Genomic DNA, 70,704 nt, shown 5'->3' on the forward strand with positions numbered 1-70,704 from the left:
TTTGTTGATTAGACGGCGGCTTTAGTCGTATTGTTGTATGATTTTGTAAGGTCTTGTGAGAATAATTAATAAAGTGACTGTATGCATCATCCAGATGCAGAGATCGGGGGTCACCCTCCTTTTAAAAAAAATAAGAAAGTGCCATTCTAATGGTACTTGGAAGGTGACTCCCTTATTAAGTTGGGAACTAGTACGTGTGCATGGTGTATACAAGGCTGACTGACTTTCTTTTAATCAATGTATGGTCTGTATTAGATTAATAGTAGGTTTTAGGAAGCCAAGCATTAACGAGAGCTTTGCAAAGCAACTTGGGCTTCGTGGCACCGAGTATTTTCCACATGCAAACAAGTCTTTGATAGCGAGGGTCTCGGATAGGGGTCGCTTCACATCGGATACAACTAGATAATATGCATGGTCCAAACCCATAGACACAAAAACAATTCTTAAAAATTACAACAATGATATAAGCCCCCAAATACTTGTCCAAGCCGCAACTGAACTTCTTATCATTACGCCAGCATAGATGTTGCCAACGGTGGACAACATCAAGAAAGGCAGTCATTGAAGGACGTAAAAAGACATAGTGATCAACTGTCCTTGAATCACTACAAGTAGATCCCCGTGTATGAAAGAGAGTGGCAATCGAGCCGGGTATAGTAGTGTGGGCATCATCCCGATCTAGGAAGACAACATAGGTATTATCACCAGACAAGGCCGACGACCTTGCTCGCAAAGGCTCAAAAGAAGAGGCAATTAAAGAAGACGAAAACGATGCCTCGGCAAGCCAGCCGACAGACAACACAAATAACCATCGACCAAGGGCGTGCTTGTGCGTTCAATTTGGAGCAAGGGCTCATGCCAATTGGACGTCATTGGAGGATTATCGCTTGGTCGATGGGTGGAGTTGTAGAGTTACCACCCATGGCTGGTGGTGAGATGTGCACTCCATCATCATGTTGGTCCTGTGAAACATAGAAATGTTATTGTGCTCAACCCTGCCGCACCCTCTGTGATGATGTTCTTGCGCCTGGTTGCACTAGGAAGATGATGCTTGCCGGAGTGCGGGACTCCTTCAATAGGAGCTCGAATCCTTGAATAGGAGGATGATTACCTAGTTTTTTTTTTTGAGAAAAGAGGGGGCTCCTCCTTCGATTTCATTTAATCGCAGCCAGGGTACATCTTTGTCACAAATTACCAGACGATCTACAAATGATCACCGAGTAATATGTTTATGTTTTCTCTAAGTGGATGGTTACCGTTTTTGCAAGAAAATTTAGTAGGGATTCTTCCCTTCTCGTTTAATATATGATACACATGCTACGCGTATTCTAGACAAAAATTGTAAGCGTCGCCTGAACCGAGTCGCTTTCAGTTGAGAAGGTGTATAGAAAACAGCATGAAGTCAAGCTTACTAAAGTTCCTTCCAGTCGGTCCAACTAGAGCTTGCTACTTAATCACCAATTAAATAAACAATTAATAAATGTACCTAAGGAGCCGTAATTTCGATGCTATCATGGCCATAAGGCGGTACTTTTTGGAAGGTGTCCTTTGGTGGTACTTTTTGGAAGGTGGCCTCGCCTCCCGGGCTCGATGGGTACATGCGTGTGCACAAGGTGACGGCTGCTATGCTCTTAATTTCTCCGGAGCCTCAAGGGAATGCTCACGGAAGCATAGCAGCACGTTCGTCTCCCAATCACTTGTAGCAACAGGCTACAGCCTACAGCCGGCATCGAACTGAAGACGGAATTCGGGCGGCGTTGATTTCCATGTCTATCCGGTCATTGATGCGTACTCCCTCCGATCGAAAAAACTTATTCCAACTTCCAAGTTTACCCTTAAATGAATGTATCTAGCATTAATTTGATGCTAGATATGTCTATTTGAAAAACAAGTCTTTTTAGGCGGAGAGAGTTTGTACGTAATAGCCATGTATGGACATGCATGACCGAGACCGACTCACGATTTGACGACTCGCAAACTTTCCTTGTCATGCCTGAGAAGCTGCCCTGCACCAACCCAGGCAAGACTTTGCGTTGCCCATTGCCTCCGGAAGGCTGGTAATTAACCATGGCTGTAAACTGAAACTAACCCCAAGATTAACGGTGCGATGCGCCGGGTGGCTAGCTAGCCAGCTTCCGGCCACCTTCCTGGAGCCTGCAAGGGACATTCTGTCCCGATGCGGCACTGCAATTCTTTATTTCTGCCGACGACAATAACTTTCAGCGATTTCTCTACGTAGGCCTGGCTAGCTGTAGTACTCATGGCTAGATTGCATTTCTTTAGAACTAGTATATATATGGCTTCAGGCTAGATTGCTTTCGAGTATCCCCATGGCCATTGACGCCCTATGCCTGCGTAGCGCGCAGCTTCCTTCCCAACCTGCAGCTAGCTTGCAGAGTCAGCTCCATTAATCTGCTAGCTCTTCCTGATTTCTCCCATTTCATCTGCTAAATTAAGATGTCGGTGCGAAGGCCCCGGGGCGAAGAGGAAGACGACGAGCAGGGGAGCGGAGGCGACTATCATCAGCAACGGCACGGCCCGAGGCGGATACGGCCGGCCGCGCCGCTCTCCTTCAGATCGTTAGTCCATTCACTTAACTTCTGGCTTTTGGAATGATTTTCAGTTCATGTTTCGATTTCTTTCCTCGTAGCTAGCAACCATGTATCTTTGTTTCTTGCTTCTTCTTGATCGATCCGAGTGCATACATAACGATAAATTGGATTAGCCGTTGGTTCTCCTTATATATTTCCTGAATCGTTAGGTGTAATAACATAATCTTTGGGTCAAGGGATGAAATATCATATGAGTTCATATCTTGAGAATTGTTAAGGTACACCCAATCGACATGGGTCGTTAATTTCGTGTGTTCTACATATTGGCATGATAAACTCATATTACCTTAAAGCAGGTAATAAGTCACATAAGGTTAAGATGGACCTTGCTCTACATGCAAATAAGAAAATAAATATTTGGGACTTTGTTTTAGAAGAAAAACTCTCGGCCTCTGTATCAAAAGATGCACACAAATATTTGGGATGCTAATTAATGATGGTACAAGTGAGACTAATTAGGCTTCCCTTTAGGATGATCTATGTTCGATCTGTGAGACGCAAGTACGACACAAGGGTAAATGTCTTATCCAAGCCAAGAGCTTGCGAAAGCTAAACAGATCCTATACCATATATCTAGCTCTAAAGAAATGTTTTTCTTCTACACCATTTCATTTGGCATGAAATGAGTTTTGGTCTGATATATATGGAAGGTATTAATTTTACAGATTTGCTTTTCTAAAACAATATAACTAACCTATATAAGTAAAGAGCTCGTATGGACAAACTTAGCCTTGTAAGTGGGGAGCGTCACAAAGAGCTTATATATCATGGTTACATTGAATCAAACATCTCATGCCTCAACTCTTCTGAAAGTAATGAAATCATATTTTAGATATAGCTAAATCAAAGCAAATAATACTAACTAGTAAGAATTATAACCCGTCTAAGCCCTGTCTTTAGCTTAGTAACCAATTGTATGCTCTACACATAAGTTCTAAATATCCATATTCGTGGCTTGCACATGTGTGTTTTAGGAGTGTTAATTAACTTCGAAATTACTTGGATTTCTGGACTATCTTTGCAGCATGGTCGGAAGAGCCATGGCAGTGGACACTATCGAGCAAATTGCCATGAGTTTGGAACCGGTTATTCGTAGGGTGGTAAGCTTCAGAATCATATATATATTCATGTGACATAGATTAAATCATCTATTGCTGAGCCTAGTATTGCCACAATTCGAACTAGCTTCATTTATATCTCTTTACAAAGAGTAAAGATAAATGTAACACTAAAGCCGGGCTAAATAAAAACCCATTATCCAATCAGTTTGCACCCTGTTGATCCCTAATATTTATGCGAGCAACTGCTTATGAATTGGCACAAATTCTCATTCCTTTTGTTTCCAAAGTTGTACTACTGATCATCACATGCAAGACATTGAGTGCAATGTTTAAATGTCTATTTGATGTTAATATTTAGGTACGAGAAGAAATTCAAAACATCTTTTCTCAGCACGATCACTTACCACACAGGTATATTATAGTTATTGTCTTTCCATCAGACGCTACTAGCATTCAGTTACATAGCTTATATTCTGCCACTATTGACACGATATGTCTTTTCTTCATACTTTTGCAGTCAACAGTCTACAGCCTGACCGGTTTCCTAAAATAATAATCTGCAACCTGTTCATATATTTCCTGGCCATTTGCACCATCCTATTTTCAAATATTACATGTTAAGAAGCAACACACATTTCAAATATATTCTTTGGCATCATATATACAGTAAAAATACTATTGTTTGACAATGAAATATTTTTTATTTAGCAAATTTAATTGTATGGATGTATCAATTCCATCAATTTGCTTCAACTATATGGGAATGCAATATCAATATGATAAAATCAACCATTATTAATCAGGTCTCTCCCTTTAAACATCCAAGAGGTCGATGTCTCGCCTAGGTTGAAGCTTTCCTTTGCAAAGAAGCTCATGCTACCTATCTTCACCAACAACAAGCTTGTTGATGCCACCAAGAACAAAATTGAAATCTGGCTCATGGATACTAGAACCAACCACCATATCACTCAAACAGAAACTAACGAAGGCTCTTCAACACTGAAGCTGGAGGTACTTGTACTAGATGGCGATTTCAGTTGCGAAGATGGCATGGGGTGGACGGATGATCAGTTTACTGCTGCAACTGTGAAGGCTAGAGAGGGTAGGAGACCACTACTTGTGGGTAGTACACTCAATGTAGCAATGAACAATCAAGGAGTGTCCATGATTAATGATGTGGCTTTCACTGATAATTCAAGTTGGATAAGGAGCCGTAAGTTCCGAATCGGTGTTTGTGTCATGGGAGCGAGCTATTATGGGCCAAGGATTCAGGAGGCAGTGAGCGAAAGCTTCATAGTGAAAGATCATCGAGGCGAATGTAAGTTTGATGCTCTTAGTTAATCAACCTTTAAGATCATTGTTATATGTTGACTGTGAGTTCCATGACTACATGTAGCCTTTTTGTTTCTTCCTACATACCATATACCTTGGCATACATATGTGAAGTAGTAAAACACTACATTAAACCACATTTCCTTCGTTTACTAGTGTACAAGAAGCATTACCCTCCTCTCTTGACTGACAATATATGGAGGCTCAAAAACATCGGAAAAGATGGACCGATTGACAAGAGATTGGAGTCCGAGGGGGTCAAGAACGTTCAAGACCTCCTGAAGCTTCAAACCGTAGATCCCGATAAGCTAAAAAATGTAAGCATGTCATAGTGGAAATTATGTGCATACTTCATTCGCATGGTACTAATTTTGATTATCTATTCCATATATTTTAGCTCGTTGGCATGTCAGATCGGCAATGGAGGACAACACTGAATCACGCAAAAACATGTAAAATGGGACGAAAAAGCTACATATTCAAATTTGAAGGGTGTGATGTTATATTCAGCCCTATAGGTGAGATTTCAGCAGCAAGAATTGGAGGCCAAACATGCTCTTTGCAACATCTACAGCAGCAACAAATGGTACCTCATTCGCACATCAATTTGTGAAAAAATAATCGAACTCGGTAGTTTCTTACTTCTCCTTTATTCTTAATTACAGGTCCAAGTGAAGCAATTGGCCTCCAGGGCATACGAGCAATGGGATAAACTAGAGGAAGTGGTGGCAAATGATACAGAACTTGTTACATATGAAGGCTTGTCATCGTTTCCTCGGGGAAAACCCGGTTCGTCATGTACACTAGCGAGTGATGAAAGCATCATCAGCTCAGGGTCTCAAAGTGTCGAGTATCTTGGCAAGTTGGGATCTAGAACACCAACTTCCAATGCTACAATGGCGTCTAATAGCAGCAACTCCTTAGATTCCGTGGTAGCTATCCCAGCTAGTGATGCTATGTATTGGATCCCAAGCATGGCCGTTGACGACGATCACTTCACTTGGAACAACTCTACTAACCTCGGTTGTTGGGATCAAGTTGATTAATTTTCCTCTATATTTTAGTAGCTAGGGATGCAAGATGAATGCTCATATCTCATGTGTGCAAAGGTGGATAGAGAGTAATAATAAGATAGCTCATGACGAAACTCAATTATGGTTGTGTACATCACCCAGCGCAGAGGCTAGGGGTTTCCCTTCTTACAGAAGAAATTGGCAAAGCTTGGTTATTTAAACAGGGCCTCTGAAGCTGCCATAAAGATGACAACGAAAAGTGGAGGCTTATCAAAAGCAACTAGGGGGAAATTTTGGCACTTATCGATGATATTGAAAACAACGACGACGATGTCGATGGGGGGCCTTTTGGCATTTCTCCATTATGCATCTCTCAAGCACCGCACTCACCTGTGGGCACTTCGTGCCTGAGGTGCCAGCACTCGCGGATTACATAGTGACATGAAATGATCCGACATAGTGACATGAAATGATCCGGCATGAGCATCGCCGATATAGGAGGGGTTTATCGGCTCCTTGCTTGCAAAGAATGAAGATCCGGTGACACGGATGGTGCATTAACGACCAGAGTCGAAGTGGCATCCATGACGGGGCCCTCTCCCTGGTTGTGCACCAGTCTCTGGTGCTGCCCGGGTGATGCGAGAACAAGAATGGAAGATATCCATGACCCAAAAAAAGGAAGGACAAGAAGAAGGAAAAAGGGTTCGTAGGTGAGTCCACCCACTGGCGAGCTTCTTAGGACATATATGGTTCCCTCTAAGAAGGGTAGCACGCGAATGTGACCTAAGGACGAGCCATATATAAGGCGGACCTAGTGAGCCCTTGAGGGGAGAGAAAGAAAAAAAAACTAGGACATATCTACTTTTCTGGACAACTCCATGCACCTTCACAAGGCAAGGTTGGCTGTAATCGCTAGAACAGATCTCACCGATGATCCTCTAGATCCTCGGCAACCACTGGAATACTAAAGGTAGGAGAAGGATCTTACCTCCTCCCATAAGGGTCTGAACCTGGGTAAACTTTGTGTGTTTCCTCCCTAAGCCCTAATTCGGTCGTCGTCTGCCCATATCAATAAATAGTCATCCATCAACGAAAATGTCGCACAAAAACAGTATAGTTGGTGCACAAGGTAGGGGATGGTGCACGCAGATCAGGCCAAGTATATCATGGTGGCTTGTTTGGCCTCAGAACCCCATGAGCACACGACTAGCCAAGGCCCAACCCTCGGTCGTCTTTAGTACCACTACAGAGATGCAGGGAATCGACCAACGGGCAGGTATTCCATTTCGGACGCCTATATTTCCGTGTGGATGCCTGAAGCAAACTGTGTGGCTACAAAGACCACTTGGCCTCGGAAAGTGCCGGGAACCCTACCCCGCAGCCCCTGATGAAGGGGCCATGAAACGGTGAAAATACGCCTCTAAGGGCCCGGGATGAACGACTGGACGCATAGTGGAATACTGACCTTCCTCTATCCAGGAGATGGATCCTTCATGGTGTTGGGAAACATAGTAGAAAACAAAAAATCATCCTACGAACACCGAGGAACAATATGAAGGTGCATTAGAGGATTGGATCATGATCGTTACCAACTCTGAGTTGTAGCGGAAGCAGACAAGCCGGTGTAGATCATACCTGGAGTCCATCGTACCGCTAATGAATGATCCTATGAACCACCTTCGAGGCCCGGTTTTTGGTTTTTGTAATATGATTAAAGTAGACCCGGGGGCCATAGCTTTCACTAGAGGCTTCTCTCTGATAAAGATAGCATACGGTGGGTAGATAAATTACTGTTGGGCAATTGATAGAAAAGCACATAGTTATGGTGTTATTCATGGCAATGATCATGTATATATGCATTACACGTGTGACAAGTAGACTGAACTGATTCTGCATCTACTATTATTACTCCACTTCAAGAGCACTTCTATGCTTGCTTCTCTAGTATTAAGTTCATAACAAACAGAGTAATGCATGGAGTATGATGATGTGATGTGGACGGAATAAAACCAAGCAATATGATTGAACCCCGTCGTTTTACCCTTAATGGCAACAATATAAATACGTGCCTCGATACCCCTTCTGTCACGAGGTGAGGACACCGCAAGATTGAACCTACTACAAACCACCTCTCTCACTGAAGATAAATCAACCTGGTTGGGCAAACCAAACAGATAGATCGGAGAGAAATACAAAGCTATAACAACAATGCATAATAAAGTTCAGCAAAGACTCAATTACTTTCAATGAATAATCTAATCGTAAACACACAATTCATCGGATTCCAACAAACACACTGCAAAAGAAGATTACATCGAATAGATCTTCGATGAGAACATTGTATTGAAGATTGGAGAGAAAGAAGTCATCTAGGTAATAGATATGGACCCGTAGGTCTATGGTAGACTACTGACACATCATTTGTGGTGCAACAAGGATAATGTAGAATCCCTCCGTGACTGATTCCCCTATGGCAGAGTACCGGAAAATGCCTCCAGATGGTATTGCAGAAGAGCAGAAGCTTGCGGCGGCGGAAAAATCATTTCGGATGGCTCTCTGTTGGTTTGGGAATTTATGGGAATTTATGGAGTTCGAATTAGGTCAAACGGAGATGCTTGGGACCGACGAGCTCAGGTGGCGTGATAACCCACAAGTATAGGGGATCACAACAGTTTTCGAGGGTAAAATATACAACCCAAATTTATTGATTCGACACAAGGGGAGCCAAAGAATACTCTCAAGTATTAGCAGCTGAGTTGTCAATTCAATCACACCTGGAAACTTAGTATCTGTAGCAAAGTATTTAGTAGCAAAGTAATATGATAGTAGTGGTAACGGTAACAAAAGGTAACAGTAGTAAAAGTAATGTTTTTGGTATTTTGTAGTGATAATAGCAATAGCAACGGTAAAGTAAAATAAGCGAAGAACAATATATGGAAAGCTCGTAGGCAATGGATCAGTGATGGAGAATTATGTCGGATGCGGTTCATCATGTAACAGTCATAACCTAGGGTGACACGGAACTAGCTCCCGTTCATTGATATAATGTAGGCATGTATTCCGAACATAGTCATACGTGCTTATGAAAAAAAACTTGCATGACATCTTTTGTCCTACCCTCCCGTGGCAGCGGGGTCCTTACGGAAACTAAGGGATATTAAGGCCTCATTTTAATAGAGAACCGGAACAAAGCATTAAGAACACTCATATATTGATGAAAACATAATAGGTTCAGATCTGAAATCATGGCACTCGGGCCCTAGTGACAAGCATTAAGCATAGCAAAGTCATAGCAACATCAATCTCAGAACATAGTGGATACTAAGGATCAAACCCTAACAAAACTAACTCAATTACATGATAGATTCCATCCAACCCATCACCGTCCAGCAAGCCTACGATGGAATTACTCACGCACGGCGGTGAGCATCCTGAAATTGGTGATGGAGGATGGTTGATGATGACGATGGTGACGTATTCCCCTCTCCGGAGCCCCGAACGGACTCCAGATCAGCCCTCCCGAGAGGTTTTAGGGCTTGGCGGCGGCTCCGTATCGTAAAGCGCGATGAATTCTTCTCTCTGATTTTTTTTCTCCTCGAAACACAATATATAGAGTTGGAGTTGGAGTCGGAGAGGCACCAGGGGGCCCACGAGGTAGGGGGCGCGCCCTAGGGGGGCAGGCGCGCCTCCCACCCTCGTGGACAGGTGGTGGGCCCCCTGGCCTTCATCTTTTGCAGGTGTTTTTTATATTTTCCAAAAAGTTGCTCCGTGAAGTTTCAGGTCATTCCGAGAACGTTTGTTTCTACACATAAATAACACCATGGTAATTCTGCTGAAAACAGCGTCAGTCCGGGTTAGTTCCATTGAAATCATGCAAGTTAGAGTCCAAAATAAGGGCAAAAGTGTTTAGAAAAGTAGATACGACGGAGACGTATCATGGCGCCCCCTGGAGGCATGCCGTGTAAGCTCATGGCCCTCCCATAGATCTTCTGGCCTCCTCCCGAACGTTATAGGGTCCCTTGTAGTCCAGGAAAAATCCCCATAGAGTTTCATCTGTTGGGGAACGTAGCAGAATTTAAAATTTTCTACACATCACCAAGATCAATATATGGAGTTATCTAGCAACGAGGGAAAGTGGAGTGCATCTACATACCCTTGTAGATCGCGAGCGGAAGCGTTCAAGAGAACGGGGTTGATGGAGTCGTACTCATCGTGATCCAAATCACCGATGACCGAGCGTCGAACGGACGACACCTCCGCGTTCAACACACGTACGGTTCGAGAAGACGTCTCCTCCTTCTTGATCCAGCAAGGGGAAGGAGAGGTTGATGGAGATCCAGCAGCACGACGGCGTGGTGGTGGAAGCAGCGGTGATCTCGGCAGGGCTTCGCCAAGCTCAGCGAGAGGGAGAGGTGTCACGGGAGGGAGAGGGAGGCGCCAGGGGCTTGGGTGCGCAGCCCTCCCTCCCCCCTCTTTATGTAGGGGTCCAGGGGGGCGCCGGCCCCTCTAGATCCCATCTAGATGGGGGGCGGCGGCCAAGGGGGTAGCTTGCCCCCCAAGCCAAGTGGGACGCCCCCACCCCTAGGGTTTCCAACCCTAGGCGCAGGGGGAGGCCCAAGGGGGGGGCGCACCAGCCCATTAGAGGCTGGTTCCCCTCCCACTTCAGCCCATGGGGTCCTCCGGGATAGGTGGCCCCACCCGATGGACCCCCGGGACCCTTCCGGTGGTCTCGGTACAATACCGGTGACCCCCGAAACTTTCCCGGTGGCCAAAACTGGACTTCCTATATACAATTCTTCACCTCCGGACCATTCCGGAACTCCTCGTGACGTCCGGGATCTCATCCGGGACTCCGAACAACTTTCGGGTTACCGCATACTAATATCTCAACAACCCTAGCGTCACCGAACCTTAAGTGTGTAGACCCTACGGGTTCGGGAGACACGCAGACATGACCGAGACGACTCTCCGGTCAATAACCAACAGCGGGGTCTGGATACCCATGTTGGCTCCCACATGCTCCTCGATGATCTCATCGGATGAACCACGATGTCGAGGATTCAATCAATCCCGTATACAATTCCCTTTGTCAATCGGTACGTTACTCGCCCGAGACTCGATCGTCGGTATCCCAATACCTCGTTCAATCTCGTTACCGGCAAGTCACTTTACTCGTACCGTAATGCATGATCCCGTGATCAACCACTTGGTCACATTGAGCTCATTATGATGATGCATTACCGAGTGGGCCCAGAGATACCTCTCCGTCATACGGAGTGACAAATCCTAGTCTCGATTCGTGCCAACCCAACAGACACTTTCGGAGACACCTGTAATGTACCTTTATAGTCACCCGGTTACGTTGTGACGTTTGGCACACCCAAGGCACTCCTACGGTATCCAGGAGTTGCACAATCTCATGGTCTAAGGAAATGATACTTGACATTCAGAAAAGCTACAGCAAACGAACTACACGATCTTTGTGCTATGCTTAGGTTTGGGTCTTGTCCATCACATCATTCTCCTAATGATGTGATCCCGTTATCAATGACATCATGACTATCTGTTGATCAACAAGCTAGTCAACTAGAGGCTCACTAGGGACACATTATGGTCTATGTATTCACACATGTATTACGATTTCCGGATAATACAATTATAGCATGAATAATAGACAATTATCATGAACAAGGAAATATAATAATCATTTTATTATTGCCTCTAGGGCATATTTCCAACATCATCGTGTTTGGACTTTGTTTGGTACTGATTTTCTAAAAAGCCAAAAATAAGAAAAAAAATAATTAGCACTAGGCACTGAGTTAATATGTTAGTCCCCAAAAATAAGATAAAATTGCATATAAAGTATCTAAGATTGGTAATATAATAGGATGAAACAATCAAAGTATCAACCCACTATGGGCAGCTTGACTAAACTACATGGGGGAGTGGGACAAGCCATCATGGCATACCCATCTTGCGCTCAATGACCCTAGGTCCATACATCATCTCGAAAATCATGTCCAAACGACAAGTTCTCAGCGGCTCGTGGCGGTGAGGAATGGGACCTTAGGACCTGAAGGCCACAAACCAAGGGTAATCAAAGACTCCTCATGGCACCCGCAGGGTTCGGGTGCGGGTAATGCTTGCCCAAACCCTTACCCGTCCCATTTTTTTCTGCCCAAACCCGTACCCGTACCCGCACCCCGGGTATCATATCTTTCCCATACACGTACCCGATTCCAGAAATAGCTCGGTTATTTCATAGAACAATTTAAGTCTCCCTACAACTTCTTTAGCAAAAGCCCAATCTTCAGCACTAGGAAGCCACTCATATTGCTTATCCTTTTCTTTTGCACGTTCAAACACAAGTCTATAAGGTAAAGCAATATCAAGCATTATGAAAGTAGAGTTCCACCTAGTCTTGCAATCAAGTTTCAACCCCCTTGTTATTTTAACTTTCTTATACTTAGCCATTTCCTCAAACTGTTCCACCCTTTTTGGTGAGGCAGTCCAATATGCCACACTTTCACGGATGTTTTCTATAGCTGATTTCATGACATCTAAGCCATCCTTCACTATCAAATTCAGAATATGTGCAGAACAACGCATGTGAAGTAGAGTACCTTCACAAAGAAGCTTATTTTTTCCTATCTTGCCCACAATCTCCTCAACTACCTTGTCGTTGACGTTGCAATTATCAACTGTCACGGTCAAGAGCTTCTCATCAAGATTCCATTCCACCAACGACTCATGAAGCATCCCAGCTATAGCAGCCGCATTATGTGGTGCAGGAACATAAATAAACCTACAATATGCACACATACACAGCAGTTTGAGAGTTGGCAAAAGCTGAAAATAGGCACGGCGCAATATTTAATGCTTTCACTACAATATACCTCATGAGAATGTTCCTTAGCCTCCACGACTCATCAATGAAATGGGCTGTGATAGCCATATATCCCTTCTTTTGGCTGTTAGAGGTCCACATATCAGTGGTGACAGCAACCCTTGATTGGATCATACTCATGTACTCGATGGCCTTCTTCCTTTCCATTTTGTATCTTCCCACAATATCATATCTACAAATCAAAAGAAAATAGACAGATTCATGTTATTTAGTAATGGAAAAGAAGAAACATGAAGAAGTAAAAAGAAGGAAATAAATACATAGCATATTTACCGGATAGTATTTCTTGTATGAAGCTTGAATAACGGCTGAAGGGCAGCAACAAATCTCCTAAAACCAACATGGTCTACCATAGACAAGGGGTAATCATGCAACACCAACATGTTGCCAAGCTCAACTCTAGCATAATCTTGATCAAAAGTATAGCTCTCCATGCTCACTTTCCCATCCTCTTCGGCACTCACCTTCAATGAGGATTGACTCAAAGTTTTACCTCCCTTGGTCTTCAACTTCTTAAGAGTGCAAATATTAAGATGCAAACGAAGATGCTTAGTTCCATTCCTCGATCCCGCGGTAAGTACCTTGGGACACCAATTACACTTGGCCTTCCATTCACTATTGATCCTCATCTTCTTCATTTCCAACCCAACCTTAGATGTGAGCTTGCGCTTAGAAGGTAGCACCTCCACCTCTTCCACATCATCCTCTTCTTCATCATCTGAAACAATAACATGATCTCCATCTTCATCCATTGGTGTTGTTGTGTGACTCGTGTCATGCATGGACACATCTACTTGGACAGTGTTTGTATCACTTCACAACAAGTATGATACACATTAGTTAATTTAAAAAATCAAAAGTGTATAACAGCAAGCATTCACTACATGGCAGATCATTAACAACTTTCTTATTTCTTCTTGTTTGTATTCACTAGATGGCATGCATTAACAACAAGCATTCATTAATATTCTTTCTTCTTGTATTCACTTGGAGGCAGATCATTAACAACTTCCTTCTTTCTTCTTGTTTCTATTCACTAGATGGCAAGCATTAACAGCAAGCATTCAAAAATATTCCTTTCTTTTCCAATTCATTAACACATCAATTAATGTAATGAGCACATTCAACAACAGATCAATTAACTATTCAACATACTCAAGCATGCATTAACAGATCGGCTAAATCTAATGAACACATTCAATCATTCAACAACAGATCTAATCATCACATTAAAAAAAGGTGAAACTCTTCACCGATTTGGATGCTTTGCTGCCCTTCTCGCCACCATCGCAGGTGTAGCACCACCACGGCCACGACCACGGCCACGCCCCACCTTGCAACCGGGAGCAGTGGAGCTGCGCCCAGAAACCTGCCCCGTTGATGGTGGCTGAAGATGCACAGGCTTGGAGGTAGGAAAAGGCGTCGGCGCACGAGACCCACTGCCGGTACCTTCTTCAAATCCATCCCCGTCCACCGGAGTTGCATTCGCGCTGGAGTGAAGCCCCTCCTCGGCGTCCTCCTGGTCGGGCGCCATGGCGGCAGGAGGTGCCAGGACGTGGAGGGAGATGGCGGCAGGAGGTTCTGCAGGTCTCGCGTGGAGGTCACGTCGAGGAGAGGAGGTAGAGGGAGGAGAGGAGGAGAGGAGGGAGGTGGCCGGTCCCGTCGCTGCAGGCAGCGGCGGCGGTGACCTGTGGCTTCTCCCCTCTAGGGTTTGTGGCGAGAGATAGAGGTGGGGTTTCTGGAGTGACGGCGCGGGGGTGGGTTGGGGTCTCGGAGAGGGATTTGGGTGGGATCGATGGGGAGTGGGCTGCTGGGCCTGGGCGCTGGGCCGCTGGCTGCCGCCTCGACTGGGTTCAGTTAGGGTTTTGATGTTTTTAGTGACTGACATTAAGGGCCTACCTGGCATAATGAATAAGTATACGGGTACGCGGGTATGCGGGTATGGGTATTGTCGTCCCATACCCGTACCCGGCTTACCCGATGGGTATAGTTTTTTTCCCATTTATAAACCCAAGGGTAATTTTCTTTCCCAAACCCTTACCCTAATAGGGTTTTTACCCGCCGGGTTCGCGGGTAGCGGGTACCCATTGCCATCTGGATCAAAGACTGACCACCATGACCCTAAGTCGGCCGAACACACACTAGCGAAGGGCGAGCACGATGCACCATTATGGTGGCAAACTGACCCCCCCCCCCCAAGAAAGGGAGGGGCCTCGGGCATCCTAGATCGAGACTCAGTTCCCAAGTGAGATGCGAGTGTGCTCCCAATTGGGCTCTAGATGGGAGTCGGGGCAACCCCCGATCTCCCCGGAATTAATGATATGAGGAAAAGGCCATGAGTCCGCCACTGCCTAGATTCTCAGGGCAGAGCTCCGAAGGGTTGAAAGTGTATGTGACCCGAGGACCAGCCATATATAAGGTGGAACCAGGGATCCCCTGAGGGCAGAGAGAGAAAAACCTAAGACAGATCCCTGCCGCCAGGCAAGGTGGGTTGTAATTGCTAGGGCAGAACTCGTCGGTGATCCTCTAGATCCCCAATGACCACCTCAATACTACATGCATGAGTATGGTCTTACCTCCTCCCCCGAGGGCACGAACCTAGGTAAACCATCCGTGTGCTCTCTCTAACCAATCGATCGGCCGCCGTTCGCCCCTACCAAACAAATAGTCGTCCACCGACGACACTATCGCATGAAAACTACGACATCGGGGCTTCCTAGACAGTGCCACCTGGACCACGATTTTGCTATAGGTGGAGAGGGTCTCTGGTGGTAGCAGCAACACGACATACCTTCCCTCCACCAACTACTCTATAATGGCTATAATAATGGTGAGTCGACATGTGAGCAGTTTGATTTTCAAACTGCCTAGACCAATTTTGTACATAGATGGGACTATCGTGCTCGACCCATCATCAGGGTCCAAGGGCAACGACCCATCATGGGGCCAGATTGCAGGTGGCGTCTACCGGGGCTAGTTTACGATGGTTTCTAGGTTATAACTAGAGACATACAACCCAACAGGTGCCAGTTGTATCCCTTGACCCGTGTCGAAGAACCTAAACAAGGAAGCAATCTCAGGTGTCGATGTCGAGGTAGCGTCGTTGCGACGATCTTGGTGCTAGTGGTTGTTGGTGCGCAGGTCGGCGGTTATGGCGGAGGTGTTTAGCAAGCCATCAATTTTGATGGTGGTTGTATCCAAGGGGTGCAGTGAAGAGACTTTAGTGGTGGTGGCTTTGACGGCAACTTCTCTGAGGGTGGGTATGACGGTGCAGAGGCGTGAACCATGGTCTTGTCAACAATTCTTACGGTTAGAGATTAAAATTCCATTCCATTGAAGAAAATGGGGTGCCATGTACAAAGGAGAGTATTTGGAGAACGCTCCCTTCTTTCTGGTTTAGATGGCTTATCTGAATTTTTTTCGATTTAAAGGGTTTATCTTCATATATTTTTGGCGGTTTGACTTATCTTCATCTTTTATTGAGATTTCAAGGCGCATTAAATCTTTGCATGCAAGAATTAGAAAGAAACTCACAAATGCATGTAATGTTCCTACTCATCTAGTAGTGGCCAAGCATGCATGCACTGCAATTAATTCAAATTAATGTATTAGTTTAATTTGAGTATATTCCTTCACTAGCATCCGACTTGATTGATGAGATTTCATATTTGAACCCTGTAAACAGGAGAGGAGGGAGTAGCATTTTTTACTTACAATAGTGTCTATTGGTATAATCCATGTGCTTAATTAGACACATCTGCTATACAAATAAGTATTCATAGTAGTTCTGCGCCGTGTACCTAAAAACCTGGTTTAGTTCTCGAAGCATCTTCCTAAGCACTTTACATCATATTAATGCTCTAATAAACGTCAACATGGCACCGCCGGGTTCGGGTGCAGGTAATGGTAGCCCAAACCCGTACATGTCTCATTATTTTTTGTCCATATCCATACCCAAACCCGCACCTCGGGTTTCAAATTGTTCCCATACCTGTACCCGGTCGGGTGCAGGTAATACCCGCGGGTAAAAAATACCCATCTCGATGACCTTACCCAATTCACACTTCATGTATTTTTCAACATTTACACATATATACCCAACATTTTAGCATGCATTCTTCAACATTTCAGTACATATATACCACATTTTAGCATTTGAGCACATATAGATGATGATTTGTTGCGCCATGAAATAAAAAGAATGATATTGATTTTCAGAAATGGATAGCAATAAGCACGAAATAGATGGCACTAAACAATGTCCAATTATATACATGGGTGAGTAGCCTGTACATGAACTTTTAAGAAGCATTCACGCCTATTATTATTTTTCAGTTACAAGACAGACACAATTTTCTTTTATTGAAGGTACTTCTGCATCCCCTAATTCAAAATAGTCAACCGAAGGAGACTATGTAATAAGATTAACAAAACCGTTAGTTCACAAAACAAGATTAACACATTTAAACAAGATCATGCACATGCGTCAGGGGAGAGGATTTTGGATCGACGCTAGCGGTTGCGTTAGCCTAGGATACAATGACTAGGTTCCTTTAGTGAACACATGAAGCCCGCTGTTAGAAGAAATTAATATATGGGTATGCGGGTCCGCGGGTATGGATATTGCATTCCCATACCCATACCCAGTTTACCCGATGGGTATAATTTTTTCTCATTTATAAACTCATGGGTATTTATTTGTCCTAAACCCTTACCCTAATAGGGTTTTTACCCGCCGGGTTCGTTGGATTCGGGTACCCATTGTCATGTTGAAATAAATGATTATAATATTAGTTGTTTCTGGTTAAAAAGGAATTGCCCTGGCCTCTGCATCATCACGCGTACAGAACAAATTAAACAAACAATTTAGATTAACTTGTGCTAATAATAAACGATGAGACATGGCAGAATAATTTGGATCAAGAAAAATGTTTTCCGGGCAGGAGGCACGGTCCGAGCCTAGGACACGTATCTGAGGAGTGCGCGTCTCCTCTTGCGGAAACGTGCGATCGCGAAACTGCCCAACCACTCACACTGCGCAAAACCGCGATCCTACATATACGGACGGCGGACGCCGAGACACCTGTGCACACCACGCGAGCCGCGGCAAATACACAGAGAAGAGAGGGGACAGCAGTCAAAGAGCGAGCGAGCGAGGCGGAAGAAATCCCTCGAGATGGACGCAAGACCGCGACGGGCGTCGTCCTCCCCGGCGGCGGCGACGGCGGCGGCGGCCTTGTCCCTGCTGCTCCTGTTCCCCATGTTCCTAGGTAATGAATAAGGCTGGCTCTGCTCTGCTCTGCTGTCCATTTCGTCGCGGCTTGCGCGCTTTGCTGATATCCGTCGTCCTTCCTCTTCTTGATTCCGGCCGGACAGGGGGCCAGGCGTCGGGGTACGGCGACGATTCGGGCGCCGGCGGCATGACGGCGCTGCAGAAGCACGCGGCCTTCTTCGACCGCGACAAGGACGGCGTCGTCACCTTCTCCGAGACGTACGCAGGTGAGCGAATTTTTTCCCCATTCGCTTTCTGCTTTTGTTACCTGCGTTCTGTTTCAGTCTTTCAGAGAGATTTCTCCCAGTGGTTCTCCGGTTGTTGTTTGTTGATTCTGTCTCACGTGCAATTACCCTCCTTGCATACCAGCGTTTCGGGCCCTCGGATTTGGATTTGCTTCGTCCACCTTGAGTGCCACCTTCATCAATGGCGTCCTTGGCCCCCAGACCAGACCGGTAATCCTTCGACAGAGAATTCTTATGTCGGAGTTTTCTTCTGTGTTAAGTTTAAGGATCCTGGTTACTGTTAGCTTGTGGCTGCAACATTCCCTTGCTTCCCTGAGAAGAGAAGGCAACGCTAGATTAGAACGCTTCATTTTGTCTGCGGTTTCGAGCTGATTATTCAGTGCTCTGGTATGTTAGGCTAGCTACCTGAGCCACAAAGTTTTGTTCTGTGGAACATTTAGCACCTTTTACTGTGCTTTCTTCAAGTCTTGATAGAAATTCAATTCTCAGTAGTATTTTCCTGCGAGTGCATAGATACGCGATCCCGGGTCTGACAAGTGATGAGTGTCAAAATCATGAAATGTAGTAGTGCGGTATAATTTAGAGGGATGCCTGGTTTCAGATTTTGACAGCACAAGCGTCAGATGTGGGCATTACTTCTTTTTTTATTAAGTCGTGGGCATGACTAGCTACTAGTGCGGTACTCTGTGATCACTATGATGTTTCAAATCAAAGAAACTGAGCAGGTCTTAGCACACCTTCATTCTTTGTCCAAAGAGCAAGCAAGTTACTATTGTATAAAGGGCTGTGAAATTCGTGCAGGAAAATGACACGGCGCGCATGTCCATCTACATCGAGAACATCCACAAGGGCATCCACGGGAGCGACTCAGGCGCGTATGACTCCCAAGGAAGGTAGTAAAAGCACACGCCAACCACTTCGTCTGCTCCAACTTGCGCATGGTGATTCGCTACTGATGCGTAATTAACCATTGCAGGTTCGTTCCGGACAAGTTCGATGCGGCGTTCGCCAAGCACGGCAAGACGGTGCCGGACGCCCTAACGTCCGCGGAGGTGGACGAGCTGATCGCCGCGAACCGGCAGCCCAGCGACTACGCGGGATGGTACGCGCGGTCTACGGCCTCTCCTGTTATGTTATCCATCCTGCACGTAATTTTCAGACCTCCTGACGCGGCAAGCAAAACAACGTATGCAGGGCGGGCGCGTCGGCGGAGTGGAAGCTGCTGTATAGCATCGGCAAGGACGAGGACGGGCTCCTCCGCAAGGACGCCGCCAGGGGCGTCTACGACGGCAGCCTCTTCGCCAGGGTGGTGCAGGAGCGGAGGGCATCCTCGCTAGAAGAAACCCAGGCATGATCGTGGCACGCCGTCACGGTGTGTGTGTGCTGGAACCTAGGTGGTTATCTATTGGTTGTGAATGGTTGTGAGATGGGTTAAAAAATAGCATTCACATTACCCATACATATAGAAATAGTACATCGGAGTACTAATTAGCTACTAGAAATAAATGCAATACGCCCTAAACTTTATCTATTGTGAAAACGCATGCAAATTTAACTGTGCCTTCTAAACTGTGACGGAGGGAGTAGTACTAGTCCAAATTACTTATCCGGTGTGATTGGCTCGTCGCGTCACGCCGTCACGGTCTGTCGCCACATAGCTACAGACAGTAGTACTACTATATCTGCTGAATGAATGTTAGAAAAATAGGCAGTGTGAACGGGTGTGAACGCTTGTGAACGGAATCGTGGGATGGGACCGATGTTCCTCTTGTTTGTGTCCTGTGGATATATGGTTTCATTATGCGTACACGACTGACTTGCTCCTGCTCCTTAGTTGGGCTGTGATGCCTGAATAAAGCTCCCTAAACTAACCCTCAGAAAAAACTGGTAACTATAATCTGCGAATGTTTTGAAGCAACTTTAGTTGTGGCGAGGATGAGCAAGGCCGACGATTTTCGTTTGCAAGCACGGCAGTTTTCTAATAAAACAGCTGAACTGTAGCAGAATTGTCATGCTCACTAACTAAAATTGCCATCAAAATTGTTCGTAAATGTCATCCCTCCCAGCAACGTTCACTGGCTATTGGGGTAAAAAAAAACATCCTACTCCCATTTGACGCCTCTCTTTGTCTTGCCCGTGATGTTTTGTCCGTGTCCTCCTTGTTGCAATCAACCCCGTTTTATTAATTCGCTGGAATCAACGGGGCCAGCGAGCTAGTATGTCGCTGTCAGCGTTATCTGCCCGTGCATCCTTTGCCTGCTCACAAAGGTTCCGTCGCGCTGTTTATTTGTTCCCCTTGTTTCATTGTCTGTACGCTGAGACTGACTGTTTAGATATTCTGCTCAGCGGTATCTTAATCGTCGTCGGCGCTGGCTCGTCTGACGGTATTAGGTGGAAACTCGCGACTGTCGACGCCGGCGACACGAGCCCCTGGGTGGGTGCTAATCATGCCAGCAGGTGGAGTGGTTGTGGACTCTCCGGTGTCCACCCGATGAGGCGAACCAAAGTAACAGTAGATTAAAATGGTACGAACGAGACCTTTTAAGAGAACTGCAGATTCCATCGCTCTAATACGATAGTACAGTCCGTGCGCATAGGTCTGTCCTCAACTCGTCTTTCATTTTCAAGATGCTTTGCACACGCTCCCTCCATATCGAAATATATCATGTTTTAGTGTTAGAAAATGTCTTATATTTTGACATGGAGTGAGTATTTCGGTATTTCACGCCCCAGTGGCACTAGAAGGGTTAGAACGTCTCTAACCGATCCCCTATGAAGTTTCAAAGGATCAAATTTTTTCTAAACCGCACCTAATCGAACCTGTAAGTGCGCCTCTACGGCGCAAAAGGACAACTTAACTTACCCTTCAGCACCCCCGCCTTGCCGGATTTGCCCCCCCCCCCCCCCCCCCCCTCCCGGCCTCCGCACGCGAGCTGCGGGAAGACCGGGATGCCCGCGAGCACCTCGATGCGGAGCACACCGACAAGTACATGGTGGAGCTCCGCCGCCTGTACCCGGAGCGCATCAAGGAGGAGCTAGCATCGGCGGTACGAGCTCTATAAGTTGGCAATGGTGACGGTCTTTTCTCCAGCGATGGTGACGGCTCCAGGTGCAGTGAAGTGGATTTTTGCACTCACCCGCCCGCTTTCTAACTTAAGAAATATTTTCGTTTGCAGAAACCCCCCTAATTCTCTGATCCATCATCCCCAACCCAAAGCTCCAAGTTGTGCGTCGTGCGACTCCTGACCGAAATCCTTCCTTGCCAGATCTCTCGCATCGGCCCCCAAATCGAATCTCAATCCGAAGGCCAAGTACCACGGCAACGCATGGATGATTCCCTTGAACTTCTCTAGCGGCGGCAATCAAGTAGCGACAACAATGGCTCGACGGTCCTTAGACCCGGCCGGCCGGCCGGCCGTCTCGACGGCGAAGCCATGACAACCGACGACCTTCTACGGCGGTGATGATGCGGAACGATGAGGCGCCAACGCCGCCTTGGATGGCCTCCTCCGCGGGCGATGATTCCTATTACATAGGAAGCTGCAGCCTCTCGTCCATAGGAAGTTGTAGCTGTAACCTGTAGCCTGTACAAAATGTACCGGTGCTATGCTCATATGAGTAAACTGTATCAGTATTTGCACCTAAATAAATGACATCGTGTGAGCTGCTTGTATGTGTTTCTAATCTTTTCTAGATTCCTTACCAATACGTGATATGCCTTACCAAGCTTGTTCAGATCAGAGGCTTTCGTTGAGCTTTTCCCTTGCTCAAAACCATGTATGCTGTTGCCACAGAATTCAGTGACTAGTTCAGTTACGAACTGAAGTGCTGAAAAAAAATCAGTGATCTTCTCAGTCATGTGGTCAAACCATATATTGTTCAGCAAAGATTTTGAGTTGCAGAAGAGGGTTGGGATGGCTTTGTCTAGTTTTGATATCTAAGCTATAAGCAGCAAGTCACTATCCAAAATATCCTGGACATTCACAAAGTTCAGTGACTAAGCTCCATATGTGTTGAACAAAATCAGTGACTTATTCAGAAAATCTTCTGAATTACCAGAAGTGGCCTAGAATGGCCGTAATCAGTTTTAAGATAAAAAAGGCTATAAAAACAAGTCCATATCCAAAGTTTCCTGAACATTTACTGTAGTTCTTGATTGATCATGTATAACAAGTATATTGACAAACTGTATTTTCTGCTCCGGTATGATGCAGGTCTGAGCAAAGAATTTATTTAACATGATGAAAATTTGACAATCATCGCCCTACTGATGTTCATATAATGTAGTAATTTGATAATCATAAAAAATTATAAATCAAGTCAAATTTGATTTAACATAGTGCAAATCCCCGTCCATTACATGGTTCCTGTACATCAAAGGCTAAATCATAACATATATAAAATCATTCTTTGCATCGCAAAATTTGGCATCAGCAAGCACCATTTAGTTGCATATCTTCCACAATCAGGCCCCTTTTCCCTTTGCTTGGACAATTGCGACTATCATGAAATACTATTTGCTTGCATGTCTTGCACAAGCGTGCTACCCTTGCCTTTACTTCTTTGTCCTTCTTTTTTCGACTATCCTCCTTGGTCTCCTTTCCGCTCTTTATTCTTTTGCATCTCCCCACCGTATGAACATCAGTGGGTGGATGTATATGAACTTCAGTAGGAATATTGCAACCAATAAAAGCCTCATATTCCTCTTGCCTTGTGCTTTTGGTAGTTGCAGGAACCATTTGGTCTAGAGGGACCTCAATGTTCAACACACTTGATGTTAAGAAGTCCATGCCTACTCCCTCCGTTCCAAATTACTCGTCGTGGCACGGAGGGAGTACATCTGAGTGCTTCGCCTTCTGAATCATATCTTCCATGTTATTACGTATAGATGAAATCTTCTCTCTTGTGGCCGCATCCAATGCATCAGTGGGTTTTTCTTCTAGTAAATTTCCTTGTTCATCAAAAACACTCTCCCTGCAAAGAATTTATTTTTGTTAGTCATATTATTTTTTAACAATAAGGAATCAATAGTTATGCCTTAGTTTTTGTAGGTTGTTCTCCCCAGAAAGTCTAACAAAGATGTGTGCATCACAACCATATCGTGTGTTGGCCTGCTTACGCTTTTTCCTCGAGGAGTCATCGACCTCCTTACTATCTTTCGACTTGAATCCTTCCCTATTACTCATAAAGCACTTAGTTCGTACCACCTTATTCTCAGTCTTTTTCTGTTGTCTGATACGAACTCCAAAACCCGCATTATGTGCATATGCCTTGTAGAACTTCTCCACTGCCTCGAGTCCTTCAAATGCCATACCTACTTTAGGCTTCAAGTTCTCATCACATTCAGGTGTAAAAGACAAAAACTGCAACATCAAGAATAAATTGTGACCACCACATTCACACATAGATCAATAAAGGATTAGTTGTAAGGTAGTACAAACTAATCAAACTTACAGCTAGGGATATGGCTGCATTCTTTTTGGGTGTGCCAAACTCTTCTTCATTCATATGCATTTGCAAGTAACTGGTTGGCTCCATGTGACTGCAAGCACACCTACAGGATCAAGTTCACACATGGCAATGACACATGCTTTAACATACGAAAGGACTGGATTTTACCTGGAACTAGTGGTGTCGTAGTGTTGCTGATTGCTACTGATGAGGTTGTTCATTCAAGCGACTAGCTGATCTAGCGTATAAGATCTCTCCTTAGAGTGTGGACCTGCAGTCTGCAGAGGAAGGATACAGAGATCAAAGCAATTACGTACATTCATGCATGGGCCGACGGCTACCGATGAACGCCAAGATCATGTCAGTTGGGAATATCAGTACTTGGATGGGGTGGCGCGTGTCGACGGACGCCGTCGCCGCTGAAGAGCACAGGGCCGCGGGCGTTCGGCCTAGGGTTCCATAGCTGCCGCGGGAGAGAGAAATACCTAGAGTTGTCTATTACGACGCACGATGCAGTCCTGTGTCCAGGGTTGTTTTTGCACAGTAAAACTATTGGTATGGGTTACAGGCGGGCGTTTCAATGCAAAATTACTGGAAATTAATCCAAAGCAAAGGATTTAGATCGTGGGGCTGAGAACAGAGGGATGTAGGGATACACGAAAAGAGCGGATTCACAAGTATATATATATAGGTAAATTGTTGAGGGCACCTAGGTGCCCGGACACCTTGATTGTTTTGGAAACCGTGTTATATTTAATTTGTTTCCTAACTATTCTTCATGCAAGACTTTTCCTGCTTACGTTTTATTTGTTTTTTCTAATTATTAGACATGCAAGACTTGCCATACAATAAAACGTAATAATATTGATTTTTAGAATTGATACAAGTATCTAATACGCGTATTTTTTTCCTAACTACCTAATACAGGTATCTAATACCTACCAACGAAATTATGTACATACGTAGATATGTATATATTCAATAATTTATTTTTTAAAAACTATTACATTTATTTGTTTCCCAATTATCTAAAGTGGGTATCTTATACTTACTAACAAAAGTATGTACATACGCGGGTATGTATATACCCAAGAATTTGTTATTTGACTAATTACATTTTATTTTTGTTTCCTAACTATCCAATACCTACTGAAGAAAATATTGTAATACCCGGTCGACGTATATACGTCAAGTGGAAATACCCAATGTATCGACACACTTATATACCTGGTTGTGTAAATTTTTTTTGGAAAATATTGTACATACCCGGTCTACGTGACATATATCTAAAGTAAAACATGGCTACGTATATATCCGGCTACGTGACACATAGGTATCTAATATATAACCAAAATATTTCGAGTACAAAACATATATACCTAATATATTTTGGGTTATGTACATATATACCTAGTGATTTATTCAACGTATGACCTTCATTATAAGCAAAATGATGCACGTACGATGAGACATGCATGGACTTAAAACATGGGTCATTTATTACTGATTTTCTCTATCCTATCTAATCTGGGCAGGTATTAAGTGTCCATATCAAGCAATAATTCTTTCCTAATAAGATTTATCCATCAATGCTAATACTAATTACACGCGCACAGATCTTAGTGTCATCCAACGGTTTTTAAGCTAGGTGCCCAGGCACCTAGGTGTCCCAAACTGGCGTCCTATATATATATTATTCTGATCACGGGATCAGAATAATATTCTGATCACAACCTGAACTGCCTGAGTAACGCGCCTGAACTTCCCTCTGTACAAACCCGAACTTCGGGCTATCTTCACAACCGTGGCTTCCCCCGCGAATTATTCCGGTCAGTAGTGTTGTGTGGGATGTGACTGTAATCTAGATACTCATACCTACATCTAAATGCACGTTTTGATTCGTATTTTTGCATTTTGGCGGATTCACTCTCAGGGCGGATGAACTCATGTCTATTTATAAGTTTAATGCATTCAGTGGATGTCCTGGAACCTCTAACATGATGGTAATTTGGTTTAAGTACGAGTTTCGTGGGCAATTTGTCGTTAATTTCAACGGATTTGATTTGAGGCTCTGTGTTCTTCGTCTGCGGGAGTGGTTCCGCCGCTTCTGTAGATTTGTTATTTTTATTTGAGTATAGAGGGCGGATTTGATTGCAGTAGTGAGATTGGACCGTTCATGCATTGTTAATTCCATCGGGAAGGCGAATACACCGCTGAAATCGGGCGATTGGATCTCGTGTCCGCCCGTGCTAGTTTTCGGTTCTTCAATGAGACAGCTTGGTTGATTTATTGTTTTGATGTCAGGGCGCAATAGGATATCGTTCGAGGTCGTGGCCTGAGATGGTGTAGTCATCCAAGTGATTAAATCTGAAAAGCAAATTCGATAATGCGTTTTTTCAGTGATTCTACTGTCTGTGTTACAGAGTTGGACTTCTGCACCTTTTGTGCTTGAACTTCCCTCGTTTTAATGCATGTTTTTTGGTTGATGCTGCAATACGATCTGTTTGGTTGGTGTTGTTATAAAAATTTTGTGTACATTTTTTTTGTTTTTCAGAGTACTCATATACGTAAATGCGGAGGTGGTCCATAGATACACAAATCATCCTTTTTATATTTATTCTGTCTTCAGGGCTAGTTTTTTGGATCATCCACATTCTGTGGTAGTAATTGGACTTCTATGCTACCAGTGATTGAACTTCCTGATTTCCACATTGCAAGGTGGTGCAACATCGCGCTCTATTTTTTGTTTTTTTTGTAATTTTCAATTTTGTAATTTGGGTTTTAGTTTGTTCCGTGGCAACTATGGGATTATTCCCAAATACGCATGCATACCTTACTTTTTTTTGTAACACGTTTGCATACTTCAAACGGTGGTAGAACTTCAGTTTGTGTTTAACGTGAACTTACAAGATTTTTGCTTCTATGTAATTTGTCTTTTCTACATGTTCATTTGATGTTTTTTCCAAACGCCGAACTTCTGTGTTTTTACAACTTGGACTTACCTTTATTTAGAACATTTTATGAGTTAACTTACGCCTTGTGCATTTTGTTTCTTCGACACTAAAAATTATTATTCCTCAGGTGCTTCTTTCTTGGTTTTTTATGTCACAGCAAAAATTTTCTTGAATGTAGGTTCATCTTTTTGACATTGATATTCCAGGACAGATTACATTCCAGAAATCAAAAACCCTTAGTAGATTTCTTCTGCAATTTGTTGTAACTAGTGTGTAAGTGTGGAGCTGGATCACAAGCACTATCTTTAGTAGGATCTGGACTTCTTTTTTATTAATGATTGAACTTCTGGTTTTGGAGATTTGCACTCCACATTGGAAGGCGAAGGTGCATGATGCTCTATATTTTGTTTGTTTGTTTCTCTTTGTAATTTTTAATTCTCCAGATGTTCTTTTTAGACTTTTGTCTCGTGAGAAATCATGGGATTAGCCCAAGTATGGGCCGAGACAGGAACGAGCCGGAGCAGGCGACGACGCGGCGTGCCGCGTCGTCGCATGCGGAGGCGAGTCCGTCACATCCTTGACCCCACTATTTATCTTAGGGTTTTTAGGGTTTAGGATGCGTGTGGTGGGGGTGGAAACAGAATAACCGCATTGCGTCCTGTCAAATCCTAGCGCGCAGCAATGCGGTAGCGCGAGGCCGAGCAGGGGGGGTCGGGACCCCCCTCCCCTCCCCCTGCGAGGCCGAGACAGGAACGAGCCGGAGCAGGCGACGACGCGGGTGCCGTGTCATCGCGTGCGGAGGCGAGTCCGTCACATCCGTGACCCCACTATCTATCTTAGGGTTTTTAGGGTTTAGGGTGCGTGCGGTGGGGGTGGAAACAGAATAACCACATTGCGTCCTGTCAAATCCTAGCGCGCAGCAATGCGGTAGCGCGAGGCCGAGCAGGGGGGAGGGGTCGGGACCCCCTCCCCTCCCCCTGCGAGGTCGAGACAGGAACGAGCCGGAGAAGGAGACGACGCGGCGTGCCGCGTCGTCGCATGCGGAGGTGAGTCCGTCACATCCGTGACCCCACTATCTATCTTAGGGTTTTTAGGGTTTAGGGTGCGTGCGGTGGGGGTGGAAACAGAATAACCGCATTGCGTCTTGTCAAATCCTAGCGCGCAGTAATGCGGTAGCGCGAGGCCGAGCAGGGGGGAGGGGGGTCGGGACCCCCCCTCCCCCTGCGAGGCCGAGACAGGAACGAGCCGGAGCAGGCGACGACGCGGCGTGCCGCGTCGTCGCATGCGGAGGCGAGTCCGTCACATCCGTGACCCCACTATCTATCTTAGGGTTTTTATGGTTTAGGGTGAACTTCATCTGTTTTTGTAGTTGAACTTCTTCTTTTTGTTTCTTTATGGTTTATTTATTCTTATTACTTTACTTCATTTATTAGGGTACTTGAACTTCTGTTCTTTATTTTTTGAACTTCTTTTCTCTTGTTTTTTTAGGGGCATATTTATGTATGTATGTTTCTTCCTTTAGTACTGTATTTGCCATCTATATTTGGTTTTGAGGATATCAGCCGTGCTGTTTTGTGATCTTATCTCACTATAATAGATGCATTCAAATGGTGCATTTATTTATCTACACATGTATTTACTGTTTTAGCTGTTGGGGGGTAAAAGTGTAAATTCAGTGGCGCTGCAAGTCCCACGACACAGAGGCATTAAGTGACCATCTCCCTCGCGACCACGTGTCAGAAAACTCCTCTCCCCTTGTCACTCGCTCTCTCCCCCCTCTCCGTCGCTCCGCTGCCTTCCTCTCCTCCAACTCCCCCCGATTTCTCCGCCCCTGTCCCCTGCCCTCGTGCTGGAGTAACCGGCGCACGCCACCGCTCCTATTTCTCCCCCACGCCCCGCTCTCTCTCGCCCAACCCGCTCTCTTCTGCTCTAAAGCAAGGGCAGCAACTGCCTGCGCGGTTGCAAGGTGCGCGTGGCGTCGTGGGGAGTGGAAGAACCGACGCGGATTCGTGCGTGCAGGAGTCGTCTGGAGAGGTACAAGTGCTGCCCCCTCCTAATGCTTGCTTCTAGTTTCGCCAGATCTGTCGAGGCCTGCCTGTTTCTTCTGTGTGCTCTCGCGTCCGCCTCCCTCCCCCTTCTTCTGATGGTTTGGTGGTAGATTAGGTAGGGTTCTTGTGCGTGTGGTGGTTGGATTTCAATTCCCCGTGGTCAGATTTTTTTGTGAGATGCTTGTGTGTGCTATTTGTCCCTTCATACTTGTGTGGATTTCATTTCCCCTTTGTTGATTTTAGCAGTCAGATGAATGTAAGAGAGGGTGTGGTGTGATGGATGGTTGATGCTGGATCTGATGTATTTAATTGCATTAGTGTTGTGAATTTCGAAGTCTAGATTATGTCTGTGACATTGTATTTAGTTTATGGATACATTTTTTTGTTGTGCTTGCCTAGATGTGCTACTGTTCATCCTTTGTTGGTATGTTATAGTTGTTTCATCCTAGGGTTTGATTCAGTTTCTTTTTGTATTTTGTTGTATGATTTTGTACTTGCTAACTATATGCAATCAATCCCCTGTTTTTAGCAGGTTGTTCTAGTGTTTGGAGTTGCATTCGTCAAGGCGGTTGTGTTGTCATGGCTTCAAAACCTTCTCCAGGTATCTTAATGTAGTTGTATCTTGTATTTTAAATAGCATTATTCTCATATATGTCTGCCCATATCTTCACTTAGTATTCATGTTGGACTGCCATTCTTAATCGTGTGAACTTCTAGTAATGGTTATGTGTATGCTTTTTACCATTAGTTTGAGTTAGTAGAGTGTTTGCTTACTTTGTAGTTGATGATTTTGCAGGTGAAACTTTGTCACCAAGTGTTGTTGGACTTCCCAGATGTTTCATTTTTGTAGTTTATATCTTTGTTTTTTTGTTATCATGTTGATGGCATTGATATTTTAGTTTGTCTGTGAAATACTGTTTGTGGTCATGCTACATCTTTTTTATGTGCTACTTGCTTGGGTCACATAGTTGAACTTCTCGTTTTAATTATTGTTTGATTGTAATGAAATTTGGTTGAACTTCTGTTATGCACATTTTGTTTTACTGCTTTGTTATGTATCGTTGAACTTCTGGACATTCATGATATATGTAGTAGCCCCTCTGGTGTAGATTGTTTTTATATTTAGTTTGTAGATTTTTAGTTTGTTTTTTGTGTTTACTGCTTTGTTAGGTATTTTTGAACTTCTAGGTATTGGACATTGTTGTAAAAGTAGAAGTCCCTTTGGTGTAGGATTGCGGATTAGAACTCAGCTGCCTTTTTTACTTGCATTTTTTGTAGTTGGTGATGAGTTGAATAGTTCTGAAAAAAATTCCTGCAATCAAGATGGAGCTTCAGAGGTTAATACTGATGCTCCAATATCTGATGCGGCTAAATCACCCATTATCCCTTTGACTGTGATTGCCAAGGTTGCTTCGAGCCTTGAGAATTTTTCAAGCCTTGAGGATCTTGCTTCTGCAGCTCTTGCTTCACCTAGTATGTGAAACCCCTTTTCTTTTCATTTTAAAGTTTTGAGCCATGTTTTTTTTAGCTTGTTCTTGTTGTTTGTTTTTGTTTTTGTTCCTGAATTTTTTATTTTTTGCTTCAATTTTTTGTGTTCTTTGCAGATGTGTCCACAGAGGAGGAAGCTGTGAACACCATCAACGATGTTTTATCTGAGTTGGGTTTATCAGAAACCCCTGCTGCTGCTGAGGAGGTGGCTCCGTCAGTCAAAGGTTGTGATTCCGTTCCGGATCCTTTGTGCTCTCTTCAGATGTCAGAGACGCAGTCGCAGTCTGTTGATGGCACTGAACCTGTCACGCAACCCGAGGATGTGCCTCTTCAGCTTCTCCTGGAGGACCAACGTAAGAGGAAGAAACAAGAAGATTTTGACAATAAGAGGGCGGCCCGCCTTGAGAAAGGTTCTGATGTTCCTGGATCTGTTCATGCAGCTGAGCTCACTGTTGAGGAAGACGTGTCGTGTGGTACTGATGGCAAGGTTGTCCCCGTTAAGAAGAAAATAAAGAAGACTGCTGCGAGGAAGCTAGTAGTTGGTGAAGTTACTCCTCGAAGGAGCCCACGTGTTTCAAGGCCTGCAGAAGTTGTTGAAGATGAAGGGTTAGGCCTTGGTGGTACGCCACGTCGTAGTCCTCGTGTGCTTGCCACTGCCGCGCCTACACCTTCTCCGCTTGGTGCTGGTGCATCTGGTAAGGGTAAGAAATGCGGCGTGAAGCGCAAGGTTCCACCTGCAAAGGTCAACAAGGGTGTGAAGAAGCGTTCTCGTGTTAATCCAGAGGACAAGGATGATGCTGATTTCAATGCTTATGATGAGGACGACGTAAATGATGATGTTGCCGCTAATTAGGTATGAATGTCTCATGTTTTCTGTTTTTTAGAGCATTTGTCGTTGTTGTTGTAGTTTTATTGTTTTTAGCACTGCCTTGGCGTACATAGCTGACCTTCTGCTCCATCTCAATATAGAAGAATAAATTAGCCGACGTGCTTTGCTTTTATGGTATTACTGCCTTTGTGTACATAGTTGGACTTCTGGGTATATACATGAAGAAATTAGCTCAACTTGTTTGTATACATTTTGATTACTGCCTTAGTGTATATGGTTGAACTTCTGCTTTTTAAATTTCCAACATTTTTGAAAGCATGTTAACTAGTGTTCATACATGGTTGTACTGCCTATGTAGACATAGTTGGACTTCTGAGATACATGTTTGATTACTGCCTTGGTATACATGGTTGAACTTCTGCTTTTGTAAATTTCCAACATTTTTGAAAGCATGTTAACTTCTGGTCATACATGGTTGTACTGCCTATGTAGACATAGTTGGACTTCTGAGATGTGGTGCGTATGTAGGCATTAGTGGAATTTTGGTGAAGCTTGTGTGTCTCATTGTTCTGCCTTTTTTCCTTGTCAATGTATTTTTTTCAGTATCAGCTTGTGCTGCGGCCTGTGAGGAGGCAAAGCGCCCGAAGAAGGTGGCCAAGGAGGAGGTGAGGCGAAACGTTTTAACAAGACGGTTCGCTGCTCACTGAAAGAGGTCAAGACGTGTGCGGAAATGCTACAACTTAGGCACAAGACGAGGGTTATCAATGCTGGTTTTGGTTGTGTGTTTGACTTGAAGGTTGATTCCAACATTTCTCGTCCTTTGATGGGCAACATCTACACGAGGATTGACCCTTCAACCATGATTTTGGACATGGGTGAGGCGAACAAGGTTATGTGTATTACAAGTGATGCTATTCACCATCTCTTTGGGTTCCCTCAAGGTAATCGTACCCCCCTAGGCCCTCGAATGATGGTTTCGATGACGTTGTTATGAGGTTGAAGGGCAAGCTTGGGTATGCTAGGAGTGACGACATCAAGACAAAGGATTTGCGGAATATCCTCACTGAACTTGTGAAGGATGAGACGAAGGATGATCTTGCTCTGCAGGTGTTTTACCTTATTGTTTTCATGAAGGTGGTTATCCCTGGAACGTCTACACGAGTGTCCAGGGAGGCAGCAATGGCCGAGAACCTTGTGCTTGGCAGACATGGACTACTGCCAGTTGGTTGTTGACGATATTCGGAGTGCTGTTGTTAGGTATCAGCAAGGTACTAGCAGAGGAAAAGCTGTCACAGGCTGTGCCATCGCGCCGCTGCTTATGTATCTGGACTGCCTTATCATTGGCAAGACGCCTAATATTGACTTGAGGACCCCTCGCATCAATTTCATGGATCAGGCCAAGCTTCTTGAGCTTGCTGCGGCTGACTTGGTCATGAAGGGTGATGATGACCCAGCCAACTGGGTGTTTGGGAGACTGCCTGTGAGTGTTTCTATGCATTATTCTTTCCTGTGTAGTTTAACTTGAACTTCCGGTATTGTCTTGTATGTTTTTTGTTCCCATGTTCCTTCATTTGTTTTCTGACGCATTGACTTTTGTTTTTGTATGCAGTGGAAGACACAGGTTGAGGTTGTGTTCTTTAGGGTTATTGAACGTCCTGTTCTAACTATGCCTCGTTCTGCCGGCCTAGGAAGTGGAACTTCCCCAAGATTTGAATTCTTCCGGGATGTTAATACCAGTGCCCCCCTGTAGATCCAGGAGGTTCTTCTGCTTGTGTGAGTGCTGCAGGTGGCGTTTCTTCCGAGAATTTGTTTGAAGCTGCCAATGTTTCTCTGGTTAGGATTGACAGTCTTCTTGAAACTATTTGTGGGGAGTTGGCTCGTGTTCCTTCAACTGCTGAGCGTCTTAGTCGCATTGATGGGATTCTTCCTCCCGGAAACGGATTTGATGCTGAGTCTTCGAAGGGGGTCTTATCTATTGAAGCTAAATTTCTTGAAGAGCTTCGTCAGAGCACTTCCCACCTCCAGACTAGCGTTGGGTTGTTCAAGGAAATGCAGGATGCTCATTGCAAGCCTTTTGAAGATGAGGCAAGTGTTGTTGTGAGACAGATTGAGAGGCAGGATTCTGTTCGTTCGGGTCGTGAAGGAGGCCACGTGGAGCGTACCAAAGAGGTTTGTTTATGCTGGCTTTTGATATTTCTTTGCAATAATGTTCAATGTTAGCTTTCAGTTATTACTGTTTGTAGGCATAGGTGCCCGTTATTGATGTCATGTGTCGTAAACCGTTTTTTAGCACAAGTGTTCCTATGTGACCTTCTCTGTTTATAGAACCTGAACTTCAACTGCTACATCACCTGAACTTCCATGACTAGCCCTTTTTTGTTCCCTTTTGTATCTTAGAGTAGTTTGATATCTGACCTGCTATGTTTACTGTATTTGGACTTCCATTATATGTCAGTTGTGATAGCTGACCTTCACTGATTATGCAATCTGAACTTCTGCTGATTAGGTATTTTATTTTCTACATGATTTCTTTTTGTAGGCTGTTGATGATGATGCTAGGGTTGAGGAGGATGTTTTACCTGCGCATGAAGCTGCTCCTGTGCATGAGGCTGCCCCTGTGCATGAACCTGCTCCCGCTAGTGGCGTAATAGTTGATGAGGTTCATGGCAGTGAAAATAAGGTACCATTTTTTCTTGTCCATTTGTCTTGTTTTCCCCTGAGACGGACTTGCTGCCCCTGTGCATGAGGTTTAGTCAGCCCTTTGTAATGACTTTTTGTTTCTTTTTTACAGCAGCAGAATGATGATGTTAGTGTTGCTCCAGAGAAGGTTGCAGACATGTCCGTCTCAGGCACCGGCTGCTCCGACGGGGTGGTCCTGACTGAACCTTTTTCGTCCATTGACGCTGAGGTTTCTGATGCTGAGCAGGGCAAGACAAATGGAGACATCATTTTGGAGAAAGATCATGTTGAGTCTGTTGTACAAACTGGTGGTAGTGCTGCTGCAAGCCCGGAGAAGTCTCCTGCAGCAGAGCCATCAGTTGATGTTGATGTTGTACAGGCACAATCAAATGTTTTTCTTGTTTCAGATTCTCCAGTTGCTCTAGCTGCTGGTGGTGTCCTTCCCGACGACGCTGCAACGTCTACTGGAGACGATGATGAAGATACCGAAAGCGATAGTTATGGAGAGGAGATTGATCATTCCAGTGCTGCCACTGGTCTAGGCAAGGATCCATGAAGAGAGGAGCATGCTTCTCTCTTCTTTCCCCATCCCCTTCCCTCTTTATTGTTTGGTTTAGTCCATGATATCCCCTGTGAACTGCCTGTGTAGTCTAAGTTGACCTTCTGGTTTTGTTGTTTGTCGTGTGGGTTGTAAAGAATGTTAAGTGAACCTATTTTCTATGTGGGTGGAGGTTTGTAATGCATCGGTTGTGATGTCTATGATGCTGTGGTTTTATCTTTTCTGATGTAGCAACTGAGATGTGCTTATGTTTTGAATGTTTGTGCTTGAATGTTGGTCTTAATTGAAACTGTCATGAATCTATGTGCTTTGAGTGTTGCTGTTAATTGCTATTTTCTTTTGGTGAGCAGATAGCGACCTTGCTGTCGTCCGAAAGAAGGTTGATGACTTTTATTACAGTGTAACTAGGCTTAGGAATGATCGTTCCAAGAGGTGAGTGCAGCTGCTCAATATTTACATCATCCATGTACCCCCTGTGAACTGCCTGTGGTTTCTTACCTGAACTTCCCAACTCTATGTACCCGAACTTCTTGTTTTTTTTTGCTTCTCTGGTGCTGAACTTCTGGCCTCTTTTGCACTGTACTGCCTATTATGATATAACTGAACTTCTGTGCTAACATGTGTTATGAACTTCCTGAGTTCCTGCTGCTGAACTTGTTTTACTTTCTATTCGCTTGTTTTAGAGAAATGATTATGTTCCGAAACAAGGAGTGTGAAGCTTCTGTTCAAGAAGTCGCAATATCTTTTGGTCCTCGTGGAATGCTTACATCTAATGTGGCTGAGTGTGCACTCTACTGTCTACGTGCGAAGTACCAGGGATCGGATAAACTCATCCTGCCGTATTGGGTTTGTGTAAGTCAACCGTACAGTGATTTCTTTTCTATTTTGTTCCTTACCATTTTAGTTAAAACTTGTTCGTCTCATTTTTGTATTTTTTCATATGTTGGTGTTGTCTGCATTATTTTAGGATAAGATTTTCAGAGGTCAATTTGATTCCCGTGTGAGGAAGTACTTCATGGCGAGTGGTCCAGATAGCATGGATGCACATGATTCGGTATGCAATATCTTGTTCTTTGCCTCTGTATTAGTTTTGCAGTGCGATCCACTGTGTTAATATTTGTTTTATTTTTCTTTCGTACCATTCTGATATTAATTCTCATTTTTTAATGATTCGTGTGTTTATGATGCTTCAGGTTGTTTTCCCTACTTTTGACCCGCCTGAGATTCCTGCTTCCATGGGTGGTGTCGGTCATTGGTTGTCGATATTCCTTGACCTGAAGAATTCAAGGTTCCAGCTTCTCGATTCCTACTATGGACCAAAAGATGAATGTGCGGTACGCCTGTTTTGACGGATGACAGACAACACCAAGAGGCTTTGGAAGGATGCCAGCAACGACAGGGAGACACCCTTCAGTCCTCTTACCATCGACAATTTCCATCTGGATTGGATTGATGTCCCCCAGCAGCAAAACAAGTATGAGTTCCACTTTTTCTCTTTATCACATCTGTTTAACTATAGTTGTACTTAAGCTGCGACGTGTTTAATTTGTTGGCTTTCTTTTTTTTGTCCTAACACTATTTCTTTTACTTCATTTGATGGCAGTATCGACTGCGGATTCTTCATGCTTACGAATGTTAATTCGTATCATGACGGGGTTCTTGCAAATTATTCCCATGAGAATATCGGGGATATCAGGAAGACGTGGTTGTACTCAATCGCTTCTTCTAACCTGTTTGAGACAGACTTCCAAGCTCTGTTTGGCTACTACACATGTAAGTATTTTTGGAACTTGTACTGCTTACCTGCACTGCATCTTTTATTCTACCTGAACTTCATATTTTTCTCTGAACTTGGACTTCTGCTTGAGGTCTGGCTGGGCTGCTGGTTTCGGAAGGAGAGGAGCATTTTCTTTGTACATGAACTTCATTTCTATCTTTTTTAATTTTGCTTGTGTGTTTTGTTTCAGTAATTTCTGTCCTTCCATTGCTTAAATGGACATGAGCATTTTCTTTTCTAATTGAACTTCAGAGATGATGATTTCCAGTTCATCGGTTTATCTTGCATTGTGCCTCTGGTTGTGCCTGAACTTCATTTAGTTTTTTACTGCAACTAATTTTTTTAGGTCAGCTTGAGTAGTAACCATGTCATCTTTATTAGTTGGACTGCACATTGTGATGTTCCTGAACTTCAGTTGTATTTTAATGGTGATGTTTTCTCTTCCTTTTTTCTTTGACAGTGGATCCGTTGGAGTTGACCGATTACCACTACTCATTCCTCGGGTCACAGGAATACCAGCCTAGGGAGGAACCGATGAGTACAGCTTCGATAGAAGATGATAGACCTCGGACCCTCATTCCTTCCAAGTTGGGGAAGCAGGCTGGTGGTATTCGTGGTACTCTAAAAAACCCTTGCTACAGGAAGGCTGATGCAGTCGAAGCAGCCGAAGCAGAAGTGATTTCGTCCGATGATGATTTTGAGAAGATTGCTTACCCGAAGAATGTTAAATGTGATGCTGGTATTGTTGCTGGTAGAGGTGGAAAGAATGCTGTGATTACCAGGAGGAAACCGGCAGTTGAGTCTGGGAACATAACTTCCTCCAAGAGAGCATCAAGATTGCCTTTGAAGTGGTGTTCTCCTGTCGCTCCCCTGAAAAAATACAGTTACCCTCATCTATCCGAGGTCCGGAAGTTGAAACAGTATGTGCTGAGTAAAGACGGTCTGGAGAAGTATTCTGAGTGAGTTTTCTTCTTCTTTAACTTTGTTGCTGCCAGAGATGCTACTCTGTGTCTGAAACTTCTGTTGTTGTAGTATGTGGGCTTCTGTTCATTTCTCCCTTGCCTTGGAGTTATATTGTCTGAACTTCTGTTTGTTGTATTGTCTGAACTGTCGTTGTTGTAGTATCTGAACTTCTATTTTATGTCTCCTCTTGCCTTTTGAGTTATAGTGTCTGAACTTCTGTTTGTTGTTGTATCTGAACTTCTAATATATTTTTTACCATCCTTTTGTATTCTGCAGGACAAGCTACTGCATGTTTACCATCCCTGGGAATGTGATTGACCTCACAGGACGTGTCCTTTATACGCTTTTCGGTGAAGGGCAACAGATGGAAGGAGACATAATGGATTATCTCATAAATTTGTGGAAGGATAAGCCGGAGACCTCTGAGATTTTCACTAGTGCTGACAGGGTTGTACTTAGTCCCTACTTCATACAGGTTTTAGTTCTTTGCACCTCTATCTCCTTTTTTTGCCTTAGTTTTGTTGTAGTGGCATCTGGGAGGTGTTTTAATTGTGTTTTGGTGAATGCTCAGTACTGCCTGGAGTATGATTTCTACGCCGCAACAGTTCCAAAGTTTGATGCAGAAAAATCTGCTGGTCTCCTCCCAATGTTTGTTCACAAGGAAGAAGACCTTCTTAATGCAAAGCTGGTTAGTTTTTCATAACTCTTGCTTTTTTTAATTTCATGTGCATCCTTTTGCTGAGTTTGTCAAGAAGTTTTTGTTCATGACGGTTCTTGAGTACATATGCTTTATAGTTTATGTTCACCGGTCCTTTCATTCTTTGCAGGTTTTCTTGATTCTATTCAAGCCAATTGGCACAATGGCGCACTACAGTGTGTACGTGGTGAATAGATATCGTGGGAGCATTGACATCCTTGATTCACTTTCTTACGATAATATGGAGACGTCGCGAACGAGTTTCCACGGGGACTGCCAAAGTATCATGAGTGTTTCTTAGCCTGAACCTCCTTTCACATTCTCTTGTTTGACACGAAGTTTATTATGCCTTGTGTTGACAAAATATGTTGATGTCTCTGTTTTGGTAATACTGCTTGAACTGACTGTCATTTAGAAGTTGAACTTCTGCTATTTTGTTTAGGTGGATCTTATGCAAGTGTCACTTTTTTATGTACCTGAACTTAACTATTTTGGTTAACATGTTTTTGACTTCATCTAATTTTGTTATTTCCGGCAGATGAAGAGATTTGTTGGGTTGCTCGAGGAGGTGTATGGCAAGGCTGCATACAAGGCGAGCAAGCAGCCTAACTGGGTGACTATTGCAAACAGGCCGACTTTCATCGATGTTCCGAAGCAGAAGAGTAATGATTGTGGTTTCTTTGCCGTGAAGTTCTGCTCTTCGTATGATGGCGACGAGTTTGTTGAAGATTTTGGTGATGTGGAAGTATGTTCTGTCTTTGTTCTTGTCTCATCATCCTTTGATTATTCTTGTGTGTTTTTGCTGAGACACTCCTGCTGTGGTTTTAGATATCCGTTACTAAACCATCGTTTTCACCTTTCTTTGTTTGCATGCTGCTGCAGATGACTGGAAGACTGAGTTCATGCACACTCTGATTTTTACCGAGAAGAATGAAGTCGTGCGTTCAGAGCTCCCTAAAGAGATCCAGTCCTTTGGTCCGTGAATTCGAAGCATTAGTTTCATTGTAGATTTGATTCCATACAGATTTTTAGGTTTGATAATGATTGGAACAATTCCGTAAAGATTTGGTTGTAAGAATGTTTTTAGTGATTTGTGTATCTATAGGTGCAACACTATTACTTATGATATTGTGGACAAATGCATTTGGTGTGAAGAATGATTAGGCTTTGTGAATTTCAATGTACTGCGTCATTTTTCAGTATCCATGTGTTGAATGTTTTTGCCCCAACAGATGTACCTGAACTTCTGCCTCGGTTTTGGTTGAACTGCTTGATTTTTTTTGTTGTTTATTTTTGGGCTCCCAACATATGATCGTAGACTTGAACTTCTGCTTTGAGATGTGGCTGGGTTGCTGGTTTCAGATGGAGAGGATATTTTGTGTTGTGTAATGTATTGGTAATGTTCAACCCAACCAATATGTATGCTTTTGCGTAGAATCTATAATTGTTTTTTTGTGTTTTTTCAAGTGTGAACGTATTTCATATGTAAATCTGTGCAGAAATATTGTTGACGTTTCTTTATCTTTGTTGCATTGTACATGAACTTCTGCGCGTATCCAAGCAGAACTTCACATTTGAACGCGTTATCTTAGGCCTGCTAACCTCAGTTTATGCGGCGAAACTTTATTTTTTAAGCATATTCTTTTCCTACATCGATTTTACATACCAGAAATTCTTCTGTAAGCTGACATGAACTTCAAAACTGTATGATTATTTTGTTGGTTGCTCTTTCATGCAATACAACACCAGCACATCACTTCCTGCCATAACATACCAGGACTTCTGCAGTAATATTACTTGAACTTCATAGTATATGTTTTTCAATTTATTACTGCTTGCTCTTTCATGCAATACAACACCAGCACATCACTTCCTGCCATAACATACCAGGACTTCTGCAGTAATATTACTTGAACTTCACAGTGTATGTTACCAGGGGATGACATAATGTTCTGCACATTGACATGACACAAGTTTGCATTGTGTTAATTGACCTATTCTAACTGTTCATGAGCCCTGCGCTCCTCCTAGGCTTTGGTGGTAGAGGTTTTTGCTTGACATGTACCTCTTCCTCTTCATCGTCCTCTTCCTCTTCATCGTCGCATTCCACTTCCTCTTCCTCTTCGTCTTCCTCTTCTTCTACGGTGTCTTCATCTTCGTCTTCCTCTTCATCTTCCACCACTTTCTTGTTGTTGGCTCTAGGTCTTGCTTTCTGTTTCTTCTCTGGCATTTTGCTTGTCTTTTCAGCATCTGCGTGCTTCGGGCATTTCTTGCATTATGTGGTTCATACTCCTTGCATATGCTACAAAGTCTGCTGCTTGCTTTCTTTGGGTGTGGTCTCTTCTTTTGTTCCATAACTTTGGGCTGCTGTTTTTGAGATTTGGTTTGCTTGATCTCCTCAGCATTGTTTCTTTCCAATAGTGTTGGAAAGGTCAGCTTGTTGTGTCCCGCAACCTGGTTGCACACACTGCATTTCCTGTGTCCAAGTGGCACTCCGTTCTCATCGTGCACGGCGACTCTTCCTGCAGGTGGTGCCTTCATTTGAGCTCTCTTGTCACTTTTCTTTGCTGCAGTAATTTTCTTCCTACCCTTTGTTTCAGAATACAACGACAATTTCATCATCTCTTGTTGTCGCTGCTCCATTGATTGGCCATCACCCTGCTTGCATTGGTTGGCTTCAACGGCGGTGTTGAGCATTTTAGCTGCATAATAATGCAGGTCATCTTCAATTTCAGCGTCCTCTTCAGCCATCCTTTTGTCAGCATCCACTTGATTTGCCGAATGTATTGCATCAAGCTCTTCCACAAGCCTCTTGAGAACATAGTAGGCTCTGTCATATTACTGGTCACATCCTTTCTTGTTAACCATCAAATTCAGCTGCAGCAAGATGTCTTGCTTCGATAGCCTTGAGCTGCCATCCGATGCGGTTGTGTTGTAGTCCCTTGTATCAAAGGTTGGTTCTGATCTTGCAGTCTTTGTGTACCGTTTGAGGATATACTTGTTTGGAAATTTGTCAGGCTTGATGTAGTCCAGTATGTTCATGATGTGAAGGCAGAACAGGCCTGCATTTTTGTGATGAATGCAGAATACATAGTTTTTGAGCCAGCAATGAGTTTCATAAATTTTGATATGATACTACTAGTCTAGCTATTTAACGATCTTGTTTTTTCGCTCACCTGTGTGTGTCCAGAGCTTGCATTCACACTCGTATATTTCCTTCTCTGGGTCAGCTACAATTTGGAATTCATGCTTTGACTAGGAAAATCTTTCTTCATCATCATGGACAGGCTTGTTGTGGTAGTACACAAGGTACTTAGTGGGCTCTGCTGTACGCTTTGCGCGAAATAGCGTGGCCTTTCTCATCCTATTCCTCATCTCAGTGTACACGGCTCTCGTGTACTTGATAGACATGTCTTCCTTGTAGCCGTAAGTTGTTTTTGTCATAGGATTGCTCTGCACATGTCAAAAAGTGAGATATTAGTCGAAGCAGAGTCATGGGTTTCATTTTTTTAAATTCAAAGTGCACATGTTGAAGGTAAAACAGAACATGATGGGGGTGTTTTGTACTTGTCATCATACCATGTTGGTCATTGTTTGCTCGTTCTCCTTCTGCATCCGAGTTTGTATGCAAGCATTGACCCGCCTAGCAAACTTGTGTAGGTTCTGGGTCCCCTTGACAAACCCTTTCTTTAGCACGTGGTTCATGCTCTCGCTTCATTGTGTGGAAGTCATTCTAGCACAGAAATGTTCTTGTAATATGCTGAAATCCACATCTTCCTATCACTCTAGAGTTGCATCATCATCTGGTCGTTCTCCAGGTTGTAGTTGTGCACGAGTTTAGCCCAGGCATCTTCAAACTCCGTTGGCATCAGCGGCCAGTTTAATATAGTTGTGAACTCCTCTTTGAATGTTTTATACTTTTTGTACAGCAACGCAAGGTATTCCCTATACTTCTTCATGATGTGCCAACGGCATAGCTTGTGGACGGTGTTTGGAAATGATTGTGGTATAGTTTTCGCCATCGATGGGCATTGGTCTGCATGAATTAAAAAAATGGAACTTGATTCTTTTTTTGTACTGATGCTGAACTTATGTTGTACAAGTACTTGAACTACACATCTTGGCAGTATGGTATCTAAGAATGTCACATGTATTTTTTCTTTACAGCAGCGTTGCTGAACTTCTTTGGTATCAGTGCTTGAACTTCACAGTTAGTAGTAGGACAAACTAGTAGTGTCGCAATCAAAAATTTTCTTAAAGCATTGTTGTTGAACTTCTGTGGTGGCAGTGCTTGAACTTCACGTAAATAACTATATTTTTCTAAACATGCTAGATATATTTATCTTATAGATTTGTCCTTGAACTTCTATGATTCATGTATTTGAACTTCACATTCGTAACTAATTTTTTTTAAACATGTGACAGATAATTTTGCTTTCTTGTACTGCTAGTTGGACTTCTGTGCTTACAGTGATTGAACTGCATTCTTTACATTATTTTCAGACAAAACCAATGTACCCAACCAACACAGACCCATAGACTGAAAAGATGATGAAACTTGAGGAGTTTTTTTTTGAACTCACCTGTTAGAATGCAAATTGGGTGCTTGTTGTTCATGCACCGTAGAAATGTATCGAACAACCACTTGAATGACTTTGCATCTTCGTCTCTTATCAGGGCAACAGAAAATATCGTTGACTGCAAGTGATGGTTTGTTCCAACAAACACTCCCAGGGGCATATGAAATTTGTTGGTCTTGTAAGTCGTGTTGAATGTTACACAATCGCCAAAGTCTTGATAGGCTCCTCGGCAGCTTGCATTGGACCAGAAAATGTTTTTAATTGACTTGTCCTTGTCCACTTGGATGTCATAGAAAAACTCATCATTTATTGCCTTCATGTCTTTGAAGAATGAAACAAGTTTCAATACATCATCCAAATCATCTTTCCTTGCATTCATGGATTTCCTGCAAATCACATGCAAACATGCATTTGTTTATTTTTTGCTAGCAAAGGGTTGTGAGCTAGGATGCTATTTTACATTGCAGTATGTGGGTGTTTGAATACTTACTGGTTTAGCAGGTCTCGTCCTGTCATGCTTAGGAAGTAGCTTCCATCTTCATTTTCAGATAGCATGGACATGATTGTTGTGTGCTTGACATCATGGTACTGCAGGAGCTTTACGTACTCCAAAATAGTGGGGTCATAATTCTTGTGTGAGTGCAAAAATACCAGCATGTCATCAATTTGCATGAGCTCGTGATTATGATTGTACTCAATGTCCACTTCCACACATGTGCCATCCTCCTGCACCTTCACCCTCATTCTTGCATTGCAGCCCGTCCTCTGTGATGTTTTGTTTCGCTTCCTGTTGGCCTCTGAAACAGAAGATGTGTGTATCCTTTGGAAGGCGCAAACAAAATACTTGTGGTTGTCATTTCCACCCGTCCTCCTGATTCCAAAACCAGCGTGTCTGGCATATCTACTATAAAATTCCCTTGCTTTCTCTACATCTTTGAATCGCATCTTTAGTCTTGGTATTAGATAATCCGGTAGATCTGGCGTCTGCAGAAAAAGAAAAAAAATAATCCAAACAGCACCTTAAAATGCAGTTTATGAACTTGTTATCCTGGAGGGAGCAGAAAATGTGCAGATAATACAAGATGCGTATATAAATATTTTTTGTTTCACTTACGTGTGTGTATGATCGCAACTCCGCCGGTGTCGGCTGCTGTCCCTCTGGGATGGGGCATGGCGGAGTAATCATAGCAGGATGCAGCAGTGGATCACGAGGAGGAAGGAGGGCTGAAGATGGCCTCTCTCTTGTTTGCATCCTTTTTGCTTGAGGTGGTTATGGAGGTATTGCGATCCTGGTCTTGGTTTGCTCTTTTGTTTTGTGAAGCAATCCATCTACCTTATGCCCCGTAGAATTCTGACTTGTAGCAGCAGCAGCAGGATCAAACGGTGGTAGTGTGCAGATCACTCTCCTCCGTGTGTGTGTTGCTGTTGGATTTGTCCTGGGATCCGGTTTAGTTGCTTCGCTTTGGCATTGATGAGGCACACCAGGATAACCTCCAGAGTTACACGCAGGACTTGAGCTAACCCCCTCCTCCATCGGCGTGCTTGGGAGTCTACTGGTGGATACAAATAATCCGCGGGGGATTTCCGGCGTCACCCAATTAGGTGGAGGCGCAAACCTGTGCGGATAGGGCTGTGACCCAGCATCTTGGAAGTATCTGTGTGTTTCAGGTGTCATCCATTTTTGGTCTGGAGCAGGTTGGTAATGCTGTTGGTGCGTTTGAGGTGTGACCCATTGAGGGGGTGGTGCAACGCGTACAGGCTTTGGATTGTGTACTTGTTGCTGGGAACTTCTAAGCTTCTTCATGCGTCTCTCGTCTTGCTGACATAAAAGAAAAAAATGTCTATTAGCACACAAGTTATATCTGCATATACCTTTGTAACTGAACTTAGCATTATTCACAGCCTGAACTTCTCATATAAAAGTGGTGAGAGCCATCACACTATGCACTGAGCTAAGCATCTGCCAATGCCTCTGTACCTGAACTGAGCACCCTTCACAGAATGAACTTCACATCATGTTTTTTAATTCTACAATATTTGATTACTTATATGTACCTGAACTGAGCACTCTCCACAACCTGAACTTCTTGTTTTGCAAAGGGGAAATACTATCTACAGTTAAAAAACCTGAACCTTCATGAGTTTTTGAATGGTTGGACTGCTAGTGCATACCAACCTGACCTTCATGTCATATCACATGCATGTTCTATTTTCCTTTTATTTTTTTTGCACAGAACCAGACACATACCAACCTGAACTCTAGCACACTTACTAGTTGAACTTCACATGGCTTTTGCACATGTGAATGTGAATGCAGGAAGATTATATAGTGTTTGTAGCCTGGACTGAGGCTCACATACTACCTGAACTTCACATGCCCGTAAGCAGGCAGGCAGATTTTACAATGCTGTTTTGTAGCCTGGACTAAGGCTCATACACTACCAGAACTTCACATGGTTTTAAGCAGGCAGGCAGATTTTAAAAAAGCTTTTGTAGCCGGACTGATGCTCACACACCACCTGAACTTCACATAGCTGTAAGCAAATAACAAACCGAAGGAAGGAAGAAGTTCAACCATACCCTGGCTAGAAGGTCGGCCAACCTTTTTCCAGCAGCTGATAGGCCACCTTGAGAACAATTCGTCGTGGAGGTATGAGAGGAATTCGATGGCAATCCATGTCTTGCAGAGGACGCGAAATTCATCTGCACGAAGCAAGAAGGTCAGAGAAGGCAAGATTGAAGAAGAATGCAAAATTGGGAGGAAGTTCATGTACTGTTGTTGCTGAATTTGAGGTCGCAGTAGATGTCGCCTCTACGGAGGAGTTGCTCCGTTGGTCGCGCCGCTCGCCGTAGCTTGCGTCGTGCCGGTCATCTGGTCTGCCAAGGCTTCGGGCGGTGGCGATGGGACGAGGATGCGGCTTCCTGAAGTCCATGGCGGCTTCGCCGCGTCTAGGCGACGCGGGCTCCCTCGCGCCGGCGTCCGCCGTCGCTCGCTCGCCCGCGCCGGTGGCCGGCCAGGAGCTGGGGAAGGAGGGGAGGCTGCGGATCCGGCCGACCAGGAGCTGTAGACGGGGCGGGGGAGGCGGCGGATCCGGTGAAGATGGGCGGCGAGGAGGGGAGGAGATCGGGGATCGAGGGGAGGAGCGGCGAGGAGGGGGAGTGGGTCGGCTCGGAATCAGGGGATCGGGTGGATCCTGTCGGGGCGGCTCGGGATCGGGTGGCATGCTGTCTGGTTGGGCCAGCAGTTTAGGGAAGTTCGGGAGGGGTCCATCAGACCCTATATAGGGGCTGCTGTGATCCAAATAACTATTTTAATCCTGGGATTAGCATAGTGCTGTTGTGTGTGTGTGTGTGTATATATATATATATATTTAATAGATGCGTTTGTTCATCTGACCGACCCAAACGAATAAAAAACGGACAAACCGTGCGTCTATTTGGCTTGGCCGATTGGAGTTGCTCTAAGCAACGACTGGAGGTACATGCGCGCCGCCGAGGAGAGCGTCGCGTCATCCGAGGAACCCGACATTGGGTCCTTGTCGCGGCGACGGCAAGATTCACGTCCAAGGCAACGACGCTCCGGACACCCAGTTGTGGCGGCAAAGCCTATACCGAGGCCCGGCGTGAGAGCATGGTTAATAAGAAAGCCTGCTGCCGGCTATATATGTACGCCATGTCACTTGTAGCCTTCGTAATAGCCTGCTAGTATATTAGATTGACTGTAAACTAGCTATCAATACTTAATGCGTGCATGTGAAAGGAGGGAAGGAGACGCATGCTGATTGGCGGGAATGAATGAAGCGCTAGCTCACCCGGCTGCATGTGGGTTGGATTTTTTGTTTCCAGCGCTGTAGCCGGCGATAACTGAAGCGCCCGCTTGTTTCTTTTCTCTTTTCTCTCTCTCTTCCAGCTATGATTTCGATGACGTGAAAGTTCTTATAGCCTGCTGACTGGGTACTATTATACTTGCTCTGAGAGGGTCAAGGGGCGCCACGAAGGGTGAGCCATCCTGCGAACTGCGCCTCTGCGTGATTGAATCGTCGTCGTGTCTGCAGGTTCAGAAAAAACCGGTAGTGCTTTCAACAAGTTTAGTCGAAACAAGTGGATTTACAGAGTGACCATGGATGATCTGATGCTTGACTGAGGAGTGAGGACTGCTAGCTCTAGCTAATCTACGTGTCGAGCTCCAGGGGATCGGGGGAAGAGGAGCCAGCGACCGTCTTCTTCTTGGCCGCCGCCGTCCTGCTCCGGAACGGCCGGCACGCCTTGACGCTGAGGTCGACGGCGGCCGCGAGCGCGAGGAACATGGCTGCGTCTTCCATGCACATGACGTGCCGCGCGGCGAGGTGCACCAGCGGCGGCCTGCTGCCCGTCGCCGCCTCGCCCTGCACGCTGCAGCTCATCACGAACCCGCCGCCCGCGCACGACTCCCCCATGCTCGCCGCGCAGTACGACGACGCCGACGGCGTCTCCGACGCCACCGCGTCCTCCGGGAGGACCGACTGTCTGTCCATGTCGATGGAGAACTCCCCGCCCTTGTCGCAGCTCAGAGGCGTCTCGGACACGAGCACGCACGCGTCCCGCCGCTCCGGGAGAAGATGCAGCCGGAGGCACACGGCGTCCTTGCCGCCCGCCGGCGCGGCGCACTCCCGCCACGCCTCCAGCCGGCCCCACGGCTGCCAGCTCTCCGACGACCCCGTCGTGTCGGCGCGGACGATGAGCCACGCGCCTGGGTTGGACCGCGCCACCGTGTCGCGGCCCGTCGCCGGCACGAACGGCGTGGCCATGAACGCCGCGGCCACGGCGGAGCCGGACAGGTCGTGGATCGCCACTTTCCAGCCCTTCCTCTCCCTCCTCCTCCCCGCCATCTCCATCTCCTTCTCCACGCCGCTTCCGGAGCTCGACCAGTACTGCCCGCCCAAATGATCCGGCTGCGACGCCCTGCCAAGTGCCAACACATCAGAGATCAGACATCAACAACCTCATCAAGCTTTCATTTTGTCCAGAATTTTCATATCATAGCAGTCAGCAACAGCAGAGCACTCACCGCCTCACGTCGCGGATGAACTTGCAGCTAAAGATGGGCTGGCTGGCGCCGCCATGGAGCTGCACCACCTGCGGGTTCAGCGCGACCTCGTCCTCGAACCGGAACACGTACCGAGGGTCAGCTTCCACCCTCACTCGCACGTGCAGCTCCGCCGCCCTGCCGATGCCCGTCCAGCCGTGGCGAAGCAGCACAGGCTTGCCGTCGCGCCACTCCGGCCCGACGTCCACCCTGACCGCCCCGACCAGCCGCCGCTTCAACCCGACGCAGTGCCCGCCGCCGTCGCGCCTGCTCGCGTACACAACGATCTCGAGGCACGGCGGCTCCGGGGCTCGGAACCACCTCGACGTCGGCAGCGCCTTGAGGCCGGGCTCGTCCAGGGAGAAGACCGCCGCGTTGGCGTGCGGGTCAAGGTGGAACTCTGAAGAATTTTCCAGAGGCACCGGAGCTAACTGAACCGGGAAGCCTCGGAGCCGGATCTCGCAGTGGCAAGCCTTTCTGGCGCTTGCGCCGGGGAGCCTCAGGCCAAGCTGCCCGACTGAGAGCCTCACAAATGTCTGGGGATCCATGGTGTGCGTCACCGGAAATTAACTGCCTCCGCCTTGTGCTGAAAATCCATGCTGTCAGAGTTGATATCAGCGTGCTACAGCAGAGAATGAAATCAGCAATAGATATGCAATGATTTACAATTTTGCATTGCTGATGATAAAAGCTAGTAGTACACATGCCATTGCATAGTCCAAATGTCATCAAACTTTTAAGAGTGTATATATTGTAATAGCCAACAAATTCTATTATCTCAAGCCCATTTTCTCTCACGGGTTTTTCCTATTTCTCGGTAGCGGGGAAATTCTGGTTTCACCCTCACCAAATTATATAAGAGTAAAGCTACACCTACATAACGTCTTCTACGTAACTTACGTACGATCCGACATGGCTGTCTTATATTGGGCCATAGTTGGGGCGCAGGCCCACACTGAAAATCAGGGGGACAGTTTGATTAGCGATCAAAGGATTTACGTAAGGTTTCGTAAAACATTACATAGGTGTAGCATTTTTGAAGTTATAAACTGAACCCAAAATTTGGAAAAATAATTATTATGCACGCATAACTTCAGCATTAATACGCCACTCCCTCCTTGCCAAAATATAATAGGAGTAGTCTTCATTGCATAACTTTGAATCTAATACAGTATACTATATTGACTACAAGAGAGGACACGAGAGGACACGAGAGGACATACTTCAGGTCCCCTTACAGTTGGAAGGAATCAACAGTTAGTATCATACAGACAAAAACACTGATATACTGTACTGACTAATTATTTGCATAAAAAGAACATAGAAAATACAAACAATATTACGATACAAACCACCAAATTGTGATATAATAATACAATGCCCGGTGTATAATATTAATTAGGAGAGAGACAAGTTTCTCCCACACAACTTATTTGGCAATTATCATGGATGGAGCACTATGAACCTGGTGATAACACAAAGAACTTAGTCACACATCTCAAAAGAGTAGAATGCTTTCAGGCTAACACAAACTCAAAAAACGGCAAGATGTTACATCCAACTGCTCAATTGGCACAATTATAAAATTGATCTTCCTATCCATTTGATCATCCAAAAACAAATTGATCACTAGAATTGATCGTCGTAGCTGTTTCTCACTCTCACCAAATCGAGACCGCAAAAGTTTACGGTCCAGACACTTTTAGTCATCCAAAGCGATTCATCAAAACTGTTTGGATGTCCGGACATCCGAAATCTCACAAACCGGCATCAAATTGAAGAGGTTGGGGAGTCCGAATGTCTGCCACGCTGCACTGTGACAACTTGGACCCACAGAGAAACCCCTCTCCCGTCGTGGTTGTTCTATAACCATTCACGTCGTGTATTCACTCAGGCTTGACAGGTCAAACGCCAACCCACATGCACACAGCGCGTTGACCTAGAGACCTACTCCTATGCTGCTTGTATTGAAGCTTCGCCGGTCCGCCTGCCCCGACTATTAAAGTCACCCGGCCGCGGACGCAAAGCCCTATCCTCCTCCTCTTCAAACCTGCCACACACCACTACACCTCTACCACCGGCCGCCAACATGGGCAACAAATCAGAAGCCTCCAACTGGTGGCCGACGAGCGGCTATCCGGGGTAGCTCCGAATCCGTTGGCGTTGCCGCCTATGGTATCAGGGCTACTTATCATGGAGAGATCCTTTCAACATAAAGCCGGAGCTGACCTCCTCTGACAACGAAGAGGAGATCCGTTCAACGCCAACTCGGGAGGAGGAGAAGGCACCCCTGCTCATCGCTGCTAGCACGACTAATGACGAGTTCACGCGATAGATGGAGATCATGCTCCGGCAGTCATTAACCAATCGCGGTCGGCGTTGTCGTCCCCTCTGTGAAACCGCGGCGTCCAAATCGGACGCCCCGTGAAGGAGCCGCCCTCCCCGCCGCACAATCACACCTAGATTGTACGTAATGTGAAGGAGACTCCCCACCCCCACCGCACCGCCACTTGAAGGAGGAGCCGACCTCCCCGCCGCCGCTAGGCGGGCAACCGACGGCGGTCGTTTGGCGTGAAGAAGGAGGAGCAGCCCTTCGTGCCGGCGAATCCACACTCGCATGTAGAGTAGTACCTCCAAGGTGCTAGAGCCGGGGCGTGTCCTCCTTCGCGGACAAACAAATGCCTCTATGAGGTGGTGGCCCGAGAACGCGAAGGGCGATGTTCGTGAATAGTCAAGTGTCGTCGGCTTGGGTGCTGGTGGAGGCTTGGACCATCGGCCGGTCCAAGACGACTGAGCGGTCGAGCGCCCGCCGCCGGCGCCGGCCCAACGACCAACTCCTCGAAGTGGGGCTGGCATAGTCTGAGCGTGTCGCCTACATCTGAGCCGCTGATGTCGCCGAAGACAAGCGGCGCAAGTCAGTGAAGGTACAGCAAAGCGTCTGGGAGCGCCCCACAGCGGTCAAGCGGGGAAGCCACGACGCATGGAGGACCTTCCGCCATTTGCGAGACGATGACGACGGTAGGCGTCGAAGCTACCGACGGCCTTACAGGCTATGCTTACGAGGTCAGCTTCCGGTACCTCGCCTAGTTTAGTTTAGTTTAAACTTAATTTGAACTTATTAAATTTTGTCCGGTTGGTTGTAAATATCCCAAAGTTTATTAAATTTCATCTGCTTATCTTCAATTTCGTATGTTTTATTGCTCTATTCGTTTGAATGGGTCAGACAAAAAATAGGATATCTCTCTAGTGCTCCCGCGGGCACCAGGGGAGGCCACCCGCCGTCGTCGGCGCCCGGCCCTCCTCATCCTCCTCTCCCCTCTCGGTGGAGTGGCGCAGCGGGGCCCCAACTTTGGACATGTGTCGATGGACGCGTGTAGGGTCATGGCGGTGTGGACAACAGTTGGGCCTGGCAAGGCTTATGCATTGATCTCTCCATAAAGATGGGAAGGCGAAAAATAGCGAGGTAGATTATAAAATATGCGCATGTGGTGCATGCTGAGGGTCTGCTAGACCGATTGGTATTATCGGCTCGCCGTGTGGCAGCCTCGTGAGACCATCAGATTAGATGGCGTGCGTGGATGCGCCAATGCACTTCATCAAATTTGTAGGTGTAGCGATTGAGGTCGTCAGGAAGCTGATTTGGGTCATTCATGTATCTGCTTTGTCAGACTCCGTTAAATAATTCAATAAAGATGGCCGCATGCAACATTTTGATGCAGATGCTGAGATAATCCTTCTTTTCAGAAAAAAAATGACATTTAATGTCCACATCTGGATGGTCGATGCCTAGTCCGCTGTGTCAATTTGATGATACGGGAGATGTCCTTACTCCCAATCTTGCTTGGAGGATTGAACTCAATGGTGTTACTAGGGAGGTAGTAAATAAAGAGAAGCAGAGCCCTCCTACGACAAGAATGGAGGGGAAAGGGGAGAGAGAGGGGACGAGTTGGTACTACTACTACGAACTGTGATGTGCTACTGGGGATTGGGGCCTCTTCTCTTTTTTTCAACCTTTGATCTTTATTCTCTCTTGTTCCACGGTGATCATCTCTAGAAGAAAAATACTAATAAAGAAGCTAAGTCCAGATCGCAAGCATATCCAGCTCACGTCCAAAGCACAAATCAAAACCACAGAAAGCAACGAATAGAGTAGTAACCAACACAAAATCACTCTGAAATTAAGCAAGAAATCGAGCTGCACCTGTCCTTGAGAGCTGGCGCCAAAGCCTCGGCTATATTCTTCTTCCTCGCCCCCCAAGAAGCAGCAGATCGATCGACCACTATAGCTCAGCTACACTACAGGCAGCTCCTCCTACGTGGCAGGCCGACGACGCCGGCATCCGGCTCGCCTGCAGCTAACCCATCGGCGACCCCGGCGCAATTCATGGCCGGCGAAGGCCGGATCGATCCAAGAGGGAGAGGACAACGGGCAGGATAGCGAAGAGCAAGAAGAGAGCGCTGCTGCTAGCTAGAAGGCGATGGAGAAGAGAGGGGATGGGGACGACGACGACGACGACCGCGAGCACTTATAGTACCCTCGGAGGAATGCTATTCATTGGCTTTAACTAATCAGTGGAGTAGGCAGGCAAGGCAGATCAGGTGGACGGGAGCTAGCTACGGAGGAAGCAACCGGTGATTAGAACTGAATAATGAAGCCGCTGATTGGACCTATCGTGGATATATGGGGAGGTCGATCCCGTACGCGATGACGGGCGGTGCTAGCTGGACTCCATAGCGCCCACTTGCGACTTCGCTTTCAGGACAGCCAGGCATTGAGCAGCGATGGGCTCAAGTCAATAGTACTCAATACGGAGGTCGGGCATCTACGAGACTATTAGGCTAGTCATAGTGGGGTAACTAGTAACTTAACACATCCTAAGACAATTTTGCTTATGTGACAAGTATTTAATGAGGAAAAAAGTGATTGTGGTAACATAATATGTTACTGTAACATAGCGCTTCCCGATGCAAAATGAGTCTATAATAATACTATTATGTTACTTTGCACTATAGAGGTAGTAACTTAAATCAGTGTCATATGCATGACATTAATATAAGTTACTCCCTGCTATGACCAGCTTTATCGACCGGAGGGGAACCTTTGGAAGCTGGGGTAGCTGCACCTGTTTTTTCTAAAAACAATACGGAGGTCGGGCATGGGGGCATCGACAAAACTACTATCGACCGGAGGGGAACCCTTGGAAGCTGGGGTAGCTGCACCCGTTTTTATTTTTTATAGAAAAAATAGTAATTGCAAAAGTGGTCGAAAATCATGAGTTTTAAAAAAACTTGCTCAAGCGTTACACTCGTGTTTTTTATTTTATTTTTTGTGAAGAAATGACTTCCGTGGTATTGTTGACAAAAAAGGAAAAAAATCAGCACTATATTAGAGTTACCATTTATTTAATTTTTGTGAAAATGATCCTGATCTATTATCATTAATGTCTTGGAATTTTGTTGGCCCAGATTTCTTATGGGAGTTTTCTTTGTCGAACGGGTGCACCAATAGGTCGAGCTTATTCAAAAAAAAGTTTCGAAGGTTTTTGAATTTTTCCTGAATTGCTAAATCTTTTTCCATATCAAGTGCATCTAGAAGTAGGTTCCGAGGGCTATTTTCCATTATCAAAATCTTTATTTCGAAGTGAAGGTCGCCAAAGCTAGCCTTATTAATCTTAAAATGCAGATACATCGTCCACGAGCTTGCTGACCAGACAGTCTAGAGTTATCTACTCGATCAAGTGATTTTCATTAAAAAAATTATAATTAGTTAGCACATGTGATTTCGTTAGCAGAAAGAAAACAATGTTTAAAATGACCGTCCCAGTGGCCGTAGCTGAGAACACGTATTCCGCGAAGACTGCCACCCTTGAGTCCAGCCATCTTGTTTGCTCAGTTCAAAAGTTAATGACATTTAGTGAGTTTGATTCAGCCTTCATTCGGTAAAAGCCCAGAAAAGTAGCAAAATTCAAACCATTTTGCATGTCATCAAATTTGCATCAGTAGGGATAAAATAATTAGCCTCTGGTCATCCGAGGCCCGTCTCGTTTTGAATGCACAAGGCAGACAATGGTCTGCCTTTTCTTTCAAAAAAAAAGTAAGGATAAAATTGCACCGAGCCGCAACAAAATTACCTTTCCATCTCTAATGACGGCTGGTGTGGCTCCTGCTCCTTCCTCTTTAAAGAAAGTTGCATCCACATTTACTTTTAGAAACTTTGCTTCTGGCTTCTCCCTCCTGTAATCACTAGCAGCCGGCTGCTTTAAGGATGCCTTCTAGAAAGTATTATTGACCGCTTGATTTCGTCTAAATTTGAGGAAACTTGATTTCGTCAAAAAAAAAAATCTCAAGAGGTCAATGGGGTATCATATTATTTAGAAGGCAAAAATCAATTAGAAGAGACTACCTCTCACACGAACAACAAGTATAATACAAACACCACGTCCATGCTAATCCGAAGAAAAGCCTTCACAGACATTACAAACATGACGCAATGGAATCTACCCTGAGCAGAGCATCAAAGTCAGGTCTCGACCAACACCGATCACTGCGAAGAGCAACAACTTCAACTGGACTTCCCTTGTCGACGCACCAACCACCCATAATTGACTAAAGAAGATGACGAGTGAGTGGTGGGACTTGATTGATCGTGAGAAAACCACCGTCTTGGACTCACCAACATCAGCATACATTGCACCAAAGAACCTCTACCCGGATCAGTGGCACACACTGAAGAACCGCAATGCGAAACCTTCAAACCATGTCTCTGTTGGGGAACGTTGCAGAAAACAAAAAAATTTCCTACGTTTCACCAAGATCAATCTATGGAGTCATCTAGCAACGAGGGAGAGAGGAGTGCATCTACATACCCTTGTAGATCACGAGCGAAAGCGTTCAAGAGAACGGGGATGATGGAGTCATACTCGCCGTGATCCAAATCACCGATGACCAAGTGCCGAATGGACGGCACCTCCGCGTTCAACACACGTACGGAGCGGATAACATCTCCTCCTTCTTAATCCAGCAAGGGGGAAGGAGAGGTTGATGAAGATCCAGCAGCACGACGGCGTGGTGGTGGATGCAGCAGTGATCGCAGCAGGGATTCGCCGAGCTTCTGCGAGAGGGTGAGGTGTAGCAGGGGAGAGGGAGGCGCCAAGACTTGAGGTGCGGCTGCCCTCCCTCCCCCCCTTTATATAGGCCCCCTGGGGGGTGCCGGCCCTGGAGATGGGATCTCCCAAGGGGGGGCGGCGGCCAAGGGGGGTGGAGTGCCCCCCAAGGCAAGTGGAGGCGCCCCCCACCCTAGGGTTTCCAACCCTAGGCGCAGGGGGGCCCAAGGGGGGGCACACCAGCCCACTATGGGCTGGTTCCCCTCCCCACTTCGGCCTATGGGGCCCTCCGGGATGGGTGGCCCCACCCGGTGGACCCCCGGGACCCATCCGGTGGTCCCGGTACAATACCGGTGACCCCGAGTCTTTCCCGATGGCCGAAACTACACTTCCTATATATAATTCTTCACCTCCGGACCATTCCGGAACTCCTCGTGACGTCCAGGATCTCATCCGGGACTCCGAACAACTTTCGGATTACTGCATACTCATATCTCTACAACCCTAGCGTCACCGAACCTTAAGTGTGTAGACCCTACGGGTTCAGGTGACAAGCAAACATGACCGAGACGACTCTCCGGTCAATAACCAACAGCGGGATCTGGATACCCATGTTGGCTCCCACATGCTCCTCGATGATCTCATCGGATGAACCACGATGTCAAGGACTTACTCAATCACGTATTCAATTCCCTTCGTCAATCGGTACGTTACTTGTCCGAGACTCGATCGTCGGTATCCCAATACCTTGTTCAGTCTCGTTACCGGCAAGTCACTTTACTCGTACCGTAATGCATGATCCCGTGATCAATCATTTGATCACATTGAGCTCATTATGATGATGCATTACCGAGTGGGCCCAGAGATACCTCTCCGTCATACGGAGTGACAAATCTCAGTCTCGATTCGTGCCAACCCAACAGACACTTTCGGAGACACCTATAATGTACCTTTATAGTCACCCAGTTACGTTGTGACGTTTGGCACACCCAAGGCACTCCTACGGTATCCGGGAGTTGCACAATCTCATGGTCTAAGGAAATGATACTTGACATTCAGAAAAGCTACAGCAAACGAACTACACGATCTTTGTGCTATGCTTAGGTTTGGGTCTTGTCCATCACATCATTCTCCTAATGATGTGATCCTATTATCAATGACATCCCCATGTCCATAGCCAGGAAACCATGACTATCTGTTGATCAATGAGCTAGTCAACTAGAGGCTCACTAGGGACACATTGTGGTCTATGTATTCACACATGTATTACGATTTCCGGATAATACAATTATAGCATGAATAATAGACAATTATCATGAACAAGGAAATATAATAATCATTTTATTATTGCCTCTAGGGCATATTTCCAACAGTCTCCCACTTGCACTAAAGTCAATCATCTAGTTACATTGTGATGAATCGAACACCCATGGAATTCTGGTGTTGATCATGTTTTGCTCTAGGGAGAGGTTTAGTCAACGGATCTGCTACATTCAGGTCCGTATGTACTTTACAAATCTCTATGTCTCCATTTTGAACACTTTCACGAATGGAGTTGAAGCGACGCTTGATATGCCTGGTCTTCCTGTGAAACCTGGGCTCCTTGGCAAGGGCAATAGCTCCAGTGTTGTCACAGAAGAGAGTCATCGGGCCCGACGCATTGGGTATGACTCCTAGGTCGGTAATGAACTCCTTCACCCAGACTGCTTCGTGTGCTGCCTCCGAGGCTGCCATGTACTCCGCTTCACATGTAGATCCCGCCACAACGCTTTGCTTGCAACTGCACCAGCTTACTGCCCCACCATTCAAAATATACACGTATCCGGTTTGTGACTTAGAGTCATCCAGATCTGTGTCGAAGCTAGCATCGACGTAACCCTTTACGACGAGCTCTTCGTCACCTCCATAAACGAGAAACATTTCCTTGGTCCTTTTCAGGTACTTCAGGATATTCTTGACCGTTGTCCAGTGTTCCATACCGGGATTACTTTGGTACCTTCCTACCAAACTCACGGCAAGGTTTACATCAGGTCTGGTACACAGCATAGCATACATGATAGACCCTATGGCCGAGGCATAGGGGACGACACTCATCTTTTCTCTATCTTCTGTCGTGGTCGGGCATTGAGCCAAGCTCAATCTCGTACCTTGCAATACAGGCAAGAACCCCTTCTTTGACTGATCCATTTTGAACTTCTTCAATATCTTGTCAAGGTACGTACTCTGTGAAAGACCAATGAGGCGTCTCGATCTATCTCTATAGATCTTGATGCCTAATATATAAGCAGCTTCTCCAAGGTCCTTCATTGAAAAACACTTGTTCAAATAGGCCTTTATGCTCTCTAAGTATTCTATATCATTTCCCATCAACAGTATGTCATCCACATACAATATGAGAAATGCTACAGAGATCCCACTCACTTTCTTGTAAATGCAGCCTTCTCCATAAGTCTGTATAAACCCAAACGCTTTGATCATCTCATCAAAGCGAATGTTCCAACTCCGAGATGCTTGCACCAGCCCATAAATCGAGCGTTGGAGCTTGCACACCTTGTCAGCATTCTTAGGATCGACAAAACCTTCCGGCTGCATCATATACAATTCTTCCTTAAGGAAACCATTAAGGAATGCCGTTTTGACGTCCATTTGCCATATTTCATAATCATAGAATGCGGCAATTGCTAACATGATTCGGACGGACTTCAGCTTCGCTACGGGTGAGAAAGTCTCATCGTAGTCAACCCCTTGAACTTGTCGATAACCCTTGGCGACAAGCCGAGCTTTATAGATGGTCACATTACCATCCGCGTCTGTCTTCTTCTTAAAGATCCATTTATTTTCTATGGCTCGCCGATCAACGGGCAAGTCAGTCAAAGTCCATACTTCGTTTTCATACATGGATCCTATCTCGGATTTCATGGCTTCCAGCCATTTGTCGGAATCCGGACCCGCCATCGCTTCTTCATAGTTCAAAGGTTCACCGTTGTCTAACAACATGATTTCCAAGACAGGGTTGCCGTACCACTCTGGTGCGGAACATGTCCTTGTGGACCTACGAAGTTCAGTAGCAACTTGATCTGAAGTTTCATGATCATCATCATCAACTTCCTCTCTAGTCGGTGCAGACACCTCAGGAACATTTTCTTGAGCTACGCCACTTACCGGTTCAAGAGGTAATACTTCATCAAGTTCTACCTTCCTCCCACTTATTTCTTTCGAGAGAAACTCTTTCTCTAGAAAGGATCCATTCTTGGCAACAAAGATCTTGCCTTCGGATCTGAGGTAGAAGGTATACCCAACAGTTTCTTTAGGGTATCCTATGAAGACGCATTTTTCCGACTTGGGTTCGAGCTTTTCAGGTTGAAGTTTCTTGACATAAGCATCGCATCCCCAAACTTTTAGAAACGGCAGCTTAGGTTTCTTCCCAAACCATAATTCATACGATGTCGTCTCAACGGATTTCGATGGAGCCCTATTTAAAGTGAATGCGGCAGTCTCTAAAGCATAGCCCCAAAATGACAGCGGTAAATCAGTAAGAGACATCATAGATCGCACCATATCCAATAGGGTGCGATTACGACGTTCGGACACACCATTACGCTGAGGTGTTCCAGGCGGCGTGAGTTGTGAAACTATTCCACATTTTCTTAAGTGTGTGCCAAATTCGTGACTCAAGTATTCTCCCCCACGATCTGATCGCAAGAACTTGATTTTCCTGTCACGTTGATTCTCAACCTCACTCTGAAATTCCTTGAACTTTTCAAAGGTCTCAGACTTGTGTTTCATTAAGTAGACATACCCATATCTACTCAAGTCATCAGTGAAGGTGAGAACATAACGATAGCCACCGCGAGCCTCAACACTCATTGGACCGCACACATCAGTATGTATGATTTCCAATAAGTTGGTTGCTCGCTCCATTGTTCCCGAGAACGGAGTCTTGGTCATTTTATCCATGAGGCATGGTTCGCACGTGTCAAATGATTCATAATCAAGAGACTCTAAAAGTCCATCTGCATGGAGCTTCTTCATGCGTTTGACACCTATGTGACCAAGGCGGCAGTGCCACAAGTATGTGGGACTATCATTATCAACCTTACATCTTTTGGTATTCACACTATGAATATGTGTAGCATTACGCTCGAGATTCATTAAGAATAAACCATTCACCATCAGAGCATGACCATAAAACATATCTCTCATATAAATAGAACAACCATTATTCTCGGATTTAAATGAGTAGCCATCTCGAATTAAACGAGATCCTGATACAATGTTTATGCTCAAAGCTGGCACCAAATAACAATTATTGAGGTTTAAAACCAATCCCGTAGGTAAATGTAGAGGTAGCGTGCCGACGGCGATCACATCGACCTTGGAACCATTCCCGACGCGCATCGTCACCTCGTCCTTCGCCAGTCTCCGCTTATTCCGCAGCTCCTGCTTTGAGTTACAAATGTGAGCAACCGCACCGGTATCAAATACCCAGGAGCTACTACGAGTACTGGTAAGGTACACATCAATTACATGTATATCACATATACCTTTCGTGATGCCGGCCTTCTTGTCCGCTAAGTATTTGGGGCAGTTCCGCTTCAAGTGACCACTTCCCTTGCAATAAAAGCACTCAGTCTCGGGTTTGGGTCCATTCTTTGGCTTCTTCCCGGCAGCTTGCTTACCGGGCGCGGGAACTCCCTTGCCGTCCTTCTTGAAGTTCTTCTTACCCTTGCCTTTCTTGAACTTAGTGGTTTTATTCACCATCAACACTTGATGTTCCTTTTTGACTTCTACCTCTGCTGATTTCAGCATTGCAAATACCTCAAGAATGGTCTTTTCCATCCCCTGCATATTGAAGTTCATCACAAAGCTCTTGTAGCTCGGTGGAAGCGACTGAAGGATTCTGTCAATGACCGCGTCATCCAGGAGATTAACTTCCAACTGAGTCAAGCGGTTATGCAACCCAGACATTTTGAGTATGTGCTCACTGACAGAACTATTTTCCTCCATCTTACAACTGAAGAACTTGTCGGAGACTTCATATCTCTCGACCCGGGCATGAGCTTGGAAAACCATTTTCAGCTCTTCGAACATCTCATATGCTCCGTGTCGCTCAAAACGCTTTTGGATCCCCGGTTCTAAGCTGTAAAGCATGCCGCACTGAACGAGGGAGTAATCATCAGCACGTGTCTGCCAAGCGTTCATAACGTCTTGGTTTTGTGGGACGGGTGCGTCACCTAGCGGTGCTTCTAGGACATAATCTTTCTTGGCAGCTATGAGGATGATCCTCAGGTTCCGGACTCAGTCCATATAGTTGCTGCCATCGTCTTTCAACTTGGTTTTCTCTAGGAACGCGTTGAAGTTGAGGACAACGTTGGCCATTTGATCTACAAGACATATTGTAAAGATTTTAGACTACGTTCATGATAATTAAGTTCATCTAATCAAATTATTCAATGAACTCCCACTTAGATAGACATCCCTCCAGTCATCTAAGTATAACATGATCCGAGTTGACTAGGCCGTGTCCAATCATCACGTGAGGCGGACTAGTCAACATCGGTGAACATCTTCATGTTGATCGTATCTTCTATACGACTCATGCTCGACCTTTCGGTCTTTTGTGTTCCGAGGCCATGTCTGTACATGCTAGGCTCGTCAAGTCAACCTAAGTGTATTGCGTGTGTAAATCTGTCTTACACCCGTTGTATGTGAATGTTGGAATCTATCACACCCGATCATCACGTGGTGCTTCGAAACAATGAACTGTCGCAACGGCGCACAGTTAGGGGGAACACTTCCTTGAAATTATTATGAGGGATCATCTTATTTACTACCATCGTTCTAAGTAAACAAGATGCAAAAACATGATAAACATCACATGCAGTCAAATAATAGTGACATGATATGGCCAATATCATATAGCTCCTTTGATCTCCATCTTGGGGCTCCATGATCATCTTGTCACCGGCATGACACCATGATCTCCATCATTGTGTCTCCATGAAGTTGCTCGCCAACTATTACTTCTACTACTATGGCTAACACGTTTAGCAATAAAATAAAGTAATTTACATGGCGTTTCTCAATGACACGTAGGTCATACAAAAAAATAAAGACAACTCCTATGGTTCCTGCCGGTTGTCATACTCATCGACATGCAAGTCGTGATTCCTATTACAAGAACATGATCAATCTCATACATCACATATATCATTCATCATTCATCACAACCTTTGGCCATATCACATCACAAAACACTTGCTGCAAAAACAAGTTAGACGTCCTCTAATTGTTGTTGCAAGTTTTTACGTGGCTGCTATAGGTTTCTAGCAAGAACGTTTCTTACCTACGCCAAAACCACAACATGAATTGCCAATTTCTATTTACCCTTCATAAGGACCCTGTTCATCGAATCCGATCCGACTAAAGTGGGAGAGACAGATACCCGCCAGCCACCTTATGCAACTAGTGCATGTCAGTCGGTGGAACCGGTGTCACGTAAGCGTACGTGTAAGGTTGGTCCGGGCCGCTTCATCCCACAATACCGCCGAATCAAGATAAGACTAGTAACGGCAAGCAAATTGACAATATCGACGCCCACAACTACTTTGTGTTCTACTCGTGCATAGTAACTACGCATAGACCTAGCTCTGATACCACTGTTGGGGAACGTTGCAGAAAACAAATTTTTTTCCTACATTTCACCAAGATCAATCTATGGAGTCATCTAGCAACAAGGAAGAGAGGAGTGCATCTACATACCCTTGTAGATCACGAGCGGAAGCGTTCAAGAGAACGGGGATGATGGAGTCGTACTCGCCGTGATCCAAATCACCGATGACCAAGTGCCGAATGGACGGCACCTCCGCGTTCAACACACGTACGGAGCAGATGACGTCTCCTCCTTCTTGATCCAGCAAGGGGGGAGGAGAGGTTGATGAAGATCCAGCAGCACGACGGCGTGGTGGTGGATGCAGCAGTGATCGCAGCAGGGTTTCGCCGAGCTTCTGCGAGAGGGAGAGGTGTAGCAGGGGAGAGGGAGGCGCCAAGACTTGAGGTGCGGCTGCCCTCCCTCCCCCCTTTATATAGGCCCCCTGGGGGGGCGCCGGCCCTGGAGATGGGATCTCCCAAGGGGGGCGGTGGCCAAGGGGGGATGGAGTGCCCCCTAAGGCAAGTGGAGGCGCCCCCACCCTAGGGTTTCCAACCCTAGGCGCAGGGGGGCCCAAGGGGGGCGCACCAGCCCACTATGGGCTGGTTCCCCTCCCCACTTTGTCCCATGGGACCCTCCGGGATGGGTGGCCCCACCCGGTGGACCCCCGGGACCCATCCGGTGGTCCCGGTAAAATACCGGTGACCCCGAGTCTTTCCCGATGGCCGAAACTACACTTCCTATATATAATTCTTCACCTCCGGACCATTCCGGAACTCCTCGTGACGTCCAGGATCTCATCCGGGACTCCGAACAACTTTCGGATTACTGCATACTCATATCTCTACAACCCTAGCGTCACCGAATCTTAAGTGTGTAGACCCTACGGGTTCGGGAGACAAGCAGACATGACCGAGATGACTCTCCGGTCAATAACCAACAGCGGGATCTGGATACCCATGTTGGCTCCCACATGCTCCTCGATGATCTCATCGGATGAACCACGATGTCGAGGACTTAATCAATCCTGTATTCAATTCCCTTTGTCAATCGATACGTTACTTGCCCGAGACTCGATCGTCGGTATCCCAATACCTTGTTCAGTCTCGTTACCGGCAAGTCACTTTACTCGTACCGTAATGCATGATCCCGTGATCAACCACTTGATCACATTGAGCTCATTATGATGATGCATTACCGAGTGGGCCCAGAGATACCTCTCCGTCATACGGAGTGACAAATCCTAGTCTCGATTCGTGCCAACCCAACAGACACTTTCGGAGACACCTGTAATGTACCTTTATAGTCACCCGGTTACGTTGTGACGTTTGGCACACCCAAGGCACTCCTACGGTATCCAGGAGTTGCACAATCTCATGGTCTAAGGAAATGATACTTGACATTCAGAAAAGCTACAGCAAACGAACTACACGATCTTTGTGCTATGCTTAGGTTTGGGTCTTGTCCATCACATCATTCTCCTAATGATGTGATCCCGTTATCAATGACATCCCCATGTCAATAGCTAGGAAACCATGACTATCTGTTGATCAACAAGCTAGTCAACTAGAGGCTCACTAGGGACACATTGTGGTCTATGTATTCACACATGTATTACGATTTCCGGATAATACAATTATAGCATGAATAATAGACAATTATCATGAACAAGGAAATATAATAATCATTTTATTATTGCCTCTAGGGCATATTTCCAACAGTCTCCACACACGATGCTCCCGACAGAGAAGTGACGCCAAGACGCCGCTATCCTCGGTCCAAAACCTAGGCTTTCGCCCGGAGACAACAACCCATCCGACAAGAGGATATGCCAACACACCTTAGAGACGCCTCCAAGGAGATGGACGACACCCACGGGCGTCGTTGCCACCCGAGTTGACCGAAGATGGGCATGACTGTAACATCACGGAATACCGACACCCTGAACCAGGAGTCGCCGGCACCCCAAGCAGTAGTTGGTCACACGAACTCCTAGCGGACAACCTCGCAACGGCCACGACCATGGGACCCACAAACAAAGAGGAACCACGATGCGCATCCCGGACACGAGCGTTCACACCACCGAACGGTGCTCTTGGCTACGAGTCGCTGGTCCGAACGTCGGCCTCTGCTGCCCGCAAGAAGACCCAACCCCTAGTGCCACCAATGCCAGGACGCACAGAGCGAATGCTCGATGCAACTTCACCTACTTAGATCCAGCCCGCGTCACAACCTCTAATTCCCATGGTGCTACTTTTGACGACCACACTAGCGTCGGCAGGAGGGACGCCACACACCCCAGCCACCCCAGCAGCTCCCGGCTGCCGCTCGCACAACCACTCCTGGTCGAGATCTACCACCTCCCTGACCCGGGCGTGCAACCTCCTCCAACACGCCACCAAGAAGACTGTCATGCTCCTGCACCTCCACAACAAGCTCACGACCATGCTCTGCCTCACCGTGCGCTCCTCGCAACGCCACCTCACCGGAAAGACCCATCGCACCGCCTGCTTGACACCGCTCCCCTGAGTGAGTGAGGCCCGTCGGGGCGCGCCGACCTCACCATCTGCCTCGATGGCCGGGCACCACCACCACCGCTAGCACCGGTGCCTGTGGCAACCAATGGAAGACGGGAGAAGGGGCTCACGGGGCTAGATTTTGCACCTCCGGAGCCGCCCCGCCAGGGAGGAGAAAAAAGGCTCAACTCGAATTCTTTGATTTCGTCTAATCTAACTACAATTACAATCACCACGTAACACATATGACAAGAAATCCAAACAATTCAAAAAAAACTAAAATTACAATCGGTACTCCACCACGGATGACAGGCAGTATGGCCGCGGAAAATATCAAATAGTAGTAGCTCGTGACTTGGCCTGTCTCGAACTCATCTTGCACTCAAGCCGGTCCGTGAGCTAAACATGCTGGTGACTTGGCTCGTCCCATCTCCAACTTTGTTTACTAGAGCGGAGTCAAGTTTTAATCTAAGCTTCTTTACCAATTGATTTGAATAATACGGACTAACGAGTTGTTTGTTTAGCTTGTTATAATTAGAAGGAACATGATATAGATAGAAACATGATTGTTGACTGTTATTATTTCCAGAATGCATTTTATTCATCTTTGATATAAATCATTAATTTTTGTGATTAATCAGTGTGGATGGTTATGAAGGTGATGATATCCCTAGCCTATGAGGGATCAAATCACAGATTTAACGCTTTCCTGTCTTATTGATATGGATTATTTTTTCAGTGGGAGGCAACAAATAAATGATGAGATGCATTTGTGTGGTGGTGTGAGTGAGTGCGCGCATGTGCTATATTGTAATCTCCATAATCCAATCTTCAGTAGATGTCATGTGTGTGGTGGTGTGAGTGCGTGGGGGCGTGTGCGTCTATGTTTTGTAAAACTAGTCTATAATTATTTGTGTGTAGATTGTTGTATTTTTAATACGCTTTGGTATTCAGCGAGCTAACTCGCGAGTTTACACGAGTGAGCCAAGATTGAATCCGTGTTTCTTATGTTAACAACCCGAGCCGCTCCACAACTCCGATTCGGCCTTCAGTATGTGCCGCGTGAGTGAGTGTGTGTAGGGTGGTGGTGTGAGTGTGGGTCTCTATGTTATATTCGGTGTCTCTACGAAATATGTGTTCGTAAACATACTTCCATACATTATTGTATTTGAAATACTTATAGTTGTATATTCACAAATATAACAAGCTAACCCGTGAGTTACATGAATCAAATCAAGTTCAAATATAAACTTCTTATGTTAATGAACCGATCCGAGCTAACTCATTATCTCAACGATTAACAAGGTGAGTCGGCTCAAGTTCTAACCCTAGCAGTGAGTACCGGCAAAAGAACCGATAAAGCACCATGATTAAATGATAAAGTCTTAATCTTGCGAATAATTAACACCCTAGTACTTTGTATTTTTGTTGTTGATATCTAGAGATGAAGGTACTCTTTCAAAAAGGAGGTCACTCAGTCTCAGTATTATTCGATGCACACAACCTTCTTTACTAAAGTAGGGTACAAGAAAGTGGTTCAACACAATCGGCAAATAACAAGATTACATGATTCATACACCTAACTTATTATTTGACCAACATCCAAACCAATTAAATGTATCCCGTGCTACAACCTCCAAAGATTGCACCCAAAAGGCCATAGGTGCTCGATGCTCCACACGTTGAAGAGCGCCAAATAGAGATCCATCTTGTAGCTCTCACGATAACCCGCAAAAGAATGGAATGCTTGTTTTGTCAAAACACACTCATTATGGTAACCCAAATATGAAACATAAGACACGCCCTCCCATTTGGATAAGTGCCTTAGATTTGGGGTGATACCCAACCAACCAATTCCCGCATGTGAGAAACATTGGTGGCGTGTATGATACGGAGTTACGCACGTATGCACATGCTTGTACTTAGGTCCACCCACTTATAAAATCATATAAAGTGGATTGTTTATCTCAACCCAGAATTATGCATTAGCATAATTAAGTATAAAATATGCCAGTGATGAGTCTGGATTTCCTAAGAACGCCTTAGCCCTATTGCGGATTCCATCATTTCCTATTACTCTCTTGTTCTTTAACATACTTTTACACACTTAGTTCAAGCCACGAAACCCTTGCAATGTTGCCTTTTTGTTCTGGACCACAATTAACTTGGAGGCGCATTGCATTAAATCTCTAGGAGAGGCAAAGACCATTTTTTGTGCTCCAAGATCGATATTCTTAATTTGAAAAAGGGTACAATTAAACATGTGTTCACTTGCAAGACATGAGACACTTATCCCCTCACCCCTTGTTTCATAAAGAGAAGAGCCCTCATTGTATTGTACGTACAATTGATAAATGAATAATAAAGAGCTCTATCCCTACTTTTCTGTATCAATTTTAATTTCTATAACTTGTGTTGATCAACTACTTCCTCTATGTCTACGCAATGCCCATTCTGCAGCCCTTGGACCAAACTCGTCGGCATAGGTTGTGGAACAATCACAATTGCAAACTGGGTTTACTACTTTTCGATGCTATGATATGAGTTGGTAGGCACATACGGGCAATACTATGCCCAGCTTCTCGCGGACAATAGTGGGTGTGGCTATGTGCTGCTCGCAGTGAGCCGTGTGTATGCTAGCGTTACCTACAACTAGCTGGTAGCGGGCCGACACAATCACGAGATGGTAGCGTCGCCTCACTTTTAGAAAACACTTCTACCATTTAGAAAATATATGAACATATAAAAATGTTCAAGCATTCCAAAAATGTGTATGTGACATTTTCTTACAAATGTTATCAATGTCAAAAAATGACCGTGTAATTCCAAAAAAACTGTTTTGTACCATTAAAAAAATGCATGTTACGTACTTACATTTCAAAAAATATGTCCATGCTTTTCGAATAAATGTTTGTATCATTTTTGAAAAAAAAGTATCCAATGTAAAAAATATTCACATAGTTCAAAATAGTATGTGAAATTTAAAAAGGGACATTTATATTTATGCCCCTAATTTGCGCCCACTCTCAGATTTATCCCTAACCTTTTGATGTGCTCATATTTGCCCCTAAAAAGCATTTTAGCTCACGAGAATGCCCTTCCAGCTGGTCAAACTTTTTTGACCAAAACTTTGAAAATTCATATGAACTCAAAAGAATAAAAATAATATATCAAACTGTTCATAAAAATATCACCTATACGCACATGTCATTTACTTACATCACCTACACGTGCATTTATTTGCATTCACCCTAAATACGTTTTAATGTTATAAACCCTAAAAAGCTTTAAAGAGTGCTTTTATCATGAACGTAAATGACATGTGCATATAGGTGATGTTTTTATGAACATTGATATCTTCTTTTACATTCTTCTAAGTTCATATGAATTTTCAAAGTGTTGGTCAACCAACATTGACCAGATGGAAGGTCATTCTTGCGACCTAAAATGCTTTTAGAGATAAACTTGAGCACATCAAAAAGTTAGGGGTAAATTTGGGTAGTGGGTTCGAGTTAGGGGCACAAATGTGAATGTCTCTTTTAAAAAATGTGTATACAATGTAAGAAAAAATGAGCGTAATATATAGAAATCTTTAATACCAATTAAAAAGTATTGTACGTGATATTTAAAGAAAATTTCCTATGTTTCAACAAATTGTTCGTAACATTTAAAACAATGATTGCACAATGTCCAAAAATGTGTGCATAATTTCAAGAAATGTTTTTTCCCATATAAATTTAAGTGACATATTAAAGAAATATGCACGTTTTTACAAAAAGGTCTGTGAAATTTCTGAAAATATTTATACAATGGAAACAAATGTTCAACTAGTTTGGAAAAATGTTTGCTGCCATTAAAAAAATGTACAACGCATATTTAGACATTTTTACCGTGTATTCAAAACAGGCATGTTTTTAAAAAATGAACATCGTATATTTGGAAAATGTTCAACATGTATCAATAAATATGTTTCACTTGTGCACTAAAAAATGTAAATTATGCATTGATAAAAAATAGACACGTGTTAAAAAACAAAATTGATAAAATTAACAAAAACACAAAACCAAAGAAAACCGAAGTATTACAAATAAACAAACAAAAACAAAAGAAAAACAAAATATAACGAAGAAAAAGGAAATAAATCTGGTGGAATGGCAAAAAACAAAAAGGAAAAAGAAACCAAAGAAAATTGTAGCACAACAAACGTACAGCGATCTGAGCGGCAGCGAGGGACCTCCGCTATTGGGAGGTTTGATAATCATCCGCCCGTAGGCGATTCCTAATAGGAATCGGTACAACCGAGTCATAGCTCTCACGGGAAATAGTGCGGGCCGCCACATCGGCGGCTTAGTGGAGTGCATTTTGTGTGGCCCATTTGGAATATTTATTTTTCAATTTTATGATAAAAATTTATATTATAAATTGCTTAGATAGTAAATTTTTGTGTGTTATAAAAAATTTCCTCATACACAAAAAAGAATAAAAAATTGTTATTTCAAAAAATGACCGCATACTTTGAAAATGTGGTCATGTATTTTTTTAGTATTGTTGAGAACTAAAAACTATTTTGTGCATTTTTTTATAATAATCATGTAATGTTAAAAAGTTTTGTTCTTAGTATCTTTGTCAAAGAGGCTAGAGTAAAAAATGTTTATTGAAACTTCGAGTGAGTAAGATAAAGAGGAGCAGGAGGAGCTTTTATTGAAGTAGAGGTTTCATCACGTGATGGCAAGAGATAGAACGCTGATAATCCAAAGTTTGAAGCATAAAAAACATTTATAAAATTTTAAAAAGCATTTGTGCATATTTTTAAAGAATTTTTTTCATGATTTAAAAACAATCTATAATTTTTACAACTGTTAGTGCATTTTTTTCAATTGTTCATAAAATTTTAGAAAATATTAAAAAAAACTTATGTAATTGTGTTAAAAAATCATGTATGTCCAAAATTGTCCGTGAATTTTCTTTAAAATGCCTGTGTAATTTAAAAAATAATTTGAGCAATTTTAAAGTGTCCCCGCATTTTCATTAATGTTTTTATACTTTTACAAAATATCATGAGCGGCGAAAGCCGCCGCTCCAGTTATATCCTGTTGTTTTCTCTTTGTTTTTGCAAGGAATTTCCTTTTGTTTTTAGAGGAAATGTTAATGGAGTAAAGGAGGTGTCCAACCTAGTGGATATTTACTATTGGGTTCTGGCCAGAGGATAAACCGCGATAAATCATCTATATTCTTTAGTAAACCCTCAAAAAAGTTATATATTCTTCAGCAAGGGTTGTCATAAGATTGACTGTGATGACGTGAAAGGTAATTTGCAAATTCCTAATGTGTCCTTGAGTGACAGATATTTAGGGATGCCAATGGATGTGGGGCGCTACAAAAAAGGGGCATTCAAATATCGTAGTGACCATATTTGGGAGAAAATAAAAGGATGGATGGGAAATTTATTATCGTAGGCGGCCAAGAAGTTTTGATCAAATTAGTGGCTCAGGCCGTACCAGTTTTTTCCTTGGCACGTTTTAAGGTTCAATAGAGTTTATGTGAATGCATAAAGTCACTCATCCAAATATTTTGGTGGGATAGTAAACATGGCAAAAGGAATGTTGCATTGGTTTCTTAGGAAGTCATGACAATGTGATAGAGGCGAAGGTGTCCCGATATTTCGATGAGGAGTAACTATCATTTTGGGTGGAGGAGACTTTGACGAGCCGACTACGAATGTGTGAAGCAATAGCTAAACCAACTATGGGAGGTTATTGACCACGCCGAAGCATGATCAACCTGACCAAGAAGATATAATTCCTGTAGTCAAACGAAGAACAAGCAAAAACTAAGATTTGCAAACGAAGTACGCGAGTTGCAGCTATGGATGAAAGCTTTGTTGATGAAAGTGTGATGAACGTCTTGGCCTGGCCGTTGGACACAAACCAAGTACGCGAGTTGCAGCTACGGCGAAGTACAATCTAAAATACAAATCTAAACGACACCCTAAGGGTTGTATTTATACAGGAAGAGAGAGAGAGAGAGAGAGAGAGAGAGAGAGATCATCCACCCTTGGCAAGGTGAGACTAAATTCCTTCCTGAGTCGTTTTTCATACAACACGGATTCTAAAAATAGCTTATGAAAAGGTATTTCAAAAATACATGGGCCTGAACCAAAAATAAGGTGGCGCACACCTATAGAAATCTACGTACAAAATTTATGAAAGGGTGTCTTGTATATTTCGTCCAGGTCCTTGCATGTTATCATGGTGGCTTCAAATGCTAAAAACTCCACTAGAAACTTCATTGTTGCTCCCCGCATGTGTCTTCATCTCCACGCTTGATCATGCTCCAATGTTCATCCCTCTTGTCCATGCTAGACCCTTCATTCCTAAACAATCGAAATGTATCCAATTTAGGCAACGCCATATTCTTCTAAACATCAGAATTGTTACCAAGAAACAAAAGTACCTTATAATTTAATTGGCATGCTCGAGCTCTAGCTATTGGTTCAATATGTGTAATACCAGAGGTTATGGGTGTAACTGTAGTAGGGATGTCCTCATCACAATGCCCAAGTATTTGGAAGGTTTGGGTTATAGGGACCTCGAGCTTTTTAATCTTGATCTTCTTGCAAGATAATCATGGAGAATCCAGCAAGAACCATCATATTTAAGTGTGAGGATTTTGAAATTGGTGTACTTCTGTGAATGTTCCATACTTACTATTGAACTTGGCTCTCACCCTTCTCAAATATGTCATGCAATTTCGGAGGGGAGGGATATTATGAAGCACGGAATAATGAGGAGAACTGGAAATCAACGAACATATGGTCAGATAACTGGATCCCTAAACAGGTGACGGTAAGTAGAATCGTCAGTACCATCAGTAGGGTGGCGAACATAGTCGGAAATGCTAA

The 70,704-nt window shown here is 44.7% G+C and overlaps 5 protein-coding genes and 1 pseudogene across 7 annotated transcripts; 2 read left to right on the forward strand and 4 right to left on the reverse strand.

Moving 5' to 3' along the window:
- The first annotated feature begins 2,271 nt into the window (after positions 1 to 2,271).
- Positions 2,272 to 6,176, forward strand: LOC125512507 (protein SAR DEFICIENT 1-like). Its single transcript, XM_048677604.2, has 7 exons — positions 2,272 to 2,579; positions 3,637 to 3,712; positions 4,032 to 4,084; positions 4,477 to 4,991; positions 5,162 to 5,322; positions 5,403 to 5,591; positions 5,671 to 6,176. Exons 1-7 carry the CDS (start codon positions 2,458 to 2,460, stop codon positions 6,049 to 6,051), a joined length of 1,497 nt encoding a protein of 498 aa, XP_048533561.1. The 5' UTR covers positions 2,272 to 2,457; the 3' UTR covers positions 6,052 to 6,176.
- An 11,825-nt stretch (positions 6,177 to 18,001) lies between these two features.
- LOC125514529 (putative peroxygenase 5) lies at positions 18,002 to 20,000 on the forward strand. Its single transcript, XM_048679867.2, has 6 exons — positions 18,002 to 18,198; positions 18,305 to 18,427; positions 18,570 to 18,655; positions 19,247 to 19,338; positions 19,422 to 19,547; positions 19,640 to 20,000. Exons 1-6 carry the CDS (start codon positions 18,105 to 18,107, stop codon positions 19,797 to 19,799), a joined length of 681 nt encoding a protein of 226 aa, XP_048535824.1. The 5' UTR covers positions 18,002 to 18,104; the 3' UTR covers positions 19,800 to 20,000.
- Positions 20,001 to 22,875: 2,875 nt separating this feature from the next.
- On the reverse strand, positions 22,876 to 23,424 carry LOC147965991 (uncharacterized; annotated as a pseudogene).
- Positions 23,425 to 23,469: 45 nt separating this feature from the next.
- LOC147965992 (uncharacterized) lies at positions 23,470 to 24,117 on the reverse strand. The gene is made up of 3 exons (XM_087527930.1): positions 24,065 to 24,117; positions 23,900 to 23,987; positions 23,470 to 23,808 (listed from the first exon to the last, which is right to left on the reverse strand). The coding sequence occupies exons 1-3, from the start codon at positions 24,115 to 24,117 to the stop codon at positions 23,470 to 23,472; spliced, it is 480 nt and encodes a 159-aa protein (XP_087384056.1).
- Positions 24,118 to 41,675: 17,558 nt separating this feature from the next.
- LOC147965993 (protein FAR1-RELATED SEQUENCE 5-like) lies at positions 41,676 to 45,403 on the reverse strand. Its single transcript, XM_087530680.1, has 6 exons — positions 45,245 to 45,403; positions 45,051 to 45,173; positions 44,227 to 44,289; positions 42,961 to 43,454; positions 42,474 to 42,856; positions 41,676 to 41,926 (listed from the first exon to the last, which is right to left on the reverse strand). Exons 1-6 carry the CDS (start codon positions 45,401 to 45,403, stop codon positions 41,676 to 41,678), a joined length of 1,473 nt encoding a protein of 490 aa, XP_087386806.1.
- Positions 45,404 to 46,526: 1,123 nt separating this feature from the next.
- Positions 46,527 to 52,182, reverse strand: ASG1 (nuclear factor 1 A-type protein (DUF1005)). 3 transcript variants are annotated; one of them, XM_048679870.2, is made up of 3 exons: positions 51,737 to 52,182; positions 47,518 to 48,134; positions 46,527 to 47,411 (listed from the first exon to the last, which is right to left on the reverse strand). In XM_048679870.2, the coding sequence occupies exons 2-3, from the start codon at positions 48,081 to 48,083 to the stop codon at positions 46,643 to 46,645; spliced, it is 1,335 nt and encodes a 444-aa protein (XP_048535827.1). In that variant the 5' UTR covers positions 48,084 to 48,134; positions 51,737 to 52,182; the 3' UTR covers positions 46,527 to 46,642. The 3 variants fall into 3 exon arrangements, with proteins under 3 accessions (XP_048535827.1, XP_048535828.1, XP_048535825.1); XM_048679871.2 differs by having other exon boundaries at positions 47,518 to 48,157; XM_048679868.2 differs by having other exon boundaries at positions 47,518 to 48,121; positions 51,737 to 52,181.
- Between the last annotated feature and the right edge of the window lie 18,522 nt (positions 52,183 to 70,704).

This window comes from Triticum urartu, chromosome 6A, assembly GCF_056163025.1.
Source record: "Triticum urartu cultivar PI428250 chromosome 6A, HENAU_Tu73, whole genome shotgun sequence".
Lineage (NCBI taxonomy): Eukaryota > Viridiplantae > Streptophyta > Magnoliopsida > Poales > Poaceae > Triticum > Triticum urartu.

Excerpts from the sequence above, each read along its gene's own strand:
- LOC125512507 (XM_048677604.2), top strand. The coding sequence starts at position 2,458 with ATGTCGGTGCGAAGGCCCCGGGGCGAAGAGGAAGACGACGAGCAGGGG. Across the intron at positions 2,580-3,636 it reads GCGCCGCTCTCCTTCAGATC|CATGGTCGGAAGAGCCATGG; the intron begins GTTAGTCCATTC and ends CTATCTTTGCAG. Across the intron at positions 4,085-4,476 it reads CACGATCACTTACCACACAG|GTCTCTCCCTTTAAACATCC; the intron begins GTATATTATAGT and ends ATTATTAATCAG.
- LOC125514529 (XM_048679867.2), top strand. The coding sequence starts at position 18,105 with ATGGACGCAAGACCGCGACGGGCGTCGTCCTCCCCGGCGGCGGCGACG. Across the intron at positions 18,199-18,304 it reads CCTGTTCCCCATGTTCCTAG|GGGGCCAGGCGTCGGGGTAC; the intron begins GTAATGAATAAG and ends CCGGCCGGACAG. Across the intron at positions 19,339-19,421 it reads GCGTATGACTCCCAAGGAAG|GTTCGTTCCGGACAAGTTCG; the intron begins GTAGTAAAAGCA and ends TAACCATTGCAG.
- ASG1 (XM_048679870.2), bottom strand. The coding sequence starts at position 48,083 with ATGGATCCCCAGACATTTGTGAGGCTCTCAGTCGGGCAGCTTGGCCTG. Across the intron at positions 47,412-47,517 it reads TTCATCCGCGACGTGAGGCG|GGCGTCGCAGCCGGATCATT; the intron begins GTGAGTGCTCTG and ends GGCACTTGGCAG.
- LOC147965993 (XM_087530680.1), bottom strand. The coding sequence starts at position 45,403 with ATGGACTTCAGGAAGCCGCATCCTCGTCCCATCGCCACCGCCCGAAGC. Across the intron at positions 44,290-45,050 it reads TGGCCGACCTTCTAGCCAGG|CAAGACGAGAGACGCATGAA; the intron begins GTATGGTTGAAC and ends CTTTTATGTCAG. Across the intron at positions 43,455-44,226 it reads AAGTACACAATCCAAAGCCT|ACGCCAGATCTACCGGATTA; the intron begins GTACGCGTTGCA and ends CTTTTTCTGCAG.
- LOC147965992 (XM_087527930.1), bottom strand. The coding sequence starts at position 24,117 with ATGAACAACCTCATCAGTAGCAATCAGCAACACTACGACACCACTAGT. Across the intron at positions 23,988-24,064 it reads TACGACACCACTAGTTCCAG|TCACATGGAGCCAACCAGTT; the intron begins GTAAAATCCAGT and ends GTGTGCTTGCAG. Across the intron at positions 23,809-23,899 it reads ATGCAGCCATATCCCTAGCT|TTTTTGTCTTTTACACCTGA; the intron begins GTAAGTTTGATT and ends TTGATGTTGCAG.